Here is a 72,089-nt window from a genome sequence, read left to right on the forward strand (position 1 = left end):
ATAAGAAGGTCCAAGGGATACAGTAAACCTCAAGTGAAGCATCGGAATCTATTACTAGTATCACAGGGATGGTTCAAAACATAGACAGTGAGAAGAGTCAGTCTTCTTGTACTTAAGTCGGCATTGTGCCTTTTGTATTTCATTCCGATGCAATTTCTGTATTTCACTGTCAATAAGAAGGTCAGAGGGATACAGTATTCCTGAAGTGAAGCATCGGAATCTATAACTAGTGTCACAGGAATGGTTCAAAACATAGTCAGTAAGAAGAGACAGTCTTCTAGAACTTAAGTCGGCATTGTGCATTTTCTATTTAATTCCGATGCAAATTCTGTGTTTCATCGTCAATAAGACGGTCAGAGGGATACAGTAAACCTGAAGTGAAGCATCGGAATCTATAACTAGTGTCACAGGAATGGTTCAAAACATAGACAGTTGGAAGAGGCAGTCTTCTTGTACTTCAGTCGGCATTGTGTCTTTTGTATTTAATTCCGATGCAATTTCTGTGTTTCATCGTCAGTAAGAAGGTCCAAGGGATACAGTTAACCTGAAGTGAAGCATCGGAAACTACAACTAGTGTCACAGGAATGGTTCAAACCATAGGCAGTAAGAAGAGTCAGTCTTCTTGTACTTAAGTCGGCATTGTGCCTTTTCTATTTAATTCCGATGCTATTTCTGTGTTTCATCGTCAATAAGAACGTCAGAGGGATACAGTAAACCTGAAGTGAAGCATCGGAATCTATAACTTGTGTCACAGGAATGGGTCAAATCATAGTCAGTAAGAAGAGTCAGTCTTCTTGTACTTAAGTTGGCATTGTGCCTTTCGTATTTAATTCCGATGCAATTTCTGAGTTTCACCGGCAATGAGAAGGTCAGAGGGATACAGTAAACCTGAAGTGAAGCATGGGAATCTATAACTAATGTCACAGGAATGTTTCAAAGATGGACAGTGAGAAGAGTCAGTCTTCTTGTACTTAAGTCGGCATTGTGCCTTTTGTATTTAATTCCGATGCAATTTCTGTGTTTCATCGTCAATAAGAAGGTCAGAGGGATACAGTAAACCTGAAGTGAAGCATCGGAATCTATAACTAGTGTCACAGGTATGGTTCAAAACATAGTCAGTGAGAAGAGTCAGTCTCCTTGTCCATAAGTCGGCATTGTGCCTCTTGTATTTAATTCCAATGCAATTTCTGTGTTTCATCGTCAATAAGAAGGTCCAAGGGATACAGTAAACCAGGAGTGAAGCATCGGAAACTATAACTAGTGCCACAGGAATGGTTCAAAACATAGTCAGTAAGAAGTGTCAGTCTTCTTGTACTTAAGTCTTCATTGTGCTTTTTCTATTTAATTCCGATGCAATTTCTGTGTTTCATCGTCAATAAGAACGTCCAAGGGATACAGTAAACCTGGAGTGTAGCATCGGAATCTATAACTAGTGTCAATGGAATGTTTCAAAACATAGACAGTAGGAAGAGTCAATCTTCTTGTACTTAAGTCGGCATTGTGCCTTTTGTATTTAATTCCGATGCAACTTCTGTGTTTCATCGTCAATAAGAACGTCAGAGGGATACAGTAAACCTGAAGTGAAGCATCGGACTCTATAGCAAGTGTCACAGGAATGGTTCAAATATAGTCAGTACGAAGAGTCAGTTTTCTTGTATTTAAGTCGGCATTGTGCCTTTTGTATTGAATTCCGATGCAATATCTTTGTTTCATCGTCAATAAGACTGTCCAACGGATACAGTAAACCTGAATTGAAGCATCGTAATCTATAACTAGTGTCTCAGGAATGGTTCAAAACATAGACAGTAGGAAGAGTCAGTCTTCTAGTACTTAAGTCGGCATTGTGCCTTTTGTATTTAATTCCGATGCAATTTCTGTGTTTTATCGTCCATAAGAAGGTCAGAGGGATACAGTAGTCCTGAAGTGAAGCATCGGAATCTATAACTAGTGTCACAGGAATGGTTCAAAACATAGTCAGTGAGAAGAGTCAGTCTCCTTGTCCTTAAGTCGGCATTGTGCCTCTTGTATTTAATTCCGATGCAATTTCTGTGTTTCATCGTCAATAAGAAGGTCCAAGGGATACAGTAAACTTGGAGTGAAGCATCGGAATCTATAAGTAGTGTCACAGTAATGGTTCAAAACATAGACAGTAAGAAGAGTCAAACGTCTTGTACTTAAGTCGGCATTGTGCCCTTTGCATTTAATTCCGATGCGATTTCTGTGTTTCATCGTCAATAAGAAGTTCCAAAGTATACAGTAAACCTGAAGTGAAACATCGGAATCCATAACTAGTGTCACAGGAATGGTTCAAAACATAGTTAGTAAGAAGAGTCAGTCTTCTTGTACTTAAGTCGGCATTGTGCCTTTTCTATTTAATTCCGATGCAATTTCTGTGTTTCATCGTCAATAAGAAGGTCCAAGGTATACAGTAAACCTGGAGTGAAGCATCGGAATCTATAACTAGTGTCACAGGAATGGTTCAAACATAGACAGTAAGAAGAGACAGTCTTCTTGAACTTAGGTAGACATTGTGCCTTTTCTATTTAACTCCGATGCAATTTCTGTGTTTCATCGTCAACAAGAAGGACAGAGGGATACAATAAACCTGAACTGAAGCATCGGAATCTATAACTAGTGTCACAGGAATGGTTCAAAACATAGTCATTAAGAACAGTCAGTCTTCTTGTACTTAAGTCTTCATAGTGCCTTTTCTATTTAATTCCGACGCAATTTCTGTGTTTCATCGTCAATAAGAAGGTCCAAGGGATACAGTAAACCTGGAGTGAAGCATCGGAATCCGTAACTAGTGTCAATGGAATGGATCAAAACATAGACAGTAAGAAGAGTGAGTCTTCTTGTACTTAAGTCGGCATTGTGCCTTTAGTATTTATTTCCGATGCAATTTCTGTGTTTCATCGTCAATAAGAAGGTCAGAGGGATACAGTAAACCTGAAGTGAAGCATCCGAATCTGTAGCTAGTGTCACAGGAATGGTTCAAAACATAGTCAGAAAGAAGAGACAGTCTTCTTGTACTTAAGTCGGCATTGTGCCTTTTGTATTTAATTCCGATGCAATTTCTGTGTTTCATCATCAATAAGAAGGTCAGAGGGATACAGTAAAACTGAAGTGAAGCATCGGAATCTATAACTAGTGTCACAGGAATGGTTCAAAACATAGACAGTAAGAAAAGTCAGTCGTCTTGTTCTTAAGTCGGCATTGTGCCTTTTCTATTTAATTCTGATGCAATTTCAGTGTTTCATCGTCAATAAGAAGGTCAGAGGGATACAGTAAATCTGAAGTGAAGCATCCGAATGTATAACTAGTGTCAGAGGAATGGTTCAAAACATAGTCAGTAAAAAGAGTCTGTCATCTTGTATTTAAGTCGGCATTGTGCCTTTTGTATTTAATTCCGATGCAATTTCTGACATTCATCGTCAATAAGAAGGTCAGAGGGATACAGTAAACCTGAAGTGAAGCATCGGAATCTATAACTAGTGTCACAGTAATGGTTCAAAACATAGTCAGTAAGAAGAGTCAGTCGTTTTGTACTTAATTCGGCATTGTGCCTTTTGTGTTTCATTCCGATGCAATTACTGTGTTTCATCGTCAATAAGAAGGTCCAAGGGATACAGTAAACCTAAAGTGAAGCATCGGTATCTATAACTAGTGTCACAGGAATGGTTCAAAACATAGACAGTAAGATGAGTCAGTCTTCTTGTACTTAAGTGGCCATTGTGCCATTTGTGTTTAATTCCGATGCAATTTCTGTGTATCATCGTCAATAAGAAGGTCCATGGGATACAGTAAACCACAAGTGAAGCATCGGAATCTATAACTAGTGTCACAGGAATGGTTCAAAACATAGTCAGTAGGAAGTGTCGGTCTTCATGTACTTAAGTCGGCATTATGCCTTTTGTATATAATTCCGATGCAATTTCTGTCCTTCATCGTCAATAAGAAGGTCCAAGGTATACAGTAAACCTGAAGTGAAGCATCGGAATCTGTAACTAGTGTCACTGGAATGGTTCAAAATATAGACAGTAAAAAGAGTCGGCATTGTGCCTTTTGTATTTAATTCCGATGCAATTTCTGTGATTCATCGTCAATAAGAAGGCCCAAGGGATACAGAAAACCTGAGGTGAAGCATCGGACTCTACAACTAGTGTCTCAGAAATGGTTCAAAACATAGACACTAGAAGAGTCAGTCTTCTTGTACTTAAGTTGGCATTTTGCCTTTTGTATTTAATTCCGATGCAATTTCTGTGTTTCATCGTCAATAAGATGGTCAAAGGGAAACAGTAAACCTGAAGTGAAGCATCGGAATCTATAACTAGTTTCACAGGAATGGTTCCAATCATAGTCAGTAAGAAGAGTCAGTCTTCTTGTTCTTATGTCGGCATTGTGCCTTTTCTATTTAATTCAGTTGCAATTTCTGTGCTTCATCGTCAATAAGAAGATCCAAGGGATACAGTAAACCTGGAGTGAAGCATCGGAATCTATAACTAGTGTCACAGGAATGGTTCAAAACATAGACAGTAAGAAGAGTCAGTCTTCTTGTACTTAAATCGACATTGTGCCTTTTGTATTTATTTCCGATGCAATTTCTGTGTTTCATCGGCAATAAGGTCAGAGGGATACAGTAAACCTGAAGTGAAGCATCGGTATCTATAACTACTGTCACAGGAATGGTTCAAAACATAGACAGTAGGAAGAGTCAGTCTTCTTGTACTTAAGTCGACATTGTGCCTTTTGTATTTAATTCCGATGCAATTTCTGTGTTTCATCGTCAATAAGAAGGTCCAAGGTATACAGTAAACCTGAAGTGAAACATCGGAATCTATAACTAGTGTCACAGGAATGGTTCAAAACATAGTCAGTAATAAAAGTCAGTCTTCTTGTACTTAAGTCGGAATTGTGCCTTTTCTATTTAATTCAGTTGCAATTTCTGTGCTTCATCGTCAATAAGAAGATATAAGGGATACAGTAAACCTGGAGTGAAGCATCGGAATCTATAACTAGTGTCACAGGAATGGTTCAAAACATAGACTGTAAAAAGAGTCAGTCTTCTTGTACTTAAATCGACATTGTGCCTTTTGTATTTATTTCCGAAGCAATTTCTGTGTTTCATCGTCAATAAAAAGGTCAGAGGGATACAATAAACCTGAAGTGAAGCATCGGAATCTATAACTAGGTTCACAGGAATGGTTCAATACATAGTCAGTAAGAACAGTCAGTCCTCTTGTCCCTAAGGCGGCATTGTGCCTTTTTTATTTAATTCCGATGCAATTTCTGTGTTTCATCGTCAATAAGAAGGTCAAAGGGATACAGTAAACCTGGAGTGTAGCATCAGAATCTATAACTAGTGTCACAGGAATGGTTCAAAACATAGACAGTAAGAAGAGTCAGTCTTCGTGTACTTAAGTCGGCATTTTGCCCTTTGTATATAATTCCGATGCAATTTCTGTGTTTCATCGTCAATAAGAAGGTCCAAGGGATACAGTAAACCTGGAGTGAAGCATCGGAATCTATAACTAGTGTCAATGGAATGGTTCAAAACATAGACAGTAAGAAGAGTCAGTCTTCTTGTACTTAATTCGGCATTGTGACTTTTGTATTTAGTTCCGATACAATTTCTGTGTTTCATCGTCAATAAGAAGGTCAGAGGGATGCAGTAAACCTGAAATAAAGCATCGGAATCTATAGCTAGTGTCATAGGAATGGTTCAAAACATAGTCAGTAAGAAGAGTCAGTCTTCTTGTCTTTAAGTCGGCAGTGTGCCTTTTGTATTTAATTCCGATGCAATTTCTGTGTTTCATCGTCAATAAGAAGGTCCAAGAGATACAGTAAACCTGAAGTGAAGCATCGGAATCTATAACTAGTGTCACAGGAATGGTTCTAAACATAGACAGTAAGAAGAGTCAGTCTTCTTGTACTTACGTCGGCATTGTGCCTTTTCTATTTAATTCCGATGCAATTTCTGTGTTTCATTGTCAATAAGAAGGTCAGAGGGATACAGTAAACCTGAAGTGAAGCATCGGAATCTATAACTAGTGTCACAGGAATGGTTCTAAACATAGACAGTAAGAAGAGTCAGTCTTCTTGTACTTACGTCGGCATTGTGCCTTTTGTATTTAATTCCGATGCAATTTCTGTGTTTCATCGTCAATAAGAAGGTCCAAGGGATACAGTAAACCTGTAGTGAAGCATCAGAATCCTTAACTAGTGTCACAGGAATGGTTCAAAGCACAGACAGTAAGAAAAGGCAGTCGTCTTGTACTTAAGTCGGCATTGTGCCTTTTCTATTTAATTCTGATGCAATTTCAGTGTTTCATCGTCAATAAGAAGGTCAGAGGGATACAGTAAACCTGAAGTGAAGCATCGGAATCTATAACTAGTGTCACAGGAATGGTTCAAAACATAGACAGTAAGATGAGTCAGTCTTCTTGTACTTAAGTCGGCATTGTGCCTTTTGTGTTTAATTGCGATGCAATTTCTGTGTTTCATCTTCAGTAAGAAGGTCCAAGGGATACAGTAAACCTCAAGTGAAGCATCGGAATCTATAACTAGTGTCACAGGAATGGCTGAAATCATAGTCAGTAGGAAGTGTCGGTCTTCATGTACTTAAGTCGGCATTGTGCCTGTTGTATATAATTCCGATGCAATTTCTGTCATTCATCGTCAATAAGAAGGACCAAGGGATACAGTAAACCTAAAGTGAAGCATCGGAATCTATAACTAGTGTCACTGGAATGGTTCAAAATATGGACAGTAAGAAGAGTCAGTCATCTTGTACTTTAGTCGGCATTGTGCCTTTTGTGTTTAATTCCAATTCAATTTCTGTGATTCATCGTCAATAAGAAGGCCCAAGGGATTCAGTAAACCTTAAGGGAAGCATCGGACTCTGCAACTAGTGTCACAGAAATGGTTCAAAGCATAGACGGCAGAAGAGTCAGTCTTCTTGTACTTAAGTCGGCATTTTGCCTTTTGTATTTAATTCCGATGCAATTTCTGAGTTTCATCGTCAATAAGAAGGTCCAGGGAAACATTAAACCTGAAGTGAAGCATCGGAATCTATAACTAGTGTGACAGAAATGGTTCAAATCATAGTCAGTGAGAAGTGTCAGTCTTCTTGTCCTTAAGTCGGCATTGTGCCTTTTGCATTTAATTCCGATGCAACTTCTGTGTTTCATCGGCAATATGGTCAGAGGGATAAGTAAACCTGAAGTGAAGCATCGGAATCTATAACTAGTGTCACAGGAATGGTTCAAAACATAGTCAATAATAAGAGTCAGTCTTCTTGTACTTAAGTCGGCATTGTACCTTTTCTATTTAATTCACGTGCAATTTCTGTGTTTCATCGTCAATAAGAAGGTCCAAGGGATACAGTAAACCTGGAGTGAAGCATCGGAATCTATAACTAGTGTCACAGGAATGTTCAAAACATAGACAGTAAAAAGAGTCAGTCTTGTTGTACTTAAGTCGGCATTGTACCTTTTCTATTTATTTCCGATGCAATTTCTGTGTTTCATCGGCAACAAGAAGGTCAGAGGGATACAATAAACCTGAAGAGAAGCTTCGGAATCTATAACTAGTGTCACAGGAATGGTTCAAAACATAGTCAATAATAAGAGTCAGTCTTCTTGTACTTAAGTCGGCATTGTACCTTTTCTATTTAATTCACTTGCAATTTCTGTGTTTCATCGTCAATAAGAAGGTCCAAGGGATACAGTAAACCTCAAGAGAAGCATCGGAATCTATAACTAGTGTCACAGAAATGGTTCAAAACATAGTCAGTAGGAAGTGTCGGTCTTCATGTACTTAAGTCGGCATTGTGCCTTTTGTGTTTAATTCCGATGCAATTTCTGTGTTTCATCGTCAGTAAGAAGGTCCAAGGGATACAGTAAACCTCAAGTGAAGCATCGGAATCTATAACTAGTGTCACAGGGAAGGTTCAAATCATAGTCAGTAGGAAGTGTCGGTCTTCATGTACTTAAGTCGGCATTGTGCCTTTTGTATATAATTCCGATGCAATATCTGTCTTTCATCGTCAATAAGAAGGACCAAGGGATACAGTAAACCTTAAGTGAAGCATCGGAATCTATAACTAGTGTCACTGGAATGGTTCAAAATATGGACAGTAAGAAGATTCAGTCTTCTTGTACTTAAGTCGGCATTTTGCCTTTTGTATTTAATTCACTTGCAATTTCTGTGTTTCATCGTCAATAAGAAGGTCCAAGGGATACAGTAAACCTGGAGTGAAGCATCGGAATCTATAACTAGTGTCACAGGAATGTTCAAAACATAGACAGTAAAAAGAGTCAGTCTTCTTGTACTTAAGTCGGCATTGTACCTTTTCTATTTATTTCCGATGCAATTTCTGTGTTTCATCGGCAACAAGAAGGTCATAGGGATACTATAAACCTGAAGAGAAGCTTCGGAATCTATAACTAGTGTCACAGGAATGGATCAAAACATAGTCAGTAAGAACAGTCAGTCTTCTTGTCCCTAAGTCGGCATTGTGCCTTTTTTATTTAATTTCGATGCAATTTCTGTGTTTCATCGTCAATAACAAGGTCCAAGGGATACAGTAAACTTGGAGTGAAGCATAGGAATCTATAACTAGTGTCACAGGAATGGTTCAAAACATAGACAGTTAGAAGAGTCAGTTTTCGTGTACTTTAGTCGGCATTTTGCTCTTTGTATTTAATTCGGATGCAATATCTGTGATTCATCGTCAATAAGAAGGTCCAAGGGATACAGTAAAACTGAAGTCACGCATCGGAATGTATAACTAGTGTCACAGGAATGGTTCTAAACATAGCCAGTAAGAAGAGTCTGTCTTCTTGTACTTAAGTAGCCATTGTGGCTATTCTATTTAATTCCGATGCAATTTCTGTGTTTCATCGTCAATAAGAAGGTTAGAGGGATACAGTAAACCTGAAGTGAAGCATCGGAATCTATAACTTGTGTCACAGGAATGATTCAAAACATAGACAGAAAGAAGAGTCGGTCTTCTGGTACTTAAGTCGGCATTGTGCTTTTTCTATTTAATTACGATGCAATTTCTGTGTTTCATCGTCAATAAGAAGGTACAAGGGATACAGTGAAACTGGAGTGAAGCATCGGAATCTATGACTAGTATCAATGGAATGGTTGAAAGCATAGACAGTAAGAAGAGTCAGTCTTCTTGTACTTAATTCGGCATTGTGCCTTTTGTATTGAATTCCGATGCAATTTCTGTGTTTCTTCGTCAATAAGTAGGTCCAAGGGATACAGTAAAACTGAAGTCAAGCATCGGATTCTATAACTAGTGCCACACGAATGGTTCAAAACATAGACAGTAAGAAAAGTCAGTCGTCTTGTACTTAAGTCGGCATTGTGCCTTATCTATTTAATTCCGATGCAATTTCTGTGTTTCATCGTCAATTAAAAAGTTCAGAGGGATACAGTAAACCTGAAGTCAAGCATCCGAATCCATAACTAGTGTCACAGGAATGGTTCAAAACATAGTCAGTAAAAAGAGTCAGTCTTCTTGTACTTAAGTCTGCATTGTGCCCTTTGTATTTAATTCCGATACAATTTTTGTGTTTCATCGTCAATAAGAAGGTCAGAGGGGTACAGTAAACCTAAAGTGAAGCATCGGAATCTATAACTAGTGTAACAGGAATGGTTCAAAGCATAGTCAGTAAGAAGAGTCAGTCTTCTTGTACATAGGTCGACATTTTGCCTTTTGTGTTTAATTCCGATTGAATTCTGTGTTTCATCGTCAATAAGAATGTCCAAGGGATACAGTAAACCTGAAGTGAAGCATCGGAATCTATAACTAGTGTCACAGGAATGGTTCAAAACATAGACGGTAAGATGAGTCAGTCTACTTGTACTTAAGTCGGCATTGTGCCTTTTGTATTTAATTCCGATGCAATTTCTGTGTTTCATCGTCAATAAGAAGGTCTGAGGGATACAGTAAACCTGAAGAGAAGCACCGGAATCTATAACTAGTGTCACAGGAAAGGTTCAAAGCATAGTCAGTAGGAAGAGTCGGTCTTCATGTACTTAATTCGGCATTGTGCCTTTTGTATTAAATTCCGACTCAATTTCTGTGTTTCATCGTCAATAAGAAGGTCCAAGGGATACAGTAAACCTCAAGTGAAGCATCGGAATCCATAACTAGTGTCACAGGTATAGTTCAAAACATAGACAGTAGGAAGAGTCAGTCTTCTTGTACTTAAGTCGGCATTGTGCCTTTTGTATTTAATTCCGATGCAATTTCTGTGTTTCATCGTCAATAAGAAGGTCCAAGGTATACAGAAAAACTGAAGACAAGCATCGGAATCTATAACTAGTGTCACAGGAATGGTTCATAACGTAGCCAGTAAGAAGAGTCAGTCTTCTTGTACCTAAGTAGGAATTGTGGCGTTTCTATTTAATTCCGATGCAATTTCTGTGTTTCATCGGCAATAAGAAGGTCAGAGGGATACAGTAAACCTGAAGAGAAGCATCGGTATCTATAACTAGTGTCACAGGAAAGGTTCAAAGCATAGTGAGTGGGAATGGTTCAAATCATAGTCAGTAAATACAGTCAGTCTTCTTGTACTTCAGTCGGCATTGTGCCTTTTGTATTTAATTCCGATGCAATTTCTGTGTTTCATCGTCAGTAAGAAGGTCAGAGGGAAACAGTAAACCTGAAGTGAACCATCGGCTCTATAACTAGTGTCACAGGAATGGTTCAAAACATAGTCAGTATGAAGAGTCAGTCTTTATGTACCTATTCTGCATTGTGCCTTTTGTGTTTAATTCCGATGCAATTTCTGTGTTTTATCGTCAATAAGAAGGCCCAAGGGATACAGTAAACCTGAAGTGAAGCATCGGAATCTATAACTAGTGTCACCGGAATGGGTCAAAGCATAGTCAGTAAGAAGAGTCAGTCTTCTTGTACATAAGTCGGCATTGTGCCATTTGTGTTTAATTCCGATGCAATTTCTGTGTTTCATCGTCAATAAGAAGGTCCAAGGGATACAGTAAACCTGAAGTGAAGCATCGGAATCTATAACTAGTTTCACAGGAATGGTTCAAAGCATAGACGGTAAGATGAGTCAGTCTTCTTGTACTTAAGTCGGCATTGTGTCTTTTGTATTTAATTCCGATGCAATCTCTGTGTTTCATCGTCAGTAAGAAGGTCCAAGGGAGACAGTAAACCTCAAGTGAAGCATCGGAATCTATAACTAGTGTCACAGGAATGGTTCAAAGCATAGTCAGTAGGAAGTGTCGTTCTTCATGTACTTAAGTCGGCATTGTGCCTTTTGTATATAATTCCGATGCAATTTCTGTCTTTGATCGTAATTAAGAAGGACTAAGGGATACAGTAAACCTGAAGTGAAGCCTCGGAATCTATAACTAGTGTCACCGGAATGGGTCAAAGCAAAGTCAGTAAGAAGAGTCAGTCTTCTTGTACATAAGTCGGCATTGTGCCATTTGTGTTTAATTCCGATGCAATTTCTGTGTTTCATCGTCAATAAGAAGGTCCACGGGATACAGTAAACCTGAAGTGAAGCATCGGAATCTATAACTAGTTTCACAGGAATGGTTCAAAACATAGACGGTAAGATGAGTCAGTCTTCTTGCACTTAAGTCGGCATTGTGCCTTTTGTATTTAATTCCGATGCAATTTCTGTGTTTCATCGTCAATAAGAGGGTCTAAGGGATACAGTAAACCTGAAGAGAAGCATCGGACTCTATAACTAGTGTCACAGGAAAGGTTCAAAGCATAGTGAGTAGGGAGAGTCGGTCTTCATGTACTTAAGTCGGCATTGTGCCTGTTGTATTAAATTCCGACGCAATATCTGTGTTTCATCGTCAATAAGAAGGTCCAAGGGATACAGTATACCTCAAGTGAAGCATCGGAATCTATAACTAGTGTCACAGGAATGGTTCAAACCATTGACAGTAGGAAGAGTCAGTCTTCTTGTACTTAAGTCGGCATTGTGCCTTTTGTATTTAATTCCGATGCAATTTCTGTGTTTCATCGTCAATAAGAAGGTCCAAGGGATACAGAAAAACTGAAGTCAAGCATCAGAATCTATAACTAGTGTCACGGGAATGGTTCAAAACGTAGCCAGTAGGAAGAGTCAGTCTTCTTGTACCTAAGTAGGAATTGTGGCGTTTCTATTTAATTCCGATGCAATTTCTGTGTTTCATCGTCAATAGTAAGGTCAGAGGGATACAGTAAACCTGAAGTGAAGCATCGGTATCTATAACTAGTGTCACAGGAATGGTTCAAAACATAGTCAGTAAGAAGAGTCAGTCTTCTTGTACTTAAGTCGGCATTGTGCCTTTTGTATTTAATTCCGATGCAATTTCAGTGTTTCATCGTCAATAAGAAGGTCAGAGGGATACAGTAAACCTGAAGTGAAGCATCGGAATTTATAACTAGTGTCACAGGAATGGTTCAAATCATAGACAATAAGATGAGTCAGTCTTCTTGTACTTAAGTCGGCATTGTGCCTTTTGTGTTTAATTCCGATGCAATTTCTGTGTTTCATCGTCAGTAAGAAGGTCCAAGGGATACAGTAAACCTGAAGTGAAGCATCGGAATCTACAACTAGTGTCACTGGAATGGTTCAAAATATGGACAGTAAGAAGAGTCAGTCTTGTAATACTTTAGTGGGCATTGTGCCTTTTGTGTTTAATTCTGATTCAATTTCTGTGATTCATCGTCTATGAGAAGGCCCAAGGGATACAGTAAACCTGAAGTGAAGCATCGGACTCTGCAACTAGTGTCACAGAAATGGTTCAAAACAAAGACAGTAGAAGAGTCAGTCTCCTTGTACTTAAGTCGGCATTTTTCCTTTTGTATTTAATTCCGATGGAATTTTTGAGTTTCATCGTCAATAAGAAGGTCCAGGGAAAGAGTAAACCTGAAGTGAAGCATCGGAATCTATAACTAGTGTCACAAGAATGGTTCAAATCATAGTCGGTAAGAAGAGTCAGTCTTCTTGTCCTTAAGTCGGCATTGTGCCTTTTGTATTTATTTCCGATGCAATTTCTGTTTTTCATCGTCAATAAGAAGGTCAGAGGGATACAAAAAACCTGAAGTGAAGCATCGGAATCTATAACTAGTGTCACAGGAATGGTTCAAAACATAGTCAGTAAGAAGAGTCAGCCTTCTTGTCCCTAAGTCGGCATTGTGCCTTTTTTATTTAATTCCGATGCAATTTCTGTGTTTCATCGTCAATAAGAAGGTCCAAGGGATTTAGTAAACCTGGAGTGAAGCATCGGATTCTATAACTACTGTCATAGGAATGGTTCAAAACATAGACACTTAGAAGAGTCAGTTTTCGTGTACTTAAGTAAGCATTTTGCCCTTTGTATTTAATTCCGATGCAATTTCTGTGATTCATCGTCAATAAGAAGGTCCAAGGGATACAGTAAACCTGGAGTGAAGCATCGGAATCTATAACTAGTGTCACAGGAATGGTTCAAAACATAGACACTTAGAAGAGTCAGTTTTCGTGTACTTAAGTAAGCATTTTGCCCTTTGTATTTAATTCCGATGCAATTTCTGTGATTCATCGTCAATAAGAAGGTCCAAGGGATACAGTAAAACTGAAGTCAAGCATCGGAATTTATAACTAGTGGCACAGGAATGGTTCAAAGCATAGCCAGTAAGATGAGTCAGTCTTCTAGTACTTAAGTAGCCATTGTGGCGTTTCTATTTAATTCCGATGCAATTTCTGTGTTTCATCGTCAATAAGATGGTCAGATTGATACAGTAAACCTGAAGTGAAGCATCGGGTTCTACAACTAGTGTCACAGGAATGGTTCAAAACATAGTCAGTAAGAAGAGTCAGTCTTCTTGTCCTTAAGTCTCATTGTGCCTTTTGTATTTAATTCCGATGAATTTTCTGTCTTTCATCGTCAATAAGAAGGTCCAAGGGATACAGTAAACCTGGAGTGAAGCATCGGAATCTATAACTAGTGTCACAGGAATGGTTCAAAACATAGACAGTAAGAGGAGTCAGTCTTCTTGTACTTAAGTCGGCATTATGCCTTTTCTATTTAATTCCGATGCAATTTCTGTGTTTCATCGTCAATAAGAAGGTACAAGGGATACAGTGAAACTGGAGTGAAGCATCGGAATCTATAACTAGTGTCAATGGAATAGTTCAAAACATAGACAGTAAGAAGAGTCAGTCTTCTTGTACTTAATTCGGCATTGTGCCTTTTGTATTTAATTCCGATGCAATTTCTGTGTTTCATCGTCAATAAGAAGGTCCAGGGGATACAGTAAACCTGAGGTGAACCATCGGAATCTATAACTAGTGTCACAGGAATGGTTCAAAACATACTCAGTAAGAATAGTCAGTCTTCTTCTACTTAAGTCGGCATTGTGCCTTTCGTATTTAATTGCTATGCAATTTCTGTGTTTCATCGTCAATAAGAAGGTCAGAAGGATACAGTCAACCTGAAGTGTAGCATCGGGTTCTATAACTAGTGTCACAGGAATGGTTCAAAACATCGTCAGTAAGAAGAGTCAGTTTCTTGTACTTAAGTCGGCATTGTGCCTTTTGCATTTAATTCCGATGCAATTTCTGTGTTTCATCGTCAATAAGAATGTCCAAGGGATACAGTAAACCTGAAGTGAAGCATCGGATTCTATAACTTGTGTCACAGGAATGGTTCAAAACATAGACAGTAAGAAAAGTCAGTCGTCTTGTACTTAAGTCAGCATTGTGCCTTTTCTATTTAATTCCGATGCAATTTCTGTGTTTCATCGTCAATAAGAAGGTCCAAGGGATACAGTAAACCTGAAGTGAAGCATCGGTATCTATAACTAGTGTCACAGGAATGGTTCAAAACATAGTCAGTAAGAAGAGTCAGTCTACTTGTACTTAAGTCGGCATTGTGCCTTTTGTATTTAATTCCGATGCAATTTCTGTTTTTCATCGTCAATAAGAAGGTCCAAGGGATACAGTAAACCTGAAGTGAAGCAACGGAATCTATAACTAGTGTCACAGGAATGGTTCAAAACATAGACAGTACGAAAAGTCAGTCGTCTTGTACTTAAGTCGGCATTGTGCCTTTTCTATTTAATTCCGATGCAATTTCTGTGTTTCATCGTCAATAAGAAGGTCAGAGGGAAACAGTAAACCTGAAGTGAAGCATGGGATCTGTAACAAGTGTCACAGGAATGGTTCAAAACATAGTCAGTATGAAGAGTCAGTCTTTATGTACCTAAGTCTGCATTGTGCCTTTTGTGTTTAATTCCGATGCAATTTCTGTGTTTCATCGTCAATAAGAAGGTCCAAGGGATACAGTAAACCTGAAGTGAAGCATCGGAATCTATAACTAGTGTCACAGGAATGGTTCAAAACATAGACAGTCAGAAAAGTCAGTCGTCTTGTACTTAAGTTGGCATTGTGCCTTTTCTATTTAATTCTGATGCAATTTCAGTGTTTCATCGTCAATAAGAAGGTCAGAGGGATACAGTAAACCTGAAGTGAAGCATCGGAATCTACAACTAGTGTCACTGGAATGGTTCAAAATATGGACAGTAAGAAGAGTCAGTCTTGTTATACTTTGGTGGGCATTGTGCCTTTTGTGTTTAATTCTGATTCAATTTCTGTGATTCATCGTCTATAAGAAGGCCCAAGGGATACAGTGAACCTGAAGTGAAGCATCGGACTCTGCAACTAGTGTCACAGAAATGGTTCAAAACAAAGACAGTAGAAGAGTCAGTCTCCTTGTACTTAAGTCGGCATTTTGCCTTTTGTATTTAATTCCGATGGAATTTCTGAGTTTCATCGTCAATAAGAAGGTCCAGGGAAACAGTAAACCTGAATTGAAGCATCGGAATCTCTAACTAGTGTCACAAGAATGGTTCAAATCATAGTCAGTAAGAAGAGTCAGTCTTCTTGTCCTTAAGTCGGCATTGTGCCTTTTGTATTTATTTCCGATGCAATTTCTGATTTTCATCGTCAATAAGAAGGTCAGAGGGATACAATAAACCTGAAGTGAAGCATCGGAATCTATAACTAGTGTCACAGGAATGGTTCAAATCATAGTCAGTAAGAACAGTCAGTCTTCTTGTCCCTAAGTCGGCATTGTGCCTTTTTTATTTAATTCCGATGCAATTTCTGTGTTTCATCGTCAATAAGAAGGTCCAAGGGATACAGTAAACCTGGAGTGAAGCATCGGAATCTATAACTAGTGTCACAGGAATGGTTCAAAACATAGACACTTAGAAGAGTCAGTTTTCGTGTACTTAAGTAAGCATTTTGCCCTTTGTATTTAATTCCGATGCAATTTCTGTGATTCATCGTCAATAAGAAGGTCCAAGGGATACAGTAAAACTGAAGTCAAGCATCGGAATTTATAACTAGTGGCACAGGAATGGTTCAAAGCATAGCCAGTAAGATGAGTCAGTCTTCTTGTACTTAAGTAGCCATTGTGGCGTTTCTATTTAATTCCGATGCAATTTCTGTGTTTCATCGCCAATAAGATGGTCAGATTGATACAGTAAACCTGAAGTGAAGCATCGGAATCTATAACTAGTGTCACAGGAATGGTTCAAAACATAGTCAGTAGGAAGAGTCGATCTTCATGTCCTTAAGTCGTCATTGTGCTTTTTGTATTTAATTCCGATGCAATTTCTGTGTTTCATCGTCAATAAGAAGGTCCAAGGGATCCAGTAAACCTGAAGTGAAGCATCGGAATCTATAACTAGTGTCACAGGAATGGTTCAAACCATAGACATTAGGAAGAGTCAGTCTTCTTGTACTTAAGTCGGCATTGTGATTTTTGTATTTCATTCCGATGCAATTTTTTGGTTTCATCGTCAATAAGAAGGTCCAAGGAATACAGTAAACCTGAAGTGAAGCATCGGAATCTATAACTAGTGTCACAGGAATGGTTCAAACATAGACAGTAATAAGAGTCAGTCTTCTTGTACTTAAGTCGGCATTGTGCCTTTTGTATTTGATTCCGATGTAATTTTTGTGTTTCTTCGTCAATAAGAAGGTCAGAGGGATACAGTAAAACTGAAGTGAAGCATCGGATTCTATAACTAGTGTCACAGGAATGGTTCAAAACATACTCAGTAAGAATAGTCAGTCTACTTCTATTTAAGTCGGCATTGTGCCTTTCGTATTTAATTCCGAAGCAATTTCTGTGTTTCATTGTCAATAAGAAGGTCAGAGGGATACAGTAAACCTGAAGTTAAGCATCGGAATCTATAACTAGTGTCACAGGAATTGTTCAAAACATAGCCAGTAAGAAGAGTCAGTCTCCTTGTACTTAGGTAGGCATTGTGGCGTTTCTATTTAATTCCTATGCAATTTCTGTGTTTCATCGTCAATAAGAAGGTCAGAAGGATACAGTCAACCTGAAGTGTAGCATCGGGTTCTATAACTAGTGTCACAGGAATGGTTCAAAACATAGACAGTAAGAAAAGTCAGTCGTCTTGTACTTAAGTTGGCATTGTGCCTTTTCTATTTAATGCTGATGCAATTTCAGTGTTTCATCGTCAATAAGAAGGTCAGAGGGATAAAGTAAACCAGAAGTGAAGCATCGGAATCTATAACTAGTGTCACAGGAATGGTTCAAAACATAGACAATAAGATGAGTCAGTCTTCTTGTACTTAAGTCGGCATTGTGCCTTTTGTGTTTAATTCCGATGCAATTTCTGTGTTTCATCGACAATAAGAATGTCCAAGGGATACAGTAAACCTGAAGTGAAGCATCGGATTCTATAACTAGTGTCACAGGAATGGTTCAAAACATAGAGAGTATGAAGAGTCAGTCGTCTTGTACTTAAGTCAGCATTGTGCCTTTTCTATTTAATTCCGATGCAATTTCTGTGTTTCATCGTCAATTGGAAGGTCAGAGGGATACAGTAAACCTGAAGTGAAGCATCCGAATCTATAACTAGTGTCACAGGAATGGTTCAAAACATAGTCAGTAAAAAGATGCAGTCTTCTTGTACTTAAGTCGGCATTGTGCCCTTTGTATTTAATTTCGAAGCAATTTTTGTGTTTCATCGTCAATAACAAGATCAGAGGGGTACAGTAAACCTGAAGTGAAGCATCGGAATCTATAACTAGTGTCACAGGAATGGTTCAAAGCATAGTCAGTAAGAAGAGTCAGTCTTCTTGTACATAAGACGGCATTGTGCCTTTTGTGTTTAATTCCGATGCAATTTCTGTGTTTCATCGTCAATAAGAAGGTCCAAGGGATACAGTAAACCTGAAGTGAAGCATCGGAATCTATAACTAGTGTCACAGGAATGGTTCAAAACATAGACGGTAAGATGAGTCAGTCTTCCTGTAGTTATGTCGGCATTGTGCCTTTTGTATTATATTCCGATGCAGTTTCTGTGTTTCATCGCCAATAAGAAGGTCTAAGGGATACAGTAAACCTCAAGTGGAGCATCGGAATCTATAACTAGTGTCACAGGAGATGTTCAAAGCATAGTCAGTAGGAAGAGTCGGTCTTCATGTACTAAAGTCGGCATTGTGCCTTTTGTATTAAATTCCCACGCAATTTGAGTGTTTCATCGTCAATAAGAAGGTCAGTGGGATACAGTAAACCTGAAGTGAAGCATGGGATCTATAACAAGTGTCAGAGGAATGGTTCAAAACATAGTCAGTATGAAGAGTCAGTCTTTATGTACCTAAGTCTGCATTGTGCATTTTGTGTTTAATTCCGATGCAATTTCTGTGTTTCATCGTCAATGAGAAGGTCCTAGGGATACAGTAAACCTGAAGTGAAGTATCAGAATCTATAACTAGTGTCACAGGAATGGTTCAAATCATAGTCAGTAAGAACAGTCAGTCTTCTTGTCCCTAAGTCGGCATTGTGCCTTTTTTATTTAATTCCGATGCAATTTCTGTGTTTCATCGTCAATAAGAAGGTCAGAGGGATACAATAAACCTGAAGTGAAGCATCGGAATCTATAACTAGTGTCACAGGAATGGTTCAAATCATAGTCAGTAAGAACAGTCAGTCTTCTTGTCCCTAAGTCGGCATTGTGCCTTTTTTATTTAATTCCGATGCAATTTCTGTGTTTCATCGTCAATAAGAAGGTCCAAGGGATACAGTAAACCTGGAGTGAAGCATCGGAATCTATAACTAGTGTCACAGGAATGGTTCAAAACATAGACACTTAGAAGAGTCAGTTTTCGTGTACTTAAGTAAGCATTTTGCCCTTTGTATTTAATTCCGATGCAATTTCTGTGATTCATCGTCAATAAGAAGGTCCAAGGGATACAGTAAAACTGAAGTCAAGCATCGGAATTTATAACTAGTGGCACAGGAATGGTTCAAAGCATAGCCAGTAAGATGAGTCAGTCTTCTTGTACTTAAGTAGCCATTGTGGCGTTTCTATTTAATTCCGATGCAATTTCTGTGTTTCATCGCCAATAAGATGGTCAGATTGATACAGTAAACCTGAAGTGAAGCATCGGAATCTATAACTAGTGTCACAGGAATGGTTCAAAACATAGTCAGTAGGAAGAGTCGATCTTCATGTCCTTAAGTCGGCATTGTGCTTTTTGTATTTAATTCCGATGCAATTTCTGTGTTTCATCGTCAATAAGAAGGTCCAAATGATCCAGTAAACCTGAAGTGAAGCATCGGAATCTATAACTAGTGTCACAGGAATGGTTCAAAACATAGTCAGTAGGAAGAGTCGATCTTCATGTCCTTAAGTCGGCATTGTGCCTTTTGTATTTGATTCCGATGTAATTTCTGTGTTTCTTCGTCAATAAGAAGGTCAGAGGGATACAGTAAAACTGAAGTGATGCATCGGATTCTATAACTAGTGTCACAGGAATGGTTCAAAACATACTCAGTAAGAATAGTCAGTCTTCTTCTACTTAAGTCGGCATTGTGCCTTTCGTATTTAATTCCGAAGCAATTTCTGTGTTTCATTATCAATAAGAAGGTCAGAGGGATACAGTAAACCTGAAGTTAAGCATCGGAATCTATAACTAGTGTCACAGGAATGGTTCAAAACATAGCCAGTAAGAAGAGTCAGTCTCCTTGTACTTAGGTAGGCATTGTGGCGTTTCTATTTAATTCCTATGCAATTTCTGTGTTTCATCGTCAATAAGAAGGTCAGAAGGATACAGTCAACCTGAAGTGTAGCATCGGGTTCTATAACTAGTGTCACAGGAATGGTTCAAAACATAGACAGTAAGAAAAGTCAGTCGTCTTGTACTTAAGTCAGCATTGTGCCTTTTCTATTTAATTCCGATGCAATTTCTGTGTTTCATCGTCAATTGGAAGGTCAGAGGGATACAGTAAACCTGAAGTGAAGCATCCGAATCTATAACTAGTGTCACAGGAATGGTTCAAAACATAGTCAGTAAAAAGATGCAGTCTTCTTGTACTTAAGTCGGCATTGTGCCCTTTGTATTTAATTTCGAAGCAATTTTTGTGTTTCATCGTCAATAACAAGATCAGAGGGGTACAGTAAACCTGAAGTGAAGCAACGGAATCTATAACGAGTGTCACAGGAATGGTTCAAAACACAGACAGTACGAAAAGTCAGTCGTCTTGTACTTAAGTCGGCATTGTGCCTTTTCTATTTAATTCCGATGCAATTTCTGTGTTTCATCGTCAATAAGAAGGTCCTAGGGATACAGTAAACCTGAAGTGAAGCATCAGAATCTATAACTAGTGTCACAGGAATGGTTCAAAACATAGACAGTAAGAAAAGTCAGTCGTCTTGTACTTAAGTTGGCATTGTGCCTTTTCTATTTAATGCTGATGCAATTTCAGTGTTTCATCGTCAATAAGAAGGTCAGAGGGATAAAGTAAACCAGAAGTGAAGCATCGGAATCTATAACTAGTGTCACAGGAATGGTTCAAAACATAGACAATAAGATGAGTCAGTCTTCTTGTACTTAAGTCGGCATTGTGCCTTTTGTGTTTAATTCCGATGCAATTTCAGTGTTTCATCGTCAATAAGAATGTCCAAGGGATACAGTAAACCTGAAGTGAAGCATCGGATTCTATAACTAGTGTCACAGGAATGGTTCAAAACATAGAGAGTATGAAGAGTCAGTCGTCTTGTACTTAAGTCAGCATTGTGCCTTTTCTATTTAATTCCGATGCAATTTCTGTGTTTCATCGTCAATTGGAAGGTCAGAGGGATACAGTAAACCTGAAGTGAAGCATCCGAATCTATAACTAGTGTCACAGGAATGGTTCAAAACATAGTCAGTAAAAAGATGCAGTCTTCTTGTACTTAAGTCGGCATTGTGCCTTTTGTATTTTATTCCGATGCAGTTTCTGTGTTTCATCGCCAATAAGAAGGTCTAAGGGATACAGTAAACCTCAAGTGGAGCATCGGAATCTATAACTAGTGTCACAGGAAATGTTCAAAGCATAGTCAGTAGGAAGAGTCGGTCTTCATGTACTAAAGTCGGCATTGTGCCTTTTGTATTAAATTCCCACGCAATTTCAGTGTTTCATCGTCAATAAGAAGGTCAGTGGGATACAGTAAACCTGAAGAGAAGCATGGGATCTATAACAAGTGTCAGAGGAATGGTTCAAAACATAGTCAGTATGAAGAGTCAGTCTTTATGTACCTAAGTCTGCATTGTGCATTTTGTGTTTAATTCCGATGCAATTTCTGTGTTTCATCGTCAATAAGAAGGTCCTAGGGATACAGTAAACCTGAAGTGAAGTTTCAGAATCTATAACTAGTGTCACAGGAATGGTTCAAATTATAGTCAGTAAGAACAGTCAGTCTTCTTGTCCCTAAGTCGGCATTGTGCCTTTTTTATTTAATTCCGATGCAATTTCTGTGTTTCATCGTCAATAAGAAGGTCAGAGGGATACAATAAACCTGAAGTGAAGCATCGGAATCTATAACTAGTGTCACAGGAATGGTTCTAATCATAGTCAGTAAGAACAGTCAGTCTTCTTGTCCCTAAGTCGGCATTGTGCCTTTTTTATTTAATTCCGATGCAATTTCTGTGTTTCATCGTCAATAAGAAGGTCCAAGGGATACAGTAAACCTGGAGTGAAGCATCGGAATCTATAACTAGTGTCACAGGAATGGTTCAAAACATAGACACTTAGAAGAGTCAGTTTTCGTGTACTTAAGTAAGCATTTTGCCCTTTGTATTTAATTCCGATGCAATTTCTGTGATTCATCGTCAATAAGAAGGTCCAAGGGATACAGTAAAACTGAAGTCAAGCATCGGAATTTATAACTAGTGGCACAGGAATGGTTCAAAGCATAGCCAGTAAGATGAGTCAGTCTTCTTGTACTTAAGTAGCCATTGTGGCGTTTCTATTTAATTCCGATGCAATTTCTGTGTTTCATCGCCAATAAGATGGTCAGATTGATACAGTAAACCTGAAGTGAAGCATCGGAATCTATAACTAGTGTCACAGGAATGGTTCAAAACATTGTCAGTAGGAAGAGTCGATCTTCATGTCCTTAAGTCGGCATTGTGCTTTTTGTATTTAATTCCGATGCAATTTCTGTGTTTCATCGTCAATAAGAAGGTCCAAATGATCCAGTAAACCTGAAGTGAAGCATCGGAATCTATAACTAGTGTCACAGGAATGGTTCAACACATAGTCAGTAGGAAGAGTCGATCTTCATGTCCTTAAGTCGGCATTGTGCCTTTTGTATTTGATTCCGATGTAATTTCTGTGTTTCTTCGTCAATAAGAAGGTCAGAGGGATACAGTAAAACTGAAGTGATGCATCGGATTCTATAACTAGTGTCACAGGAATGGTTCAAAACATACTCAGTAAGAATAGTCAGTCTTCTTCTACTTAAGTCGGCATTGTGCCTTTCGTATTTAATTCCGAAGCAATTTCTGTGTTTCATTGTCAATAAGAAGGTCAGAGGGATACAGTAAACCTGAAGTTAAGCATCGGAATCTATAACTAGTGTCACAGGAATGGTTCAAAACATAGCCAGTAAGAAGAGTCAGTCTCCTTGTACTTAGGTAGGCATTGTGGCGTTTCTATTTAATTCCTATGCAATTTCTGTGTTTCATCGTCAATAAGAAGGTCAGAAGGATACAGTCAACCTGAAGTGTAGCATCGGGTTCTATAACTAGTGTCACAGGAATGGTTCAAAACATAGAGAGTAAGAAAAGTCAGTCGTCTTGTACTTAAGTTAGCATTGTGCCTTTTCTATTTAATTCCGATGCAATTTCTGTGTTTCATCGTCAATTGGAAGGTCAGAGGGATACAGTAAACCTGAAGTGAAGCATCCGAATCTATAACTAGTGTCACAGGAATGGTTCAAAACATTGTCAGTAAAAAGATGCAGTCTTCTTGTACTTAAGTCGGCATTGTGCCCTTTGTATTTAATTTCGAAACAATTTTTGTGTTTCATCGTCAATAACAAGATCAGAGGGGTACAGTAAACCTGAAGTGAAGCATCGGAATCTATAACTAGTGTCACAGGAATGGTTCAAAACATAGTCAGTAAGAAGAGTCAGTCTTCTTGTACATAAGACGGCATTGTGCCTTTTGTGTTTAATTCCGATGCAATTTCTGTGTTTCATCGTCAATAAGAAGGTCCAAGGGATACAGTAAACCTGAAGTGAAGCATCGGAATCTATAACTAGTGTCACAGGAATGGTTCAAAACATAGACGGTAAGATGAGTCAGTCTTCTTGTAGTTATGTCGGCATTGTGCCTTTTGTATTTTATTCCGATGCAGTTTCTGTGTTTCATCGCCAATAAGAAGGTCTAAGGGATACAGTAAACCTCAAGTGGAGCATCGGAATCTATAACTAGTGTCACAGGAAATGTTCAAAGCATAGTCAGTAGGAAGAGTCGGTCTTCATGTACTAAAGTCGACATTGTGCCGTTTGTATTAAATTCCCACGCAATTTCTGTGTTTCATCGTCAATAAGAAGGTCAGTGGGATACAGTAAACCTGAAGTGAAGCATGGGATCTATAACAAGTGTCAGAGGAATGGTTCAAAACATAGTCAGTATGAAGAGTGAGTCTTTATGTACCTAAGTCTGCATTGTTCATTTTGTGTTTAATTCCGATGCAATTTCTGTGTTTCATCGTCAATAAAAAGGTCCTAGGGATACAGTAAACCTGAAGTGAAGTATCAGAATCTATAACTAGTGTCACAGGAATGGTTCAAAACATAGACAGTCAGAAAAGTCAGTCGTCTTGTACTTAAGTTGGCATTGTGCCTTTTCTATTTAATTCTGATGCAATTTCAGTGTTTCATCGTCAATAAGAAGGTCAGAGGGATACAGTAAACCTGAAGTGAAGCATCGGAATCTATAACTAGTGTCACAGGAATGGTTCAAATCATAGACAATAAGATGAGTCAGTCTTCTTGTACTTAAGTCGGCATTGTGCCTTTTGTGTTTAATTCCGATGCAATTTCTGTGTTTCATCGTCAGTAAGAAGGTCCAAGGGATACAGTAAACCTGAAGTGAAGCATCGGAATCTACAACTAGTGTCACTGGAATGGTTCAAAATATGGACAGTAAGAAGAGTCAGTCTTGTTATACTTTGGTGGGCATTGTGCCTTTTGTGTTTAATTCTGATTCAATTTCTGTGATTCATCGTCTATAAGAAGGCCCAAGGGATACAGTAAACCTGAAGTGAAGCATCGGACTCTGCAACTAGTGTCACAGAAATGGTTCAAAACAAAGACAGTAGAAGAGTCAGTCTCCTTGTACTTAAGTCGGCATTTTGCCTTTTGTATTTAATTCCGATGGAATTTCTGAGTTTCATCGTCAATAAGAAGGTCCAGGGAAACAGTAAACCTGAAGTGAAGCATCGGAATCTATAACTAGTGTCACAAGAATGGTTCAAATCATAGTCAGTAAGAAGAGTCAGTCTTCTTGTCCTTAAGTCGGCATTGTGCGTTTTGTCTTTATTTCCGAAGCAATTTCTGATTTTCATCGTCAATAAGAAGGTCAGAGGGATACAATAAACCTGAAGTGAAGCATCGGAATCTATAACTAGTGTCACAGGAATGGTTCAAAACATAGTCAGTAAGAACAGTCAGTCTTCTTGTCCCTAAGTCGGCATTGTGCATTTTTTATTTAATTCCGATGCAATTTCTGTGTTTCCTCGTCAATAAGAAGGTCCAAGGGAAACAGTAAACCTGGAGTGAAGCATCGGAATCTATAACTAGTGTCACAGGAATGGTTCAAAACATAGACACTTAGAAGAGTCAGTTTTCGTGTACTTAAGTAAGCATTTTGCCCTTTGTATTTAATTCCGATGCAATTTCTGTGATTCATCGTCAATAAGAAGGTCCAAGGGATACAGTAAAACTGAAGTCAAGCATCGGAATTTATAACTAGTGGCACAGGAATGGTTCAAAGCATAGCCAGTAAGATGAGTCAGTCTTCTTGTACTTAAGTAGCCATTGTGGCGTTTCTATTTAATTCCGATGCAATTTCTGTGTTTCATCGTCAATAGGATGGTCAGATTGATACAGTAAACCTGAAGTGTAGCATCGGAATCTATAACTAGTGTCACAGGAATGGTTCAAAACATAGTCAGTAGGAAGAGTCGATCTTCATGTCCTTAAGTCGGCATTGTGCTTTTTGTATTTAATTCCGATGCAATTTCTGTGTTTCATCGTCAATAAGAAGGTCCAAGGGATCCAGTAAACCTGAAGTGAAGCATCGGAATCTATAACTAGAGACACAGGAATGGTTCAAACCATAGACATTAGGAAGAGTCAGTCTTCTTGTACTTAAGTCGGCATTGTGCCTTTTGTATTTAATTCCGATGCAATTTCTTTGTTTCATCGTCAATAAGAAGGTCCAAGGAATACAGTAAACCTGAAGTGAAGCATCGGAATCTATAACTAGTGTCACAGGAATGGTTCAAACATAGACAGTAATAAGAGTCAGTCTTCTTGTACTTAAGTCGGCATTGTGCCTTTTGTATTTGATTCCGATGCAATTTCTGTGTTTCATCGTCAATAAGAAGGTCAGAGGAATACAGTAAAACTGAAGTGAAGCATCGGATTCTATAACTAGTGTCACAGGAATGGTTCAAAACATACTCAGTAAGAATAGTCAGTCTTCTTCTACTTAAGTCGGCATTGTGCCTTTCGTATTTAATTCCGAAGCAATTTCTGTGTATCATCGTCAATAAGAAGGTCAGAGGGATACAGTAAACCTGAAGTTAAGCATCGGAATCTATAACTAGTGTCACAGGAATGGTTCAAAACATAGCCAGTAAGAAGAGTCAGTCTCCTTGTACTTAGGTAGGCATTGTGGCGTTTCTATTTAATTCCTAAGCAATTTCTGTGTTTCATCGTCAATAAGAAGGTCAGAAGGATACAGTCAACCTGAGGTGTAGCATCGGGTTCTATAACTAGTGTCACAGGAATGGTTCAAAACATCGTCAGTAAGAAGAGTCAGTTTCTTGTACTTAAGTCGGCATTGTGCCTTTTGCATTTAATTCCGATGCAATTTCTGTGTTTCATCGTCAATAAGAATGTCCAAGGGATACAGTAAACCTGAAGTGAAGCATCGGATTCTATAACTAGTGTCTCAGGAATGGTTCAAATCATAGACAGTAAGAAAAGTCAGTCGTCTTGTACTTAAGTCAGCATTGTGCCTTTTCTATTTAATTCCGATGCAATTTCTGTGTTTCATCGTCAATAAGAAGGTCCAAGGGATACAGTAAACCTGAAGTGAAGCATCGGTATCTAAAACTAGTGTCACAGGAATGGTTCAAAACATAGTCAATAAGAAGAGTCAGTCTTCTTGTACTTAAGTCGGCATTGTGCCTTTTGTATTTAATTCCGATGCAATTTCTGTTTTTCATCGACAATAAGAAGGTCCAAGGGATACAGTAAACCTGAAGTGAAGCAACGGAATCTATAACTAGTGTCACAGGAATGGTTCAAAGCACAGACAGTACGAAAAGTCAGTCGTCTTGTACTTAAGTCGGCATTGTGCCTTTTCTATTTAATTCCGATGCAATTTCTGTGTTTCATCGTCCATAAGAAGGTCCTAGGGATACAGTAAACCTGAAGTGAAGCATCAGAATCTATAACTAGTGTCACAGGAATAGTTCAAAACATAGACAGTAAGAAAAGTCAGTCGTCTTGTACTTAAGTCGGCATTTTGCCTTTTGTATTTAATTCCGATGGAATTTCTGAGTTTCATCGTCAGTAAGAAGGTCCAGGGAAAGAGTAAACCTGAAGTGAAGCATCGGAATCTATAACTAGTGTCACAAGAATGGTTCAAATCATAGTCGGTAAGAAGAGTCAGTCTTCTTGTCCTTAAGTCGGCATTGTGCCTTTTGTATTTATTTCCGATGCAATTTCTGTTTTTCATCGTCAATAAGAAGGTCAGAGGGATACAAAAAACCTGAAGTGAAGCATCGGAATCTATAACTAGTGTCACAGGAATGGTTCAAAACATAGTCAGTAAGAAGAGTCAGCCTTCTTGTCCCTAAGTCGGCATTGTGCCTTTTTTATTTAATTCCGATGCAATTTCTGTGTTTCATCGTCAATAAGAAGGTCCAAGGGATACAGTAAACCTGGAGTGAAGCATCGGATTCTATAACTACTGTCACAGGAATGGTTCAAAACATAGACACTTAGAAGAGTCAGTTTTCGTGTACTTAAGTAAGCCTTTTGCCCTTTGTATTTAATTCCGATGCAATTTCTGTGATTCATCGTCAACAAGAAGGTCCAAGGGATACAGTAAACCTGGAGTGAAGCATCGGAATCTATAACTAGTGTCACAGGAATGGTTCAAAACATAGACACTTAGAAGAGTCAGTTTTCGTGTACTTAAGTAAGCATTTTGCCCTTTGTATTTAATTCCGATGCAATTTCTGTGATTCATCGTCAATAAGAAGGTCCAAGGGATACAGTAAAACTGAAGTCAAGCATCGGAATTTATAACTAGTGGCACAGGAATGGTTCAAAGCATAGCCAGTAAGATGAGTCAGTCTTCTTGTACTTAAGTAGCCATTGTGGCGTTTCTATTTAATTCCGATGCAATTTCTGTGTTTCATCGTCAATAAGATGGTCAGATTGATACAGTAAACCTGAAGTGAAGCAACGGAATCTATAACTAGTGTCACAGGAATGGTTCAAAACATAGACAGTACGAAAAGTCAGTCGTCTTGTACTTAAGTCGGCATTGTGCCTTTTCTATTTAATTCCGATGCAATTTCTGTGTTTCATCGTCAATAAGAAGGTCAGAGGGAAACAGTAAACCTGAAGTGAAGCATGGGATCTGTAACAAGTGTCACAGGAATGGTTCAAAACATAGTCAGTATGAAGAGTCAGTCTTTATGTACCTAAGTCTGCATTGTGCCTTTTGTGTTTAATTCCGATGCAATTTCTGTGTTTCATCGTCAATAAGAAGGTCCAAGGGATACAGTAAACCTGAAGTGAAGCATCGGAATCTATAACTAGTGTCACAGGAATGGTTCAAAACATAGACGGTAAGATGAGTCAGTCTTCTTGTAGTTATGTCGGCATTGTGCCTTTTGTATTTTATTCCGATGCAGTTTCTGTGTTTCATCGCCAATAAGAAGGTCTAAGGGATACAGTAAACCTCAAGTGGAGCATCGGAATCTATAACTAGTGTCACAGGAAATGTTCAAAGCATAGTCAGTAGGAAGAGTCGGTCTTCATGTACTAAAGTCGGCATTGTGCCTTTTGTATTAAATTCCCACGCAATTTCTGTGTTTCATCGTCAATAAGAAGGTCAGTGGGATACAGTAAACCTGAAGTGAAGCATGGGATCTATAACAAGTGTCAGAGGAATGGTTCAAAACGTAGTCAGTATGAAGAGTCAGTCTTTATGTACCTAAGTCTGCATTGTGCATTTTGTGTTTAATTCCGATGCAATTTCTGTGTTTCATCGTCAATAAGAAGGTCCTAGGGATACAGTAAACCTGAAGTGAAGCATCGGAATCTATAACTAATGTCACAGGAATGGTTCAAATCATAGACAATAAGATGAGTCAGTCTTCTTGTACTTAAGTCGGCATTGTGCCTTTTGTGTTTAATTCCGATGCAATTTCTGTGTTTCATCGTCAGTAAGAAGGTCCAAGGGATACAGTAAACCTGAAGTGAAGCATCGGAATCTACAACTAGTGTCACTGGAATGGTTCAAAATATGGACAGTAAGAAGAGTCAGTCTTGTTATACTTTGGTGGGCATTGTGCCTTTTGTGTTTAATTCTGATTCAATTTCTGTGATTCATCGTCTATAAGAAGGCCCAAGGGATACAGTGAACCTGAAGTGAAGCATCGGACTCTGCAACTAGTGTCACAGAAATGGTTCAAAACAAAGACAGTAGAAGAGTCAGTCTCCTTGTACTTAAGTCGGCATTTTGCCTTTTGTATTTAATTCCGATGGAATATCTGAGTTTCATCGTCAATAAGAAGGTCCAGGGAAACAGTAAACCTGAATTGAAGCATCGGAATCTATAACTAGTGTCACAAGAATGGTTCAAATCATAGTCAGTAAGAAGAGTCAGTCTTCTTGTCCTTAAGTCGGCATTGTGCCTTTTGTATTTATTTCCGATGCAATTTCTGATTTTCATCGTCAATAAGAAGGTCAGGGGGATACAATAAACCTGAAGTGAAGCATCGGAATCTATAACTAGTGTCACAGGAATGGTTCAAATCATAGTCAGTAAGAACAGTCAGTCTTCTTGTCCCTAAGTCGGCATTGTGCCTTTTTTATTTAATTCCGATGCAATTTCTGTGTTTCATCGTCAATAAGAAGGTCCAAGGGATACAGTAAACCTGGAGTGAAGCATCGGAATCTATAACTAGTGTCACAGGAATGGTTCAAAACATAGACACTTAGAAGAGTCAGTTTTCGTGTACTTAAGTAAGCATTTTGCCCTTTGTATTTAATTCCGATGCAATTTCTGTGATTCATCGTCAATAAGAAGGTCCAAGGGATACAGTAAAACTGAAGTCAAGCATCGGAATTTATAACTAGTGGCACAGGAATGGTTCAAAGCATAGCCAGTAAGATGAGTCAGTCTTCTTGTACTTAAGTAGCCATTGTGGCGTTTCTATTTAATTCCGATGCAATTTCTGTGTTTCATCGCCAATAAGATGGTCAGATTGATACAGTAAACCTGAAGTGAAGCATCGGAATCTATAACTAGTGTCACAGGAATGGTTCAAAACATAGTCAGTAAGAAGAGTCAGTCTTCTTGTACTTAAGTCAGCATTGTGCCTTTTCTATTTAATTCCGATGCAATTTCTGTGTTTCATCGTCAATAAGAAGGTCCAAGGGATACAGTAAACCTGAAGTGAAGCATCGGTATCCATAACTAGTGTCACAGGAATGGTTCAAAACATAGTCAGTAAGAAGAGTCAGTCTTCTTGTACTTAAGTCGGCATTGTGCCTTTTGTATTTAATTCCGATGCAATTTCTGTTTTTCATCGTCAATAAGAAGGTCCAAGGGATACAGTAAACCTGAAGTGAAGCAACGGAATCTATAACTAGTGTCACAGGAAGGGTTCAAAACACAGACAGTACGAAAAGTCAGTCGTCTTGTACTTAAGTCGGCATTGTGCCTTTTGTATTTAATTCCGATGCAATTTCTGTGTTTCATCGTCAATAAGAAGGTCCTAGGGATACAGTAAACCTGAAGTGAAGCATCAGAATCTATAACTAGTGTCACAGGAATGGTTCAAAACATAGACAGTAAGAAAAGTCAGTCGTCTTGTACTTAAGTTGGCATTGTGCCTTTTCTATTTAATGCTGATGCAATTTCAGTGTTTCATCGTCAATAAGAAGGTCAGAGGGATAAAGTAAACCAGAAGTGAAGCATCGGAATCTATAACTAGTGTCACAGGAATGGTTCAAAACATAGACAATAAGATGAGTCAGTCTTCTTGTACTTAAGTCGGCATTGTGCCTTTTGTGTTTAATTCCGATGCAATTTCTGTGTTTCATCGTCAATAAGAATGTCCAAGGGATACAGTAAACCTGAAGTGAAGCATCGGATTCTATAACTGGTGTCACAGGAATGGTTCAAAACATAGAGAGTAAGAAAAGTCAGTCGTCTTGTACTTAAGTTAGCATTGTGCCTTTTCTATTTAATTCCGATGCAATTTCTGTGTTTCATCGTCAATTGGAAGGTCAGAGGGATACAGTAAACCTGAAGTGAAGCATCCGAATCTATAACTAGTGTCACAGGAATGGTTCAAAACATTGTCAGTAAAAAGATGCAGTCTTCTTGTACTTAAGTCGGCATTGTGCCCTTTGTATTTAATTTCGAAACAATTTTTGTGTTTCATCGTCAATAACAAGATCAGAGGGGTACAGTAAACCTGAAGTGAAGCATCGGAATCTATAACTAGTGTCACAGGAATGGTTCAAAGCATAGTCAGTAAGAAGAGTCAGTCTTCTTGTACATAAGACGGCATTGTGCCTTTTGTGTTTAATTCCGATGCAATTTCTGTGTTTCATCGTCAATAAGAAGGTCCAAGGGATACAGTAAACCTGAAGTGAAGCATCGGAATCTATAACTAGTGTCACAGGAATGGTTCAAAACATAGACGGTAAGATGAGTCAGTCTTCTTGTAGTTATGTCGGCATTGTGCCTTTTGTATTTTATTCCGATGCAGTTTCTGTGTTTCATCGCCAATAAGAAGGTCTAAGGGATACAGTAAACCTCAAGTGGAGCATCGGAATCTATAACTAGTGTCACAGGAAATGTTCAAAGCATAGTCAGTAGGAAGAGTCGGTCTTCATGTACTAAAGTCGGCATTGTGCCTTTTGTATTAAATTCCCACGCAATTTCTGTGTTTCATCGTCAATAAGAAGGTCAGTGGGATACAGTAAACCTGAAGTGAAGCATGGGATCTATAACAAGTGTCAGAGGAATGGTTCAAAACATAGTCAGTATGAAGAGTGAGTCTTTATGTACCTAAGTCTGCATTGTGCATTTTGTGTTTAATTCCGATGCAATTTCTGTGTTTCATCGTCAATAAGAAGGTCCTAGGGATACAGTAAACCTGAAGTGAAGTATCAGAATCTATAACTAGTGTCACAGGAATGGTTCAAAACATAGACAGTCAGAAAAGTCAGTCGTCTTGTACTTAAGTTGGCATTGTGCCTTTTCTATTTAATTCTGATGCAATTTCAGTGTTTCATCGTCAATAAGAAGGTCAGAGGGATACAGTAAACCTGAAGTGAAGCATCGGAATCTATAACTAGTGTCACAGGAATGGTTCAAATCATAGACAATAAGATGAGTCAGTCTTCTTGTACTTAAGTCGGCATTGTGCCTTTTGTGTTTAATTCCGATGCAATTTCTGTGTTTCATCGTCAGTAAGAAGGTCCAAGGGATACAGTAAACCTGAAGTGAAGCATCGGAATCTACAACTAGTGTCACTGGAATGGTTCAAAATATGGACAGTAAGAAGAGTCAGTCTTGTTATACTTTGGTGGGCATTGTGCCTTTTGTGTTTAATTCTGATTCAATTTCTGTGATTCATCGTCTATAAGAAGGCCCAAGGGATACAGTAAACCTGAAGTGAAGCATCGGACTCTGCAACTAGTGTCACAGAAATGGTTCAAAACAAAGACAGTAGAAGAGTCAGTCTCCTTGTACTTAAGTCGGCATTTTGCCTTTTGTATTTAATTCCGATGGAATTTCTGAGTTTCATCGTCAATAAGAAGGTCCAGGGAAACAGTAAACCTGAAGTGAAGCATCGGAATCTATAACTAGTGTCACAAGAATGGTTCAAATCATAGTCAGTAAGAAGAGTCAGTCTTCTTGTCCTTAAGTCGGCATTGTGCCTTTTGTATTTATTTCCGAAGCAATTTCTGATTTTCATCGTCAATAAGAAGGTCAGAGGGATACAATAAACCTGAAGTGAAGCATCGGAATCTATAACTAGTGTCACAGGAATGGTTCAAAACATAGTCAGTAAGAACAGTCAGTCTTCTTGTCCCTAAGTCGGCATTGTGCATTTTTTATTTAATTCCGATGCAATTTCTGTGTTTCCTCGTCAATAAGAAGGTCCAAGGGAAACAGTAAACCTGGAGTGAAGCATCGGAATCTATAACTAGTGTCACAGGAATGGTTCAAAACATAGACACTTAGAAGAGTCAGTTTTCGTGTACTTAAGTAAGCATTTTGCCCTTTGTATTTAATTCCGATGCAATTTCTGTGATTCATCGTCAATAAGAAGGTCCAAGGGATACAGTAAAACTGAAGTCAAGCATCGGAATTTATAACTAGTGGCACAGGAATGGTTCAAAGCATAGCCAGTAAGATGAGTCAGTCTTCTTGTACTTAAGTAGCCATTGTGGCGTTTCTATTTAATTCCGATGCAATTTCTGTGTTTCATCGTCAATAGGATGGTCAGATTGATACAGTAAACCTGAAGTGAAGCATCGGAATCTATAACTAGTGTCACAGGAATGGTTCAAAACATAGTCAGTAGGAAGAGTCGATCTTCATGTCCTTAAGTCGGCATTGTGCTTTTTGTATTTAATTCCGATGCAATTTCTGTGTTTCATCGTCAATAAGAAGGTCCAAGGGATCCAGTAAACCTGAAGTGAAGCATCGGAATCTATAACTAGAGACACAGGAATGGTTCAAACCATAGACATTAGGAAGAGTCAGTCTTCTTGTACTTAAGTCGGCATTGTGCCTTTTGTATTTGATTCCGATGCAATTTCTTTGTTTCATCGTCAATAAGAAGGTCCAAGGAATACAGTAAACCTGAAGTGAAGAATCGGAATCTATAACTAGTGTCACAGGAATGGTTCAAACATAGACAGTAATAAGAGTCAGTCTACTTGTACTTAAGTCGGCATTGTGCCTTTTGTATTTGATTCCGATGCAATTTCTGTGTTTCATCGTCAATAAGAAGGTCAGAGGAATACAGTAAAACTGAAGTGAAGCATCGGATTCTATAACTAGTGTCACAGGAATGGTTCAAAACATACTCAGTAAGAATAGTCAGTCTTCTTCTACTTAAGTCGGCATTGTGCCTTTCGTATTTAATTCCGAAGCAATTTCTGTGTATCATCGTCAATAAGAAGGTCAGAGGGATACAGTAAACCTGAAGTTAAGCATCGGAATCTATAACTAGTGTCACAGGAATGGTTCAAAACATAGCCAGTAAGAAGAGTCAGTCTCCTTGTACTTAGGTAGGCATTGTGGCGTTTCTATTTAATTCCTATGCAATTTCTGTGTTTCATCGTCAATAAGAAGGTCAGAAGGATACAGTCAACCTGAGGTGTAGCATCGGGTTCTATAACTAGTGTCACAGGAATGGTTCAAAACATCGTCAGTAAGAAGAGTCAGTTTCTTGTACTTAAGTCGGCATTGTGCCTTTTGCATTTAATTCCGATGCAATTTCTGTGTTTCATCGTCAATAAGAATGTCCAAGGGATACAGTAAACCTGAAGTGAAGCATCGGATTCTATAACTAGTGTCTCAGGAATGGTTCAAATCATAGACAGTAAGAAAAGTCAGTCGTCTTGTACTTAAGTCAGCATTGTGCCTTTTCTATTTAATTCCGATGCAATTTCTGTGTTTCATCGTCAATAAGAAGGTCCAAGGGATACAGTAAACCTGAAGTGAAGCATCGGTATCTATAACTAGTGTCACAGGAATGGTTCAAAACATAGTCAATAAGAAGAGTCAGTCTTCTTGTACTTAAGTCGGCATTGTGCCTTTTGTATTTAATTCCGATGCAATTTCTGTTTTTCATCGACAATAAGAAGGTCCAAGGGATACAGTAAACCTGAAGTGAAGCAACGGAATCTATAACTAGTGTCACAGGAATGGTTCAAAACACAGACAGTACGAAAAGTCAGTCGTCTTGTACTTAAGTCGGCATTGTGCCTTTTCTATTTAATTCCGATGCAATTTCTGTGTTTCATCGTCCATAAGAAGGTCCTAGGGATACAGTAAACCTGAAGTGAAGCATCAGAATCTATAACTAGTGTCACAGGAATAGTTCAAAACATAGACAGTAAGAAAAGTCAGTCGTCTTGTACTTAAGTCGGCATTTTGCCTTTTGTATTTAATTCCGATGGAATTTCTGAGTTTCATCGTCAATAAGAAGGTCCAGGGAAAGAGTAAACCTGAAGTGAAGCATCGGAATCTATAACTAGTGTCACAAGAATGGTTCAAATCATAGTCGGTAAGAAGAGTCAGTCTTCTTGTCCTTAAGTCGGCATTGTGCCTTTTGTATTTATTTCCGATGCAATTTCTGTTTTTCATCGTCAATAAGAAGGTCAGAGGGATACAAAAAACCTGAAGTGAAGCATCGGAATCTATAACTAGTGTCACAGGAATGGTTCAAAACATAGTCAGTAAGAAGAGTCAGCCTTCTTGTCCCTAAGTCGGCATTGTGCCTTTTTTATTTAATTCCGATGCAATTTCTGTGTTTCATCGTCAATAAGAAGGTCCAAGGGATACAGTAAACCTGGAGTGAAGCATCGGATTCTATAACTACTGTCACAGGAATGGTTCAAAACATAGACACTAGAAGAGTCAGTTTTCGTGTACTTAAGTAAGCCTTTTGCCCTTTGTATTTAATTCCGATGCAATTTCTGTGATTCATCGTCAACAAGAAGGTCCAAGGGATACAGTAAACCTGGAGTGAAGCATCGGAATCTATAACTAGTGTCACAGGAATGGTTCAAAACATAGACACTTAGAAGAGTCAGTTTTCGTGTACTTAAGTAAGCATTTTGCCCTTTGTATTTAATTCCGATGCAATTTCTGTGATTCATCGTCAATAAGAAGGTCCAAGGGATACAGTAAAACTGAAGTCAAGCATCGGAATTTATAACTAGTGGCACAGGAATGGTTCAAAGCATAGCCAGTAAGATGAGTCAGTCTTCTTGTACTTAAGTAGCCATTGTGGCGTTTCTATTTAATTCCGATGCAATTTCTGTGTTTCATCGTCAATAAGATGGTCAGATTGATACAGTAAACCTGAAGTGAAGCAACGGAATCTATAACTAGTGTCACAGGAATGGTTCAAAACATAGACAGTACGAAAAGTCAGTCGTCTAGTACTTAAGTCGGCATTGTGCCTTTTCTATTTAATTCCGATGCAATTGCTGTGTTTCATCGTCAATAAGAAGGTCAGAGGGAAACAGTAAACCTGAAGTGAAGCATGGGATCTGTAACAAGTGTCACAGGAATGGTTCAAAACATAGTCAGTATGAAGAGTCAGTCTTTATGTACCTAAGTCTGCATTGTGCCTTTTGTGTTTAATTCCGATGCAATTTCTGTGTTTCATCGTCAATAAGAAGGTCCAAGGGATACAGTAAACCTGAAGTGAAGCATCGGAATCTATACCTAGTGTCACAGGAATGGTTCAAAACATAGACGGTAAGATGAGTCAGTCTTCTTGTAGTTATGTCGGCATTGTGCCTTTTGTATTTTATTCCGATGCAGTTTCTGTGTTTCATCGCCAATAAGAAGGTCTAAGGGATACAGTAAACCTCAAGTGGAGCATCGGAATCTATAACTAGTGTCACAGGAAATGTTCAAAGCATAGTCAGTAGGAAGAGTCGGTCTTCATGTACTAAAGTCGGCATTGTGCCTTTTGTATTAAATTCCCACGCAATTTCTGTGTTTCATCGTCAATAAGAAGGTCAGTGGGATACAGTAAACCTGAAGTGAAGCATGGGATCTATAACAAGTGTCAGAGGAATGCTTCAAAACGTAGTCAGTATGAAGAGTCAGTCTTTATGTACCTAAGTCTGCATTGTGCATTTTTTGTTTAATTCCGATGCAATTTCTGTGTTTCATCGTCAATAAGAAGGTCCTAGGGATACAGTAAACCTGAAGTGAAGCATCGGAATCTATAACTAATGTCACAGGAATGGTTCAAATCATAGACAATAAGATGAGTCAGTCTTCTTGTACTTAAGTCGGCATTGTGCCTTTTGTGTTTAATTCCGATGCAATTTCTGTGTTTCATCGTCAGTAAGAAGGTCCAAGGGATACAGTAAACCTGAAGTGAAGCATCGGAATCTACAACTAGTGTCACTGGAATGGTTCAAAATATGGACAGTAAGAAGAGTCAGTCTTGTTATACTTTGGTGGGCATTGTGCCTTTTGTGTTTAATTCTGATTCAATTTCTGTGATTCATCGTCTATAAGAAGGCCCAAGGGATACAGTGAACCTGAAGTGAAGCATCGGACTCTGCAACTAGTGTCACAGAAATGGTTCAAAACAAAGACAGTAGAAGAGTCAGTCTCCTTGTACTTAAGTCGGCATTTTGCCTTTTGTATTTAATTCCGATGGAATTTCTGAGTTTCATCGTCAATAAGAAGGTCCAGGGAAACAGTAAACCTGAATTGAAGCATCGGAATCTATAACTAGTGTCACAAGAATGGTTCAAATCATAGTCAGTAAGAAGAGTCAGTCTTCTTGTCCTTAAGTCGGCATTGTGCCTTTTGTATTTATTTCCGATGCAATTTCTGATTTTCATCGTCAATAAGAAGGTCAGGGGGATACAATAAACCTGAAGTGAAGCATCGGAATCTATAACTAGTGTCACAGGAATGGTTCAAATCATAGTCAGTAAGAACAGTCAGTCTTCTTGTCCCTAAGTCGGCATTGTGCCTTTTTTATTTAATTCCGATGCAATTTCTGTGTTTCATCGTCAATAAGAAGGTCCAAGGGATACAGTAAACCTGGAGTGAAGCATCGGAATCTATAACTAGTGTCACAGGAATGGTTCAAAACATAGACACTTAGAAGAGTCAGTTTTCGTGTACTTAAGTAAGCATTTTGCCCTTTGTATTTAATTCCGATGCAATTTCTGTGATTCATCGTCAATAAGAAGGTCCAAGGGATACAGTAAAACGGAAGTCAAGCATCGGAATTTATAACTAGTGGCACAGGAATGGTTCAAAGCATAGCCAGTAAGATGAGTCAGTCTTCTTGTACTTAAGTAGCCATTGTGGCGTTTCTATTTAATTCCGATGCAATTTCTGTGTTTCATCGTCAATAAGAAGGTCCAAGGGATACAGTAAACCTGAAGTGAAGCATCGGAATCTATAACTAGTGTCACAGGAATGGTTCAAAACATAGACGGTAAGATGAGTCAGTCTTCTTGTAGTTATGTCGGCATTGTGCCTTTTGTATTTTATTCCGATGCAGTTTCTGTGTTTCATCGCCAATAAGAAGGTCTAAGGGATACAGTAAACCTCAAGTGGAGCATCGGAATCTATAACTAGTGTCACAGGAAATGTTCAAAGCATAGTCAGTAGGAAGAGTCGGTCTTCATGTACTAAAGTCGGCATTGTGCCTTTTGTATTAAATTCCCACGCAATTTCTGTGTTTCATCGTCAATAAGAAGGTCAGTGGGATACAGTAAACCTGAAGTGAAGCATGGGATCTATAACAAGTGTCAGAGGAATGGTTCAAAACGTAGTCAGTATGAAGAGTCAGTCTTTATGTACCTAAGTCTGCATTGTGCATTTTGTGTTTAATTCCGATGCAATTTCTGTGTTTCATCGTCAATAAGAAGGTCCTAGGGATACAGTAAACCTGAAGTGAAGCATCGGAATCTATAACTAATGTCACAGGAATGGTTCAAATCATAGACAATAAGATGAGTCAGTCTTCTTGTACTTAAGTCGGCATTGTGCCTTTTGTGTTTAATTCCGATGCAATTTCTGTGTTTCATCGTCAGTAAGAAGGTCCAAGGGATACAGTAAACCTGAAGTGAAGCATCGGAATCTACAACTAGTGTCACTGGAATGGTTCAAAATATGGACAGTAAGAAGAGTCAGTCTTGTTATACTTTGGTGGGCATTGTGCCTTTTGTGTTTAATTCTGATTCAATTTCTGTGATTCATCGTCTATAAGAAGGCCCAAGGGATACAGTGAACCTGAAGTGAAGCATCGGACTCTGCAACTAGTGTCACAGAAATGGTTCAAAACAAAGACAGTAGAAGAGTCAGTCTCCTTGTACTTAAGTCGGCATTTTGCCTTTTGTATTTAATTCCGATGGAATTTCTGAGTTTCATCGTCAATAAGAAGGTCCAGGGAAACAGTAAACCTGAATTGAAGCATCGGAATCTATAACTAGTGTCACAAGAATGGTTCAAATCATAGTCAGTAAGAAGAGTCAGTCTTCTTGTCCTTAAGTCGGCATTGTGCCTTTTGTATTTATTTCCGATGCAATTTCTGATTTTCATCGTCAATAAGAAGGTCAGGGGGATACAATAAACCTGAAGTGAAGCATCGGAATCTATAACTAGTGTCACAGGAATGGTTCAAATCATAGTCAGTAAGAACAGTCAGTCTTCTTGTCCCTAAGTCGGCATTGTGCCTTTTTTATTTAATTCCGATGCAATTTCTGTGTTTCATCGTCAATAAGAAGGTCCAAGGGATACAGTAAACCTGGAGTGAAGCATCGGAATCTATAACTAGTGTCACAGGAATGGTTCAAAACATAGACACTTAGAAGAGTCAGTTTTCGTGTACTTAAGTAAGCATTTTGCCCTTTGTATTTAATTCCGATGCAATTTCTGTGATTCATCGTCAATAAGAAGGTCCAAGGGATACAGTAAAACTGAAGTCAAGCATCGGAATTTATAACTAGTGGCACAGGAATGGTTCAAAGCATAGCCAGTAAGATGAGTCAGTCTTCTTGTACTTAAGTAGCCATTGTGGCGTTTCTATTTAATTCCGATGCAATTTCTGTGTTTCATCGCCAATAAGATGGTCAGATTGATACAGTAAACCTGAAGTGAAGCATCGGAATCTATAACTAGTGTCACAGGAATGGTTCAAAACATAGTCAGTAGGAAGAGTCGATCTTCATGTCCTTAAGTCGGCATTGTGCTTTTTGTATTTAATTCCGATGCAATTTCTGTGTTTCATCGTCAATAAGAAGGTCCAAGGGATCCAGTAAACCTGAAGTGAAGCATCGGAATCTATAACTAGTGTCACAGGAATGGTTCAAACCATAGACATTAGGAAGAGTCAGTCTTCTTGTACTTAAGTCGGCATTGTGCCTTTTGTATTTAATTCCGATGCAATTTCTTTGTTTCATCGTCAATAAGAAGGTCCAAGGAATACAGTAAACCTGAAGTGAAGCATCGGAATCTATAACTAGTGTCACAGGAATGGTTCAAACATAGACAGTAATAAGAGTCAGTCTTCTTGTACTTAAGTCGGCATTGTGCCTTTTGTATTTGATTCCGATGTAATTTCTGTGTTTCTTCTTCAATAAGATGGTCAGAGGGATACAGTAAAACTGAAGTGAAGCATCGGATTCTATAACTAGTGTCACAGGAATGGTTCAAAACATACTCAGTAAGAATAGTCAGTCTTCTTCTATTTAAGTCGGCATTGTGCCTTTCGTATTTAATTCCGAAGCAATTTCTGTGTTTCATTGTCAATAAGAAGGTCAGAGGGATACAGTAAACCTGAAGTTAAGCATCGGAATCTATAACTAGTGTCACAGGAATGGTTCAAAACATAGCCAGTAAGAAGAGTCAGTCTCCTTGTACTTAGGTAGGCATTGTGGCGTTTCTATTTAATTCCTATGCAATTTCTGTGTTTCATCGTCAATAAGAAGGTCAGAAGGATACAGTCAACCTGAAGTGTAGCATCGGGTTCTATAACTAGTGTCACAGGAATGGTTCAAAACATAGACAGTAAGAAAAGTCAGTCGTCTTGTACTTAAGTCAGCATTGTGCCTTTTCTATTTAATTCCGATGCAATTTCTGTGTTTCATCGTCAATAAGAAGGTCCAAGGGATACAGTAAAACTGAAGTGAAGCATCGGTATCTATAACTAGTGTCACAGGAATGGTTCAAACATAGTCAGTAAGAAGACTCAGTCTTCTTGTACTTAAGTCGGCATTGTGCCTTTTGTATTTAATTACGATGCAATTTCTGTTTTTCATCGTCAATAAGAAGGTCCAAGGGATACAGTAAACCTGAAGTGAAGCAACGGAATCTATAACGAGTGTCACAGGAATGGTTCAAAACACAGACAGTACGAAAAGTCAGTCGTCTTGTACTTAAGTCGGCATTGTGCCTTTTCTATTTAATTCCGATGCAATTTCTGTGTTTCATCGTCAATAAGAAGGTCCTAGGGATACAGTAAACCTGAAGTGAAGCATCAGAATCTATAACTAGTGTCACAGGAATGGTTCAAAACATAGACAGTAAGAAAAGTCAGTCGTCTTGTACTTAAGTTGGCATTGTGCCTTTTCTATTTAATGCTGATGCAATTTCAGTGTTTCATCGTCAATAAGAAGGTCAGAGGGCTAAAGTAAACCAGAAGTGAAGCATCGGAATCTATAACTAGTGTCACAGGAATGGTTCAAAACATAGACAATAAGATGAGTCAGTCTTCTTGTACTTAAGTCGGCATTGTGCCTTTTGTGTTTAATTCCGATGCAATTTCTGTGTTTCATCGACAATAAGAATGTCCAAGGGATACAGAAAACCTGAAGTGAAGCATCGGAATCTATAACTAGTGTCACAGGAATGGTTCAAAACATAGTCAGTAGGAAGAGTCGATCTTCATGTCCTTAAGTCGGCATTGTGCTTTTTGTATTTAATTCCGATGCAATTTCTGTGTTTCATCGTCAATAAGAAGGTCCAAGGGATCCAGTAAACCTGAAGTGAAGCATCGGAATCTATAACTAGTGTCACAGGAATGGTTCAAAACATAGTCAGTAGGAAGAGTCGATCTTCATGTCCTTAAGTCGGCATTGTGCCTTTTGTATTTGATTCCGATGTAATTTCTGTGTTTCTTCGTCAATAAGAAGGTCAGAGGGATACAGTAAAACTGAAGTGAAGCATCGGATTCTATAACTAGTGTCACAGGAATGGTTCAAAACATACTCAGTAAGAATAGTCAGTCTTCTTCTACTTAAGTCGGCATTGTGCCTTTCGTATTTAATTCCGAAGCAATTTCTGTGTTTCATTGTCAATAAGAAGGTCAGAGGGATACAGTAAACCTGAAGTTAAGCATCGGAATCTATAACTAGTGTCACAGGAATGGTTCAAAACATAGCCAGTAAGAAGAGTCAGTTTCCTTATACTTAGGTAGGCATTGTGGCGTTTCTATTTAATTCCTATGCAATTTCTGTGTTTCATCGTCAATAAGAAGGTCAGAAGGATACAGTCAACCTGAAGTGTAGCATCGGGTTCTATAACTAGTGTCACAGGAATGGTTCAAAACATAGACAGTAAGAAAAGTCAGTCGTCTTGTACTTAAGTCAGCATTGTGCCTTTTCTATTTAATTCCGATGCAATTTCTGTGTTTCATCGTCAATAAGAAGGTCCAAGGGATACAGTAAACCTGAAGTGAAGCATCGGTATCTATAACTAGTGTCACAGGAATGGTTCAAAACATAGTCAGTAAGAAGAGTCAGTCTTCTTGTACTTAAGTCGGCATTGTGCCTTTTGTATTTAATTCCGATGCAATTTCTGTTTTTCATCGTCAATAAGAAGGTCCAAGGGATACAGTAAACCTGAAGTGAAGCAACGGAATTCATAACTAGTGTCACAGGAATGGTTCAAAACACAGACAGTACGAAAAGTCAGTCGTCTTGTACTTAAGTCGGCATTGTGCCTTTTCTATTTAATTCCGATGCAATTTCTGTGTTTCATCGTCAATAAGAAGGTCCTAGGGATACAGTAAACCTGAAGTGAAGCATCAGAATCTATAACTAGTGTCACAGGAATGGTTCAAAACATAGACAGTAAGAAAAGTCAGTCGTCTTGTACTTAAGTTGGCATTGTGCCTTTTCTATTTAATGCTGATGCAATTTCAGTGTTTCATCGTCAATAAGAAGGTCAGAGGGATAAAGTAAACCAGAAGTGAAGCATCGGAATCTATAACTAGTGTCGCAGGAATGGTTCAAAACATAGCCAATAAGATGAGTCAGTCTTCTTGTACTTAAGTCGGCATTGTGCCTTTTGTGTTTAATTCCGATGCAATTTCTGTGTTTCATCGTCAATAAGAATGTCCAAGGGATACAGTAAACCTGAAGTGAAGCATCGGATTCTATAACTGGTGTCACAGGAATGGTTCAAAACATAGAGAGTAAGAAAAGTCAGTCGTCTTGTACTTAAGTCAGCATTGTGCCTTTTCTATTTAATTCCGATGCAATTTCTGTGTTTCATCGTCAATTGGAAGGTCAGAGGGATACAGTAAACCTGAAGTGAAGCATCCGAATCTATAACTAGTGTCACAGGAATGGTTCAAAACATAGTCAGTAAAAAGATGCAGTCTTCTTGTACTTAAGTCGGCATTGTGCCCTTTGTATTTAATTTCGAAGCAATTTTTGTGTTTCATCGTCAATAACAAGATCAGAGTGGTACAGTAAACCTGAAGTGAAGCATCGGAATCTATAACTAGTGTCACAGGAATGGTTCAAAGCATAGTCAGTAAGAAGAGTCAGTCTTCTTGTACATAAGACGGCATTGTGCCTTTTGTGTTTAATTCCGATGCAATTTCTGTGTTTCATCGTCAATAAGAAGGTCCAAGGGATACAGTAAACCTGAAGTGAAGCATCGGAATCTATAACTAGTGTCACAGGAATGGTTCAAAACATAGACGGTAAGATGAGTCAGTCTTCTTGTAGTTATGTCGGCATTGTGCCTTTTGTATTTTATTCCGATGCAGTTTCTGTGTTTCATCGCCAATAAGAAGGTCTAAGGGATACAGTAAACCTCAAGTGGAGCATCGGAATCTATAACTAGTGTCACAGGAAATGTTCAAAGCATAGTCAGTAGGAAGAGTCGGTCTTCATGTACTAAAGTCGGCATTGTGCCTTTTGTATTAAATTCCCACGCAATTTCTGTGTTTCATCGTCAATAAGAAGGTCAGTGGGATACAGTAAACCTGAAGTGAAGCATGGGATCTATAACAAGTGTCAGAGGAATGGTTCAAAACATAGTCAGTATGAAGAGTGAGTCTTTATGTACCTAAGTCTGCATTGTGCATTTTGTGTTTAATTCCGATGCAATTTCTGTGTTTCATCGTCAATAAGAAGGTCCTAGGGATACAGTAAACCTGAAGAGAAGTATCAGAATCTATAACTAGTGTCACAGGAGTGGTTCAAAACATAGACAGTCAGAAAAGTCAGTCGTCTTGTACTTAAGTTGGCATTGTGCCTTTTCTATTTAATTCTGATGCAATTTCAGTGTTTCATCGTCAATAAGAAGGTCAGAGGGATACAGTAAACCTGAAGTGAAGCATCGGAATCTATAACTAGTATCACAGGAATGGTTCAAATCATAGACAATAAGATGAGTCAGTCTTCTTGTACTTAAGTCGGCATTGTGCCTTTTGTGTTTAATTCCGATGCAATTTCTGTGTTTCATCGTCAGTAAGAAGGTCCAAGGGATACAGTAAACCTGAAGTGAAGCATCGGAATCTACAACTAGTGTCACTGGAATGGTTCAAAATATGGACAGTAAGAAGAGTCAGTCTTGTTATACTTTGGTGGGCATTGTGCCTTTTGTGTTTAATTCTGATTCAATTTCTGTGATTCATCGTCTATAAGAAGGCCCAAGGGATACAGTAAACCTGAAGTGAAGCATCGGACTCTGCAACTAGTGTCACAGAAATGGTTCAAAACAAAGACAGTAGAAGAGTCAGTCTCCTTGTACTTAAGTCGGCATTTTGCCTTTTGTATTTAATTCCGATGGAATTTCTGAGTTTCATCGTCAATAAGAAGGTCCAGGGAAACAGTAAACCTGAAGTGAAGCATCGGAATCTATAACTAGTGTCACAAGAATGGTTCAAATCATAGTCAGTAAGAAGAGTCAGCCTTCTTGTCCTTAAGTCGGCATTGTGCCTTTTGTATTTATTTCCGATGCAATTTCTGATTTTCATCGTCAATAAGAAGGTCAGAGGGATACAATAAACCTGAAGTGAAGCATCGGAATCTATAACTAGTGTCACAGGAATGGTTCAAAACATAGTCAGTAAGAACAGTCAGTCTTCTTGTCCCTAAGTCGGCATTGTGCATTTTTTATTTAATTCCGATGCAATTTCTGTGTTTCCTCGTCAATAAGAAGGTCCAAGGTATACAGTAAACCTGGAGTGAAGCATCGGAATCTATAACTAGTGTCACAGGAATGGTTCAAAACATAGACACTTAGAAGAGTCAGTTTTCGTGTACTTAAGTAAGCATTTTGCCCTTTGTATTTAATTCCGATGCAATTTCTGTGATTCATCGTCAATAAGAAGGTCCAAGGGATACAGTAAAACTGAAGTCAAGCATCGGAATTTATAACTAGTGGCACAGGAATGGCTCAAAGCATAGCCAGTAAGATGAGTCAGTCTTCTTGTACTTAAGTAGCCATTGTGCCTTTTGTATTTATTTCCGATGCAATTTCTGATTTTCATCGTCAATAAGAAGGTCCAAGGGATACAGTAAACCTGAAGTGAAGCAACGGAATCTATAACTAGTGTCACAGGAATGGTTCAAAACACAGACAGTACGAAAAGTCAGTCGTCTTGTACTTAAGTCGGCATTGTGACTTTTCTATTTAATTCCGATGCAATTTCTGTGTTTCATCGTCAATAAGAAGGTCCTAGGGATACAGTAAACCTGAAGTGAAGCATCAGAATCTATAACTAGTGTCACAGGAATGGTTCAAAGCATAGTCAGTAAGAAGAGTCAGTCTTCTTGTACATAAGACGGCATTGTGCCTTTTGTGTTTAATTCCGATGCAATATCTGTGTTTCATCGTCAATAAGAAGATCCAAGGGATACAGTAAACCTGAAGTGAAGCATCGGAATCTATAACTAGTGTCACAGGAATGGTTCAAAACATAGACGGTAAGATGAGTCAGTCTTCTTGTAGTTCTGTCGGCATTGTGCCTTTTGTATTTTATTCCGATGCAGTTTCTGTGTTTCATCGCCAATAAGAAGGTCTAAGGGATACAGTAAACCTCAAGTGGAACATCGGAATCTATAACTAGTGTCACAGGAAATGTTCAAAGCATAGTCAGTAGGAAGAGTCGGTCTTCATGTACTAAAGTCGGCATTGTGCCTTTTGTATTAAATTCCCACGCAATTTCTGTGTTTCATCGTCAATAAGAAGGTCAGTGGGATACAGTAAACCTGAAGTGAAGCATGGGATCTATAACAAGTGTCAGAGGAATGGTTCAAAACATGGTCAGTATGAAGAGTCAGTCTTTATGTACCTAAGTCTGCATTGTGCATTTTGTGTTTAATTCCGATGCAATTTCTGTGTTTCATCGTCAATAAGAAGGTCCTAGGGATACAGTAAACCAGAAGTGAAGTATCAGAATCTATAACTAGTGTCACAGGAATGGTTCAAAACATAGACAGTCAGAAAAGTCAGTCGTCTTGTACTTAAGTTGGCATTGTGCCTTTTCTATTTAATTCTGATGCAATTTCAGTGTTTCATCGTCAATAAGAAGGTCAGAGGGATACAGTAAACCTGAAGTGAAGCATCGGAATCTATAACTAGTGTCACAGGTATGGTTCAAAACATAGACGGTAAGATGAGTCAGTCTTCTTGTAGTTCTGTCGGCATTGTGCCTTTTGTATTTAATACCGATGCAATTTCTGTGTTTCATCGGCAATAAGGTCAGAGGGATACAGTAAACCTGAAGTGAAGCATCGGAATCTATAACTAGTGTCACAGGAATGGTTCAAATCATAGACAATAAGATGAGTCAGTCTTCTTGTACTTAAGTCGGCATTGTGCCTTTTGTGTTTAATTCCGATGCAATTTCTGTGTTTCATCGTCAGTAAGAAGGTCCAAGGGATACAGTAAACCTGAAGTGAAGCATCGGAATCTACAACTAGTGTCACTGGAATGGTTCAAAATATGGACAGTAAGAAGAGTCAGTCTTGTTATACTTTGGTGGGCATTGTGCCTTTTGTGTTTAATTCTGATTCAATTTCTGTGATTCATCGTCTATAAGAAGGCCCAAGGGATACAGTAAACCTGAAGTGAAGCATCGGACTCTGCAACTAGTGTCACAGAAATGGTTCAAAACAAAGACAGTAGAAGAGTCAGTCTCCTTGTACTTAAGTCGGTATTTTGCCTTTTGTATTTAATTCCGATGGAATTTCTGAGTTTCATCGTCAATAAGAAGGTCCAGGGAAACAGTAAACCTGAAGTGAAGCATCGGAATCTATAACTAGTGTCACAAGAATGGTTCAAATCATAGTCAGTAAGAAGAGTCAGTCTTCTTGTCCTTAAGTCGGCAGTGTGCCTTTTGTATTTATTTCCGATGCAATTTCTGATTTTCATCGTCAATAGGAAGGTCAGAGGGATACAATAAACCTGAAGTGAAGCATCGGAATCTATAACTAGTGTCACAGGAATGGTTCAAATCATAGTCAGTAAGAACAGTCAGTCTTCTTGTCCCTAAGTCGGCATTGTGCATTTTTTATTTAATTCCGATGCAATTTCTGTGTTTCATCGTCAATAAGAAGGTCCAAGGGATACAGTAAACCTGGAGTGAAGCATCGGAATCTATAACTAGTGTCACAGGAATGGTTCAAAACATAGACACTTAGAAGAGTCAGTTTTCGTGTACTTAAGTAAGCATTTTGCCCTTTGTATTTAATTCCGATGCAATTTCTGTGATTCATCGTCAATAAGAAGGTCCAAGGGATACAGTAAAACTGAAGTCAAGCATCGGAATTTATAACTAGTGGCACAGGAATGGTTCAAAGCATAGCCAGTAAGATGAGTCAGTCTTCTTGTACTTAAGTAGCCATCGTGGCGTTTCTATTTAATTCCGATGCAATTTCTGTGTTTCATCGTCAATAAGATGGTCAGATTGATACAGTAAACCTGAAGTGAAGCATCGGAATCTATAACTAGTGTCACAGGAATGGTTCAAAACATAGTCAGTAGGAAGAGTCGATCTTCATGTCCTTAAGTCGGCATTGTGCTTTTTGTATTTAATTCCGATGCAATTTCTGTGTTTCATCGTCAATAAGAAGGTCCAAGGGATCCAGTAAACCTGAAGTGAAGCATCGGAATCTATAACTAGAGTCACAGGAATGGTTCAAACCATAGACATTAGGAAGAGTCAGTCTTCTTGTACTTAAGTCGGCATTGTGCCTTTTGTATTTAATTCCGATGCAATTTCTTTGTTTCATCGTCAATAAGAAGGTCCAAGGAATACAGTAAACCTGAAGTGAAGCATCGGAATCTATAACTAGTGTCACAGGAATGGTTCAAACATAGACAGTAATAAGAGTCAGTCTTCTTGTACTTAAGTCGGCATTGTGCCTTTTGAATTTGAATCCGATGCAATTTCTGTGTTTCATCGTCAATAAGGTCAGAGGGATACAGTAAAACTGAAGTGAAGCATCGGATTCTATAACTAGTGTCACAGGAATGGTTCAAAACATACTCAGTAAGAATAGTCAGTCTTCTTATACTTAAGTCGGCATTGTGCCTTTCGTATTTAATTCCGAAGCAATTTCTGTGTTTCATCGTCAATAAGAAGGTCAGAGGGATACAGTAAACCTGAAGTTAAGCATCGGAATCTATAACTAGTGTCACAGGAATGGTTCAAAACATAGCCAGTAAGAAGAGTCAGTCTCCTTGTACTTAGGTAGGCATTGTGGCGTTTCTATTTCATTCCTATGCAATTTCTGTGTTTCATCGTCAATAAGAAGGTCAGAAGGATACAGTCAACCTGAAGTGTAGCATCGGGTTCTATAACTAGTGTCACAGGAATGGTTCAAAACATCGTCAGTAAGAAGAGTCAGTTTCTTGTACTTAAGTCGGCATTGTGCCTTTTGCATGTAATTCCGATGCAATTTCTGTGTTTCATCGTCAATAAGAATGTCCAAGGGAAACAGTAAACCTGAAGTGAAGCATCGGATTCTATAACTAGTGTCACAGGAATGGTTCAAAACATAGACAGTAAGAAAAGTCAGTCGTCTTGCACTTAAGTCAGCATTGTGCCTTTTCTATTTAATTCCGATGCAATTTCTGTGTTTCATCGTCAATAAGAAGGTCCAAGGGATACAGTAAACCTGAAGTGAAGCATCGGTATCTATAACTAGTGTCACAGGAATGGTTCAAAACATAGTCAGTAAGAAGAGTCAGTCTTCTTGTACTTAAGTCGGCATTGTGCCTTTTGTATTTAATTCCGATGCAATTTCTGTCTTTCATCGTCAATAAGAAGGTCCAAGGGATACAGTAAACCTGAAGTGAAGCAACGGAATCTATAACTAGTGTCACAGGAATGGTTCAAAACACAGACAGTACGAAAAGTCAGTCGTCTTGTACTTAAGTCGGCATTGTGCCTTTTCTATTTAATTCCGATGCAATTTCTGTGTTTCATCGTCAATAAGAAGGTCCTAGGGATACAGTAAACCTGAAGTGAAGCATCAGAATCTATAACTAGTGTCACAGGAATGGTTCAAAACATAGACAGTAAGAAAAGTCAGTCGTCTTGTACTTAAGTTGGCATTGTGTCTTTTCTATTTAATGCTGATGCAATTTCAGTGTTTCATCGTCAATAAGAAGGTCGGAGGGATAAAGTAAACCTGAAGTGAAGCATCGGAATCTATAACTAGTGTCACAGGAATGGTTCAAAACATAGACAATAAGATGAGTCAGTCTTCTTGTACTTAAGTCGGCATTGTGCCTTTTGTGTTTAATTCCGATGCAATTTCTGTGTTTCATCGTCAATAAGAATGTCCAAGGGATACAGTAAACCTGAAGTGAAGCATCGGATTCTATAACTAGTGTCACAGGAATGGTTCAAAACATAGAGAGTAAGAAAAGTCAGTCGTCTTGTACTTAAGTCAGCATTGTGCCTTTTCTATTTAATTCCGATGCAATTTCTGTGTTTCATCGTCAATTGGAAGGTCAGAGGGATACAGTAAACCTGAAGTGAAGCATCCGAATCTATAACTAGTGTCACAGGAATGGTTCAAAACATGGTCAGTAAAAAGATGCAGTCTTCTTGTACTTAAGTTGGCATTGTGCCCTTTGTATTTAATTTCGAAGCAATTTTTGTGTTTCATCGTCAATAACAAGATCAGAGGGGTACAGTAAACCTGAAGTGAAGCATCGGAATCTATAACTAGTGTCACAGGAATGGTTCAAAGCATAGTCAGTAAGAAGAGTCAGTTTTCTTGTACTTAAGACGGCATTGTGCCTTTTGTGTTTAATTCCGATGCAATTTCTGTGTTTCATCGTCAATAAGAAGGTCCAAGGGATACAGTAAACCTGGAGTGAAGCATTGGAATTTATAACTAGTGTCACAGGAATGATTCAAAACATAGACACTTAGAAGAGTCAGTTATCGTGTACTTAAGTAAGCATTTTGCCCTTTGTATTTAATTCCGATGCAATTTCTGTGATTCATCGTCAATAAGAAGGTCCAAGGGATACAGTAAACCTGGAGTGAAGCATCGGAATCTATAACTAGTGTCACAGGAATGGTTCAAAACATAGACACTTAGTAGAGTCAGTTTTCGTGTACTTAAGTAAGCATTTTGCCCTTTGTATTTAATTCCGATGCAATTTCTGTGATTCATCGTCAATAAGAAGGTCCAAGGGATACAGTAAAACTGAAGTCAAGCATCGGAATTTATAACTAGTGGCACAGGAATGGTTCAAAGCATAGCCAGTAAGATGAGTCAGTCTTCTTGTACTTAAGTAGCCATTGTGGCGTTTCTATTTAATTCCGATGCAATTTCTGTGTTTCATCGTCAATAAGATGGTCAGATTGATACAGTAAACCTGAAGTGAAGCATCGGGATCTATAACTAGTGTCACAGGAATGGTTCAAAACATTGTCAGTAAGAAGAGTCAGTCTTCTTGTCCTTAAGTCTCATTGTGCCTTTTGTATTTAATTCCGATGAATTTTCTGTCTTTCATCGTCAATAAGAAGGTCCAAGGGATACAGTAAACCTGGAGTGAAGCATCGGAATCTATATCTAGTGTCACAGGAATGGTTCAAAACATAGACAGTAAGAGGAGTCAGTCTTCTTGTACTTAAGTCGGCATTATGCCTTTTCTATTTAATTCCGATGCAATTTCTGTGTTTCATCGTCAATAAGAAGGTACAAGGGATACAGTGAAACTGGAGTGAAGCATCGGAATCTATAACTAGTGTCAATGGAATAGTTCAAAACATAGACAGTAAGAAGAGTCAGTCTTCTTGTACTTAATTCGGCATTGTGCCTTTTGTATTTAATTCCGATGCAATTTCTGTGCTTCATCGTCAATAAGAAGGTCCAGGGGATACAGTAAACCTGAGGTGAACCATCGGAATCTATGACTAGTGTCACAGGAATGGTTCAAAACATACTCAGTAAGAATAGTCAGTCTTCTTCTACTTAAGTCGGCATTGTGCCTTTCGTATTTAATTCCGAAGCAATTTCTGTGTTTCATCGTCAATAAGAAGGTCAGAGGGATACAGTAAACCTGAAGTTAAGCATCGGAATCTATAACTAGTGTAACAGGAATCGTTCAAAACATAGCCAGTAAGAAGAGTCAGTCTCCTTGTACTTAGGTAGGCATTGTGGCGTTTCTATTTAATTCCTATGCAATTTCTGTGGTTCATCGTCAATAAGAAGGTCAGAAGGATACAGTCAACCGGAAGTGTAGCATCGGGTTCTATAACTAGTGTCACAGGAATGGTTCAAAACATCGTCAGTAAGAAGAGTCAGTTTCTTGTACTTAAGTCGGCATTGTGCCTTTTGCATTTAATTCCGATGCAATTTCTGTGTTTCATCGTCAATAAGAATGTCCAAGGGATACAGTAAACCTGAAGTGAAGCATCGGTTTCTATAACTAGTGTCACAGGAATGGTTCAAAACATAGACAGTAAGAAAAGTCAGTCGTCTTCTACTTAAGTCAGCATTGTGCCTTTTCTATTTAATTCCGATGCAATTTCTGTGTTTCATCGTCAATAAGAAGGTCCAAGGGATACAGTAAACCTGAAGTGAAGCATCGGTATCTATATCTAGTGTCACAGGAATGGTTCAAAACATAGTCAGTAAGAAGAGTCAGTCTACTTGTACTTAAGTCGGCATTGTGCCTTTTGTATTTAATTCCGATGCAATTTCTGTTTTTCATCGTCAATAAGAAGGTCCAAGGGATACAGTATACCTGAAGTGAAGCAACGGAATCTATAACTAGTGTCACAGGAATGGTTCAAAACATAGACAGTACGAAAAGTCAGTCGTCTTGTACTTAAGTCGGCATTGTGCCTTTTCTATTTAATTCCGATGCAATTTCTGTGCTTCATCGTCAATAAGAAGGTCAGGGGGATACAGTATACCTGAAGTGAAGCATCCGAATCCATAACTAGTGTCACAGGAATGGTTCAAATCATAGTCAGTAAATAGAGTCAGTCTTCTTGTACTTCAGTCGGCATTGTGCCTTTTGTATTTAATTCCGATGCAATTTCTGTGTTTCATCGTCAATAAGAAGGTCAGAGGGAAACAGTAAACCTGAAGTGAAGCATGGGATCTATAACAAGTGTCACAGGAATGGTTCAAAACATAGTCAGTATGAAGAGTCAGTCTTTATGTACCTAAGTCTGCATTGTGCCTTTTGTGTTTAATTCCGATGCAAATTCTGTGTTTCATCGTCAATAAGAAGGTCCTAGGGATACAGTAAACCTGAAGTGAAGCATCAGAATCTATAACTAGTGTCACAGGAATGGTTCAAAACATAGACAGTAAGAAAAGTCAGTCGTCTTGTACTTAAGTTGGCATTGTGCCTTTTCTATTTAATGCTGATGCAATTTCAGTGTTTCATCGTCAATAAGAAGGTCAGAGGGAAACAGTAAACCTGAAGTGAAGCATGGGATCTATAACAAGTGTCACAGGAATGGTTCAAAACATAGTCAGTATGAAGAGTCAGTCTTTATGTACCTAAGTCTGCATTGTGCCTTTTGTGTTTAATTCCGATGCAATTTCTGTGTTTCATCGTCAATAAGAATGTCCAAGGGATACAGTAAACCTGAAGTGAAGCATCGGATTCTATAACTAGTGTCACAGGAATGGTTCAAAACATAGAGAGTAAGAAAAGTCAGTCGTCTTGTACTTAAGTCAGCATTGTGCCTTTTCTATTTAATTCCGATGCAATTTCTGTGTTTCATCGTCAATTGGAAGGTCAGAGGGATACAGTAAACCTGAAGTGAAGCATCCGAATCTATAACTAGTGTCACAGCAGTGGTTCAAAACATAGTCACTAAAAAGATGCAGTCTTCTTGTACTTAAGTCGGCATTGTGCCCTTTGTATTTAATTTCGAAGCAATTTTTGTGTTTCATCGTCAATAACAAGATCAGAGGGGTACAGTAAACCTGAAGTGAAGCATCGGAATCTATAACTAGTGTCACAGGAATGGTTCAAAGCATAGTCAGTAAGAAGAGTCAGTCTTCTTGTACATAAGACGGCATTGTGCATTTTGTGTTTAATTCCGATGCAATTTCTGTGTTTCATCGTCCATAAGAGGGTCCTAGGGATACAGTAAACCTGAAGTGAAGTATCAGAATCTATGACTAGTGTCACAGGAATGGTTCAAAACATAGACAGTCAGAAAAGTCAGTCGTTTTGTACTTAAGTTGGCATTGTGCCTTTTCTATTTAATTCTGATGCAATTTCAGTGTTTCATCGTCAATAAGAAGGTCAGAGGGATACAGTAAACCTGAAGTGAAGCATCGGAATCTGTAACTACTGTCACAGGAATGGTTCAAAGCATAGTCAGTAAGAAGAGTCAGTCTTCTTGTACATAAGACGGCATTGTGCCTTTTGTGTTTAATTCCGATGCAATTTCTGTGTTTCATCGTCAGTAAGAAGGTCCAAGGGATACAGTAAACCTGAAGTGAAGCATCGGAATCTACAACTAGTGTCACTGGAATGGTTCAAAATATGGACAGTAAGAAGAGTCAGTCTTGTTATACTTTGGTGGGCATTGTGCCTTTTGTGTTTAATTCTGATTCAATTTTTGTGATTCATCGTCTATAAGAAGGCCCAAGGGATACAGTAAACCTGAAGTGAAGCATCGGACTCTGCAACTAGTGTCACAGAAATGGTTCAAAACAAAGACAGTAGAAGAGTCAGTCTCCTTGTACTTAAGTCGGCATTTTGCCTTTTGTATTTAATTCCGATGGAATTTCTGAGTTTCATCGTCAATAAGAAGGTCAAAGGGATACAGTAAACCTGGACTGAAGCATCGGAATCTATAACTAGTGTCACAGGAATGGTTCAAAACATAGACACTTAGAAGAGTCAGTTTTCGTGTACTTAAGTAAGCATTTTGCCCTTTGTATTTAATTCCGATGCAATTTCTGTGATTCATCGTCAATAAGAAGGTCCAAGGGATACAGTAAAACTGAAGTCAAGCATCGGAATTTATAACTAGTGGCACAGAAATGGTTCAAAGCATAGCCAGTAAGATGAGTCAGTCTTCTTGTACTTAAGTAGCCATTGTGGCGTTTCTATTTAATTCCGATGCAATTTCGGTGTTTCATCGTCAATAAGATGGTCAGATTGATACAGTAAACCTGAAGTGAAGCATCGGAATCTATAACTAGTGTCACAGGAATGGTTCAAAACATAGTCAGTAGGAAGAGTCGATCTTCATGTCCTTAAGTCGGCATTGTGCTTTTTGTATTTAATTCCGATGCAATTTCTGTGTTTCATCGTCAATAAGAAGGTCCAAGGGATCCAGTAAACCTGAAGTGAAGCATCGGAATCTATAACTAGTGTCACAGGAATGGTTCAAACCATAGACATTAGGAAGAGTCAGTCTTCTTGTACTTAAGTCGGCATTGTGCCTTTTGTATTTAATTCCGATGCAATTTCTTTGTTTCATCGTCAATAAGAAGGTCCAAGGAATACAGTAAACCTGAAGTGAAGCATCGGAATCTATAACTAGTGTCACAGGAATGGTTCAAACATAGACAGTAATAAGAGTCAGTCTTCTTGTACTTAAGTCGGCATTGTGAGTTTTGTATTTGATAACGATGTAATTTCTGTGTTTCATCGTCTTTAAGAAGGTCAGAGGGATACAGTAAAACTGAAGTGAAGCATCGGATTCTATAACTAGTGTCACAGGAATGGTTCAACACATACTCAGTAAGAATAGTCAGTCTTCTTCTACTTAAGTCGGCATTGTGCCTTTCGTATTTAATTCCGAAGCAATTTCTGTGTTTCATCGTCAATAAGAAGGTCAGAGGGATACAGTAAACCTGAAGCTAAGCATCGGAATCTATAACTAGTGTCACAGGAATGGTTCAAAACATAGCCAGTAAGAAGAGTCAGCCTCCTTGTACTTAGGTAGGCATTGTGGCGTTTCTATTTAATTCCTATGCAATTTCTGTGTTTCATCGTCAATAAGAAGGTCAGGAGGATACAGTCAACCTAAAGTGTAGCATCGGGTTCTATAACTAGTGTCACAGGAATGGTTCAAATCATAGACAATAAGATGAGTCAGTCTTCTTCTACTTAAGTCGGCATTGTGCCTTTTGTGTTTAATTCTGATGCAATTTCTGTGTTTCATCGTCAGTAAGAAGGTCCAGGGGATACAGTAAACCTGAAGTGAAGCATCGGAATCTACAACTAGTGTCACTGGAATGGTTCAAAAAATGGACAGTAAGAAGAGTCATTCTTGTTATACTTTGGTGGGCATTGTGCCTTTTGTGTTTAATTCTGATTCAATTTCTGTGATTCATCGTCTATAAGAAGGCCCAAGGGATACAGTAAACCTGAAGTGAAGCATCGGACTCTGCAACTAGTGTCACAGAAATCGTTCAAAACAAAGACAGTAGAAGAGTCAGTCTCCTTGTACTTAAGTCGGCATTTTGCCTTTTGTATTTAATTCCGATGGAATTTCTGAGTTTCATCGTCAATAAGAAGGTCCAGGGAAACAGTAAACCTGAAGTGAAGCATCGGAATCTATAACTAGTGTCACAAGAATGGTTCAAATCATAGTCAGTAAGAAGAGTCAGTCTTCTTGTCCTTAAGTCGGCATTGTGCCTTTTGTATTTATTTCCGATGCAATTTCTGATTTTCATCGTCAATAAGAAGGTCAGAGGGATACAATAAAGCTGAAGTGAAGCATCGGAATCTATAACTAGTGTCACAGGAATGGTTCAAAACATAGTCAGTAAGAACAGTCAGTCTTCTTGTCCCTAAGTCGGCATTGCGCCTTTTTTATTTAATTCCGATGCAATTTCTGTGTTTCATCGTCAATAAGAAGGTCCAAGGGATACAGTAAACCTGGAGTGAAGCATCGGAATCTATAACTAGTGTCACAGGAATGGTTCAAAACATAGACACTTAGAAGAGTCAGTTTTCGTGTACTTAAGTAAGCATTTTGCCCTTTGTATTTAATTCCGATGCAATTTCTGTGGTTCATCGTCAATAAGAAGGTCCAAGGGATACAGTAAAACGGAAGTCAAGCATCGGAATTTATAACTAGTGGCACAGGAATGGTTCAAAGCATAGCCAGTAAGATGAGTCAGTCTTCTTGTACTTAAGTAGCCATTGTTGCGTTTCAATTTAATTCCGATGCAATTTCTGTGTTTCATCGTCAATAAGATGGTCAGATTGATACAGTAAACCTGAAGTGAAGCGTCGGAATCTATAACTAGTGTCCCAGGAATGGTTCAAAACATAGTCAGTAGGAAGAGTCGATCTTCATGTCCTTTAGTCGGCATTGTGCTTTTTGTATTTAATTCCGATGCAATTTCTGTGTTTCATCGTCAATAAGAAGGTCCAAGGGTTCCAGTAAACCTGAAGTGAAGCATCGGAATCAATAACTAGTGTCACAGGAATGGTTCAAACCATAGACATTAGGAAGAGTCAGTCTTGTTGTACTTAAGTCGGCATTGTGCCTTTTGTATTTAATTCCGATGCAATATCTTTGTTTCATCGTCAATAAGAAGGTCCAAGGAATACAGTAAACCTGAAGTGAAGCATCGGAATCTATAACTAGTGTCACAGGAATGGTTCAAACATAGACAGAAATAAGAGACAGTCTTCTTGTACTTAAGTCGGCATTGTGCCTTTTGTATTTGATTCCGATGCAATTTCTGTGTTTCATCGTCAATAAGAATGTCCAAGGGATACAGTAAACCTGAAGTGAAGCATCGGATTCTATAACTAGTGTCACAGGAATGGTTCAAAGCATAGACAGTAAGAAAAGTCAGTCGTCTTGTACTTAAGTCAGCATTGTGCCTTTTCTATTTAATTCCGATGCAATTTCTGTGTTTCATCGTCAATAAGAAGGTCCAAGGGATACAGTAAACCTGAAGTGAAGCATCGGTATCTATAACTAGTGTCACAGGAATGGTTCAAAACATAGTCAGTAAGAAGAGTCAGTCTTCTTGTACTTAAGTCGGCATTGTGCCTTTTGTATTTAATTCCGATGCAATTTCTGTTGTTCATCGTCAATAAGAAGGTCCAAGGGATACAGTAAACCTGAAGTGAAGCAACGGAATCTATAACTAGTGTCACAGGAATGGTTCAAAACACAGACAGTACGAAAAGTCAGTCGTCTTGTACTTAAGTCGGCATTGTGCCTTTTCTATTTAATTCCGATGCAATTTCTGTGTTTCATCGTCAATAAGAAGGTCCTAGGGATACAGTAAACCTGAAGTGAAGCATCAGAATCTATAACTAGTGTCACAGCAATGGTTCAAAACATAGACAGTAAGAAAAGTCAGTCGTCTTGTACTTAAGTTGGCATTGTGCCTTTTCTACTTAATGCTGATGCAATTTCAGTGTTTCATCGTCAATAAGAAGGTCAGAGGGATAAAGTAAACCTGAAGTGAAGCATCGGAATCTATAACTAGTGTCACAGGAATGGTTCAAAACATAGACAATAAGATGAGTCAGTCTTCTTGTACTTAAGTCGGCATTGTGCCTTTTGTGTTTAATTCCGATGCAATTTCTGTGTTTCATCGTCAATAAGAATGTCCAAGGGATACAGTAAACCTGAAGTGAAGCATCGGATTCTATAACTAGTGTCACAGGACTGGTTCAAAACATAGAGAGTAAGAAAGGTCAGAGCTCTTGTACTTAAGTCAGCAATGTGCCTTTTCTATTTAATTCCGATGCAATTTCTGTGTTTCATCGTCAATTGGAAGGTCAGAGGGATACAGTAAACCTGAAGTGAAGCATCCGAATCTATAACTAGTGTCACAGGAATGGTTCAAAACATAGTCAGTAAAAAGATGCAGTCTTCTTGTACTTAAGTCGGCATTGTGCCCTTTGTATTTAATTTCGAAGCAATTTTTGTGTTTCATCGTCAATAACAAGATCAGAGGGGTACAGTAAACCTGAAGTGAAGCATCGGAATCTATAACTAGTGTCACAGGAATGGTTGAAACCATAGTCAGTAAGAAGAGTCAGTCTTCTTGTACATAAGACGGCATTGTGCCTTTTGTGTTTAATTCCGATGCAATTTCTGTGTTTCATCGTCAATAAGAAGGTCCAAGGGATACAGTAAACCTGATGTGAAGCATCGGAATCTATAACTAGTGTCACAGGAATGGTTCAAAGCATAGACGGTAAGATGAGTCAGTCTTCTTGTAGTTAAGTCGGCATTGTGCCTTTTGTATTTTATTCCGATGCAGTTTCTGTGTTTCATCGCCAATAAGAAGGTCTAAGGGATACAGTAAACCTCAAGTGAAGCATCGGAATCTATAACTAGTGTCACAGGAAATGTTCAAAGCATAGTCGGTAGGAAGAGTCGGTCTTTATGTACTAAAGTCGGCATTGTGCCTTTTGTATTAAATTCCTACGCAATTTCTGTGTTTCATCGTCAATAAGAAGGTCAGTGGGATACAGTAAACCTCAAGTGAAGCATCGGAATCTATAACTAGTGTCACAGGAATGGTTCAAAAGATAGACAGTAGGAAGAGTCAGTCTTCTTGTAATTAAGTGTGCATTGTGCCTTTTGTATTTAATTCCGATGCAATTTCTGTGTTTCATCGTCAATAAGAAGGTCCAAGGGATACAGAAAAACTGAAGTCAAGCATCGGAATCTATATCCTGTGTCACAGGAATGGTTCAAAACGTAGCCAGTAAGAAGAGTCAGTCTTCTTGTACCTAAGTAGGAATTGTGGCGTTTCGATATACTTCCGATGCAATTTCTGTGTTTCATCATCAATACGAAGGTCAGAGGGATACAGTAAACCTGAAGTGAAGCATCGGGATCTATAACTAGTGTCACAGGAATGGTTCAAAACATAGTCAGTAAGAAGAGTCAGTCTTCTTGTACTTAAGTCGGCATTGTGCCTTTTGTAGTTAATTCTGATGCAATTTCTGTTTTTCATCGTCAATAAGAAGGTCCAAGGGATACAGTAAACCTGAAGTGAAGCATCGGAATCTATAACTAGTGTCACAGGAATTTTTTAAATCATAGACAGTACGAAAAGTCAGTCGTCTTGTACTTAAGTCGGCATTGTGCCTTTTCTATTTAATTCCGATGCAATTTCTGTGTTTCATCGACAATAAGAAGGTCAGGGGGATACAGTAAACCTGAAGCGAAGCATCCGAATCCATAACTAGTGTCACAGGAATGGTTCAAAACATAGTTAGTAAATAGAGTCAGTCTTCTTGTACTTCAGTCGGCATTGTGCCTTTTGTATTTAATTCCGATGGAATTTCTGTGTTTCATCGACAATAAGAAGGGCAGAGGGATACAGTAAACCTGAAGTGAAGCATCGGAATCTATAACTAGTGTCACAGGAATGGTTCAAAACATAGTCAGTATGAAGAGTCAATCTTTATGTACCTAAGTCTGCATTGTGCCTTTCGTGTTTAATTCCGATGCAATTTCTGGGTTTCATCGTCAATATGAAGGTCCAAGGGATACAGTAAACCTCAAGTGATGCATTGGAATCTATAACTAGTGTCACAGGAATGGTTCAAAACATAGTCAGTAGGAAGAGTCGGTCTTCATGTAATGAAGTCGGCATTGTGCCTTTTGTATATAATTCCGATGCAATTTCTGTGTTTCATCGTCAATACGAAGGTCCAAGGGATACAGTATACTGGAAGTGAAGCATCGGAATCTATAACTAGTGTCACAGGAAAGGTTTAAAACATAGACAGTAGAAAGAGTCAGTCTTCTTGTACTTAAGTCGGCATTGTGCCTTTTGTATTTAATTCCGATGCAATTTCTGTGTTTCTTCGTCAATAAGAAGGTCCAAGGTATACAGTAAACCTGAAGTGAAGCATCGTAATCTATAACTAGTGTCACAGGAATGGTTCAAACATAGTCAGTAACAGGAGTCAGTCTTCTTGTACTTAAGGCGGCAATGTGCCTTTTCTATGTAATTCCGATGCAATTTCTGTGTTTCATTGTCAATAAGAAGGTCAGAGGGAGACAATACACCTTAAGTGAAGCATCGGTATCTATAGCTAGTGTCACAGGAATTGTTCAATACAAAGTCAGTAAGAAGAGTCAGTCTTCTTGTCCTTAAGTCGGCATTGTGCCTTTTGTATTTAATTCCGATGCAATTTCTGTGTTTCATCGTCAATAAGAAGGTCCAAGGGATACAGTAAACCTGGAGTATAGCATTGGAATCTATAACTAGTGTCACAGAAATGGTTCAAAACATAGACAGTAGGTAGAGTCAGTCTTCGTGTAGTTATGTCGGCATTTTGCCTTTTGTATTTAATTCCGATGCAATTTCTGTGTTTCATCGTCAATAACAAGATAAAAGGAATACAGTAAACCTGGAGTGAAGCATCGGAATCTATACCTAGTGTCAACGGAGTGGTTCAAAACATAGTCAGTCAGAAGAGTCAGTCTTCTTGTACTTAAGTCGGCATTGTGCCTTTTGTATTTAATTCCGATACAATATCTGTGTTTCATCGATAATGAGATGCTCAGAGGGATACAGTAAACCTGAAGTGAAGCATCGGAATCTGTAGCTAGTGTCACAGGAATGGTTCAAATCATAGTCAGTAAGAAGAGTCAGTCTTCTTGTCCTTAAGTCGGCATTTTGCCTTTTGTATTTAATTCCGATGCCATTTCTCTGTTTCATCGTCAATAAGAAGGTCCAAGGGATACAGTCAACCTGAAGTGAAGCTTCGGAATCTATAACTAGTGTCGCAGTAATGGTTCAAAACATAGTATGAAGAGTCAATCTTTATGTACCTAAGTCTGCATTGTGCCTTTCTTGTTTAATTCCGATGCAATTTCTGTGTTTCATCGTCAATAAGATGGTCCAAGGGATACAGTAAACCTGAAGTGAAGCATCGGAATCTATAAATAGTGTCACAAGAATGGTTCAAAACATAGACAGTAGGAAGAGTCAGTCTTCTTGTACTTAAGTCGTCATTGTGCCTTTTGTGTTTAATTCCGATGCCATTTCTGTGTTTCATCGTCAATAAGAAGGTCCAAGGGGTGCAGTAAACCAGGAGTGTAGCATCGGAATCTATAACTAGTGTCACGGGAATGCTTCAAATCATAGACAGTAAGAAGAGTCAGTCCTCGTGTACCTAAATCGGCATTTTGCCTTTTGTATTTAATTCCGATGCAATTTCTGTGTTTCATCGTCAATAAGAAGGTCCGAGGGATACAGTAAACCTGAAATGAAGCATGGGAATCTATAACTAGTGTCACAGGAATGGTTCAAAACATAGTCAATAAGAAGAGTCAGTCTTCTTGTACTTAAGTCGGCTTTGTGCCTTTTCTATTTAATTCCGATGCAATTTCTGTGTTTCATCGTCAATAACAAGGTCCAAGGGATACAGTAAACCTGATATGAAGCATCGGAATCTATAACTAGTGTAACAGGAATGGTTCAAAACATAGTCAGTAAAAAGATTCAGTCTTCTTGTACTTAAGTCGGCATTGTGCCCTTTGTATTTAATTTCGATGCAATTTTTGTGTTTCATCGTCAATAAGAAGATCAGAGGGGTACAGTAAACCTGAAGTGAAGCATTGGAATCTATAACTAGTGTCACAGGAATGGTTCAAAACATAGTCAGTAAGAAGAGTCAGTCTTCTTGTACATAAGAGGGCATTGTGCCTTTTGTGTTAATTCCGATGCAATTTCTGTGTTTCATCGTCAATAAGAAGGTCCAAGGGATACAGTAAACCTGAAGTGAAGCATTGGAATCTATTACTAGTGTCACAGGAATGGTTCAAAACATAGACGGTAAGATGAGTCAGTCTTCTTGTAGTTAAGTCGGCATTGTGCCTTTTGTATTTAATTCCGATGCCATTTCTGTGTTTCATCGTCAATAAGAAGGTCCAAGGGATGCAGTAAACCAGGAGTGTAGCATCGGAATCTATAACTAGTGTCACAGGAATGCTTCAAATCATTGACAGTAAGAAGAGTCAGTCCTCGTGTACCTAAATCGGCATTTTACCTTTTGTATTTAATTCCGATGCAATTTCTGTGTTTCATCGTTAATAAGAAGGTCTAAGGGATACAGTAAACCTGAAATGAAGCATCGGAATCTATAGCTAGTGTCACATGAATGGTTCAAAACATAACAGTAAGAAGAGACAGTCTTCTTGTCCTTAAGTCGGCATTGTGCCTTTTGTATTTTATTTCGATGCAATTTCTGTGTTTCATCGTCAATAAGAAGGTCCAAGGGATACGGTTAACCTGGAGTGAAGCATCGGAATCTATACCTAGTGTCACAGGAATGGTTCAAAACATAGACAGTAAAAAGAGTCAGTCTTCTTGTACATAAGTCGGCATTGTGCCTTTTGTGTTTAATTCCGATGCAATTTCTGGGTTACATCGTCAATATGAAGGTCCAAGGGATACAGTAAACCTCAAGTGATGCATTGGAATCTATAACTAGTGTCACAGGAATGGTTCAAAACATAGTCAGTAGGAAGAGTCGGTCTTCATGTAATGAAGTCGGCATTGTGCCTTTTGTATATAATTCCGATGCAATTTCTGTGTTTCATCGTCAATACGAAGGTCCAAGGGATACAGTAAACCTGGAGTGTAGCATCGGAATCTATACCTAGTGTCAACGGAGTGGTTCAAATCATAGTCAGTCAGAAGAGTCAGTCTTCTTGTCCTTAAGTCGGCATTGTGCCTTTTGTATTTAATTCCGATGCCATTTCTGTGTTTCATCGTCAATAAGAAGGTCCAAGGGATACAGTCAACCTGAAGTGAAGCATCGGAATCTATAACTAGTATCACAGGAATGGTTCAAAACATAGTATGAAGAGTCAATCTTTATGTACCTAAGTCTGCATTGTGCCTTTCGTGTTTAATTCCGATGCAATTTCTGTGTTTCATCGTCAATAAGAAGGTCCAAGGGATACAGTAAACCTGAAGTGAAGCATCGGATTCTATAACTAGTGTCACAGGAATGGTTCAAAACATAGACAGTAGGAAGAGTCAGTCTTCTTGTACTTAAGTCGTCATTGTGCCTTTCTTGTTTAATTCCGATGCCATTTCTGTGTTTCATCGTCCATAAGAAGGTCCAAGGGATGCAGTAAACCAGGAGTGTAGCATCGGAATCTATAACTAGTGTCACGGGAATGCTTCAAATCATAGACAGTAAGAAGAGTCAGTCCTCGTGTACCTAAATCGGCATTTTGCCTTTTGTATTTAATTCCGATGCAATTTCTGTGTTTCATCGTCAATAAGAAGGTCCAAGGGATACAGTAAACCTGAAATGAAGCACCGGAATCTATAACTAGTGTCACAGGAATGGTTCAAAACATAGTCAATAAGAAGAGTCAATCTTCTTGTTCTTAAGTCGGCTTTGTGCCTTTTCTATTTAATTCCGATGCAATTTCTGTGTTTCATCGTCAATAACAAGGTCCAAGGGATACAGTAAACCTGATATGAAGCATCGGAATCTATAACTACTGTCACAGGAATGGTTCAAAACATAGTCAGTAAAAAGATTCAGTCTTCTTGTACTTATGTCTGCATTGTGCCCTTTGTATTTAATTTCGATGCAATTTTTGTGTTTCATCGTCAATAAGAAGATCAGAGGGGTACAGTAAACCCGAAGTGAAGCATCGGAATCTATAACTAGTGTCACAGGAATGGTTCAAAGCATAGTCAGTAAGAAGAGTCAGTCTTCTTGTACATAAGACGGCATTGTGCTTTTCTGTTTAATTCCGAAGCAATTTCTGTATTTCATCGTCAATAAGAAGGTCCAAGGGATACAGTAAACCTGAAGTGAAGCATCGGAATCTATAACTAGTGTCACAGGAATGGTTCAAAACATAGTCAGTAAGAAGAGTCAGTCTTCTTGTAGTTAAGTCGGCATTGTGCCTTTTGTATTTAATTCCGATGCCATTTCTGTGTTTCATCGTCAATAAGAAGGTCCAAGGGATACAGTAAACCTGAAGTGAAGCATCGGAATCTATAACTAGTGTCACAGGAATGGTTCAAAACATAGTCAGTAAGATGAGTCAGTCTTCTTGTAGTTAAGTCGGCATTGTGCCTTTTGTATTTAATTCCGACGCCATTTCTGTGTTTCATCGTCAATAAGAAGGTCCAAGGGATGCAGTAAACCAGGAGTGTAGCATCGGAATCTATTACTAGTGTCACAGGAATGCGTCAAATCATAGACAGTAAGAAGAGTCAGTCCTCGTGTACCTAAATCGGCATTTTACCTTTTGTATTTAATTCCGATGCAATTTCTGTGTTTCATCGTCGATAAGAAGGTCCAAGGGATACAGTAAACCTGAAATGAAGCATCGGAATCTATAACTAGTGTCACAGGAATGGTTCAAAACATAGTCAGTAAGAAGAGTCAGTCTTCTTGTACTTAAGTCGGCATTGTGCCTTTTCTATTTAATTCCGATGCAATTTCTGTGTTTCATCGTCAATAACAAGGTCCAAGGGATACAGTAAACCAGGAGTGAAGCATCGGAATCTATAACTAGTATCAATGGAATGGTTCAAAACATAGACAGTGAGAATAGTCAGTCTTCTTGTCCTTAAGTCGGCATTGTGCCTTTTGTGTTTAATTCTGATGCAATTTCTGGGTTTCATTGTCAATATGAAGGTCCAAGGGTTCCAGTAAACCTCAAGTGATGCATCGGAATCTATAACTAGTGTCACAGGATTGGTTCAAAACATAGTCAGTAGGAAGAGTCGGTCTTCATGTAATGATGTCGGCATTGTGCCTTTTGTATATAATTCCGATGCAATTTCTGTGTTTCATCGTCAATACGAAGGTCCAAGGGATACAGTATACTGGAAGTGAAGCATCGGAATCTAAAACTAGTGTCACAGGAAAGGTTTAAAACATAGACAGTAGAAAGAGTCAGTCTTCTTGTACTTAAGTCAGCATTGTGCCTTTTGTATTTAATTCCGATGCAATTTCTGTGTTTCATCGTCAATAAGAAGGTCCAAGGGATACAGTAAACCTTGAGTGTAGCATCGGAATCTATACCTAGTGTCAACGTAGTGGTTCAAAACATAGTCAGAAGAGTCAGTCTTCTTGTACTTAAGTCGGCATCGTGCCTTTTGTATTTAATTCCGATACAATATCTGTGTTTCATCGATAATGAGATGCTCAGTAAACCTGAAGTGAAGCATCGGAATCTGTAGCTAGTGTCACAGGAATGGTTCAAATCATAGTCAGTAAGAAGAGTCAGTCTTCTTGTCCTTAAGTCGGCATTGTGCCTTTTATATTTAATTCCGATGCAATTTATGTGTTTCACCGTCAATAAGAAGGTCCAAGGGATACAGTAAACCTGGAGTGAAGCATCGTAATCTATAACTAGTGTCACAGGAATGGTTCATAACATTGACAGTAAGAAGAGTCAGTCTTCTTGTACTTAATTCTGCATTGTGCCTTTTGTATTTAATTCCGATGCAATTTCTGTGTTACATCGTCAATAAGCTGGTGCATGGGATACAGTAATCCTGAAGTGAAGCATCGGAATTTATAACTAGTGTCACAGGAATGCTTCAAAATATAGTCAGTAAGAAGAGTCAGTCTTCTTGTACTTAAGTCGGCATTGTGCCTTTTGTATTGAATTCCGATGCAATTTCTGTGTTTCATCGTCAATAAGAAGGACCAAGGGAAACAATAAACCTCGAGCGAAGCATCGGAGTCTATAACTAGTGTCACAGGAATGGTACAAATCATAGACAGTAAGAAGAGACAGACTTCGTTTACTTAAGTCAACATTGTGTTTTGTATTTAATTCCGAAGCAATTTCTGTGTTTCATCGTCAATAAGAAGGTCTAAGGGATACAGAAAACTTGGAGTGAAGCATCGGAGTCAATAAGTAGTGTCACAGGACTGGTTCAAAAATAGACTGTAAGAAGAGTCAGTCTTCTTGTACTTAATTCGGCATTGTGCCTTTTGTATTTAATTCCGATGCAATTTCTGTGTTTCATCGTCAATAAGAAGGTCCAAGGGATACAGTAAACCTGGAGTGAAGCATCGGAATCTATAACTAGTGTCACAGCGACGGTTCAAATCATAGACAGTTAGATGAGTCAGTAGTCTTGTACTTAAGTCGGCATTGTGCTTTTTGTATTTATTTCCGATGCAATATCTGTGTTTCATCGTCTCTATGAAGGTCAGAGGGATACAGTAATCCAGAAGTTAAGCATCGGAATCTATAACTAGTGTCACAGAAATTTTTCAAACATAGTCAGTAAGAAGAGTCAGTCTTCATGTAGTTAAGTGGGCATTGTGCATTTTGTATTGAATTCCGATGCAATTTCTGTGTTTCATCGTCAATAAGAAGGTCCAAGGGATACAGTAAATCTGAAGTGAAGCATCGGAATCTATGACTAGTGTCACAGGAATGGTTCAAAACATAGACAGTAGGAAGAGTCAGTCTTCTAGTACTTAAGTCGGCATTGTGCCTTTTCTATTTAATTCCGCTGCAATTTCTGTTTTTCATCGTCAATAAGACGGTCAGAGGGGTACAGTAAACCTGAAGTGAAGCATCGGAATCTATAACTAGTGTCACAGGAATGGTTCAAAGCATAGTCAGTAATAAGAGTCAGTCTTCTTATACTTAAGTCATCATTGTGCATTTTCTATTTAATTCTGATGCAATTTCTGTGTTTCATCGTCAATAAGAAGGTCCAAGGGATACAGTAAACCTCGATCGAAGCATCGGAGTCTATAACTAGTGTCACAGGAATGGTACAAATCATAGACAGTAAGAAGAGACAGACTTCGTTTACTTAAGTCAACATTGTGTTTTGTATTTAATTCCGAAGGAATTTCTGTGTTTCATCGTCAATAAGAAGGTCTAAGGGATACAGAAAACTTGGAGTGAAGCATCGGAGTCAATAAGTAGTGTCACAGGACTGGTTCATAAATAGACTGTAAGAAGAGTCAGTCTTCTTGTACTTAATTCGGCATTGTGCCTTTTGTATTTAATTCCGATGCAATTTCTGTGTTTCATCGTCAATAAGAAGGTCCAAGGGATACAGTAAATCTGAAGTGAAGCATCGGAATCTATGACTAGTGTCACAGGAATGGTTCAAAACATAGACAGTAGGAAGAGTCAGTCTTCTAGTACTTAAGTCGGCATTGTGCCTTTTCTATTTAATTCCGCTGCAATTTCTGTTTTTCATCGTCAATAAGACGGTCAGAGGGGTACAGTAAACCTGAAGTGAAGCATCGGAATCTATAACTAGTGTCACAGTAATGGTACAAAACATAGACAGTAGGAAGAGTCGGTCTTCTTGTACTTAAGTCGGCATTGTGAATTTTGTATTTAATTCCGATGCAATTTCTGTGTTTCATCGTCAATAAGAAGGTCAGAGGGGTACAGTAAACCTGAAGTGAAGCATCGGAATCGAAAACTAGTGTCACAGGAATAGTTCAAATCATGGACAGTAGGAAGGGCCAGTCTTCTTGTACTAAAGTCGGCATTGTGCCATTTGTATTTAATTCCGATGTAATATCTGTGTTTCATCGTCAATAGGAATGTCCAAGGTATACAGTAAACCTGGAGTGAAGCATCGGAATCTATAACTAGTGTCACAGGATTGTTTCAAACATGACCAGTAAGAAGAGGCAGTGATCTTGTACTTAAGTCGACATTGTGCATTTTCTATTTAATTCCAATGCAAATTCTGTGTTTCATCGTCAATAAGAAGGTCAAAGGGATACAGTAAACCTGAAGTGAAGCATCGGGATCTATAACTAGTGTCACAGGAATGGTTCAAAACATAGTCAGTAAGAACAGTCAGTCTTCTTGTACTTAAGTCGGCATTGTGCCTTTTGTATTTAATTCGGATGCAATTTCTGTTTTTCATCGTCAATAAGAAGGTCCAAGGAATACAGTAAACCTGAAGTGAAGCATCGGAATCTATAACTAGTGTCACAGGAATGGTCCAAAACATAGACAGTACGAAAAGTCAGTCGTCTTGTACTTAAGTCGACATTGTGCCTTTTGTATTTATTTCCGATGCAATTTCTGTGTTTCACCGTCAACAAGAAGGTCAGAGGGATACAGTAAATCTGAAGTGAAGCATCGCAATCTATAACTAGTGTCACAGGAATGGTTGAAATCATAGTCAGTAAGAAGAGTCAGTCTTCTTGTACTTAAGTCGCCATTGTGCCTTTTGTATTTAATTCCGATGCAATTTCTGTGTTTCATCGTCAATAAGAAGGTCAGAGGGATACAGTAAACCTGAAGTGAAGCATCGGAATCCATAACTAGTGTCACAGGAATGGTTCAAAACATAGTCAGTATGAAGAGTCAGTCTTTATGTACCTAAGTCTGCAATGTGCCTTTTGTGTTTAATTCTGATGCAATTTCTGTGTTTCATCGTCAATAAGAAAGTCCAAGGGATACAGTAAACCTGAAGTGAAGCATCGGAATCTTTAACTAGTGTCACAGGAATGGTTCAAACATAGACAGTAGGAAGAGTCAGTCTTCTTGTACTTAAGTCGGCATTGTGCCTTTTGTATTTTATTCTGATGCAATTTCTGTGTTTCATCGTCAATAAGAAGTTCCAAGGGATACAGATAACCTGGAGTGAAGCATCGGAATATATAACTAGTGTCACAGGAATGGTTCAAATCATAGACAGTAAGAAGAGTCAGTCTTCTTGTACTTAAGTCGGCATTGTGCCTTTTGTGTTTAATTCCGATGCAATTTCTGGGTTTCATCGTCAATATGAAGGTCCAAGGGATACAGTAAACCTCAAGTGATGCATCGGAATCTATAACTAGTGTCACAGGAATGGTTCAAAACATAGTCAGTAGGAAGAGTCGGTCTTCATGTAATGAAGTCGGCATTGTGCCTTTTGTATATAATTCCGGTGCAATTTCTGTGTTTCATCGTCAATACGAAGGTCCAAGGGATACAGTAAACCGGAAGTGAAGCATCGGAATCTATAACTAGTGTCACAGGAAAGGTTTAAAACATAGACAGTAGGAAGAGTCAGTCTTCTTGTACTTAAGTCGGCATTGTGCCTTTTGTATTTAATTCCGATGCAATTTCTGTGTTTCTTCGTCATTAAGAGCGTCCTAGGTATACAGTAAACCTGAAGTGCAACATCGGAATCGGTAACTAGTGTCACAGAAATGGTTCAAATCATAGACAGTAAGAAGAGTTAGTCTTATTGTACTTATGTCGGCATTGTGCCTTTTGTATTTAATTCCGATACAATATCTGTGTTTCATCGTCAACAAGATGCTCAGAGGGATACAGTAAACCTGAAGTGAAGCATCGGAATCTATAGCTAGTGTCACAGGAATGGTTCAAATCATTGTCAGTAAGAAGAGTCAGTCTTCTTGTCCTTAAGTCGGCATTGTGCCTTTTGTATTTAATTAAGATGCAATTTCTGTGTTTCATCGTCAATAAGAAGGTCAGAGGGATACAGTTATCTTGAAGTGAAGCATCGGAATCTATAACTAGTGTCACAGGAATGATTCAAAACATAGTCAGTAAGAATAGTCAGTGTTCTTATACTTAAGTCATCATTGTGCATTTTCTATTTAATTCTGATGCAATTTCTGTGTTTCATCGTCAATAAGAAGGTCCAAGGGATACAGTGAACCTCGAGCGAAGCATCGGAGTATATAACTAGTGTCACAGGAATGGTACAAATCATAGACAGTAAGAAGAGACAGACTTCCTTTACTTAAGTCAACTTTGTGTTTTGTATTTAATTCCGATGCAATTTCTGTGTTTCATCGTCAATAAGAAGGTCCAAGGGATACAGAAAACTTGGAGTGAAGCATCGGAGTCAAAAAGTAGTGTCACAGGACTGGTTCAAAAATAGACAGTAAGAAGAGTCAGTCTTCTTGTACTTAAGTCGGCATTGTGGCTTTTGTACTTTATTCCGATGCAATTTCTGTGTTTCATCGTCAATAAGAAGTTCCAAGGGATACAGTAAACCTGGAGTGACGCATCGCAATCTATAACTAGTGTCACAGGAATGGTTCAAAACATAGTCAGTAGGAAGAGTCGGTCTTCATGTAATGAAGTCGGCATTGTGCCTTTTGTATATAATTCCGATGCAATTTCTGTGTTTCATCGTCAATACGAAGGTCCAAGGGATACAGTAAACCGGAAGTGAAGCATCGGAATCTATAACTAGTGTCACAGGAAAGTTTTAAAACATAGACAGTAGGAAGAGTCAGTCTTCTTGTACTTAAGTCGGCATTGTGCCTTTTGTATTTAATTCCGATTCAAATTCTGTGTTTCTTCGTCATTAAGAGGGTCCTAGGTATACAGTTAACCTGAAGTGCAGCATCGGAATCTGTAACTAGTGTCACACGAATGGTTCAAATCATAGACAGTAAGAAGTGTCAGTCTTATTGTACTTATGTCGGCATTGTGCCTTTTGTATTTAATTCCGATACAATATCTGTGTTTCTTCGTCAATAAGATGCTCAGAGGGATACAGTAAACCTGAAGTGAAGCATCGGAATCTATAGCTAGTGTCACAGGAATGGTTCAAATCATTGTCAGTAAGAAGAGTCAGTCTTCTTGTCCTTAAGTCGGCATTGTGCCTTTTGTATTTAATTAAGATGCAATTTCTGTGTTTCATCGTTAATAAGAAGGTCAGAGGGATACAGTTATCTTGAAGTGAAACATCGGAATCTATAACTAGTGTCACAGGAATTGTTCAAAACATAGTCAGTAAGAATAGTCAGTGTTCTTATACTTAAGTCATCATTGTGCATTTTCTATTTAATTCTAATGCAATTTCTGTGTTTCATCGTCAATAAGAAGTCCAAGGGATACAGTAAACCTCGAGCGAAGCATCGGAGTCTATAACTAGTGTCACAGGAATGGTACAAATCATAGACAGTAAGAAGAGACACACTTCTTTTACTTAAGTCAACATTGTGTTTTGTATTTAATTCCGATGCAATGTCTGTGTTTCATCGTCATTAAGAAGGTCCAAGGGATACAGAAAACTTGGAGTGAAGCATCGGAGTCAATAAGTAGTGTCACAGGACTGGTTCAAAAATAGACAGTAAGAAGAGTCAGTCTTCTTGTACTTAATTGGGCATTGTGCCTTTTGAAATTAATTCCGATGCAATTTCTGTGTTTCATCGTCAATAAGAAGGTCCAAGGGATACAGTAAACCTGGAGTGAAGCATCGGAATCTATAACTAGTGTCACAGGAATGGTTCAAAACATAGTCAGTATGAAGAGTCAGTCTTTATGTACCTAAGTCTGCATTGTGCCTTTTGTGTTTAATTCTGATGCAATTTCTGTGTTTCATCGTCAATAAGAAAGTCCAAGGGATACAGTAAACCTGAAGTGAAGCATCGGAATCTTTAACTAGTGTCACAGGAATGGTTCAAACATAGACAGTAGGAAGAGTCAGTCTTCTTGTACTTAAGTCGGCATTGTGCCTTTTGTATTTTATTCTGACGCAATTTCTGTGTTTCATCGTCAATAAGATGTTCCAAGGGATACAGATAACCTGGAGTGAAGCATCGGAATCTATAACTAGTGTCACAGGAATGGTTCAAATCATAGACAGTAAGAAGAGTCAGTCTTCTTGTACTTAAGTCGGCATTGTGCCTTTTGTGTTTAATTCCGATGCAATTTCTGGGTTTCATCGTCAATATGAAGGTCCAAGGGATACAGTAAACCTCAAGTGATGCATCGGAATCTATAACTAGTGTCACAGGAATGGTTCAAAACATAGTCAGTAGGAAGAGTCGGTCTTCATGTAATGAAGTCGGCATTGTGCCTTTTG

This window comes from Schistocerca piceifrons, chromosome X (genome assembly GCF_021461385.2).
Source record: "Schistocerca piceifrons isolate TAMUIC-IGC-003096 chromosome X, iqSchPice1.1, whole genome shotgun sequence".
NCBI lineage: Eukaryota > Metazoa > Arthropoda > Insecta > Orthoptera > Acrididae > Schistocerca > Schistocerca piceifrons.